The sequence below is a fragment of the Tachysurus vachellii genome, chromosome 5 (genome assembly GCF_030014155.1).
Source record: "Tachysurus vachellii isolate PV-2020 chromosome 5, HZAU_Pvac_v1, whole genome shotgun sequence".
In the NCBI taxonomy this organism is placed as follows: Eukaryota; Metazoa; Chordata; class Actinopteri; order Siluriformes; family Bagridae; genus Tachysurus; species Tachysurus vachellii.
In genome coordinates this window covers 30,988,527-31,059,437 of record NC_083464.1, presented here as the reverse complement: position 1 = coordinate 31,059,437, position 70,911 = coordinate 30,988,527, and the positions used below count along the sequence as shown (strand labels likewise).

At 39.0% G+C, this 70,911-nt stretch overlaps 7 protein-coding genes across 8 annotated transcripts in view; 3 read left to right on the top strand and 4 right to left on the bottom strand.

The window, feature by feature from the left end:
- LOC132846419 (corticotropin-releasing factor receptor 1) overlaps positions 1-9,560 on the bottom strand; it is a 16,478-nt gene extending 6,918 nt beyond the window's left edge. The window contains exons 1-6 of one of the 2 annotated variants that reach the window (XM_060871136.1): positions 9,085-9,560; positions 7,909-7,999; positions 6,708-6,752; positions 6,502-6,621; positions 2,523-2,608; positions 187-293 (exon numbers count right to left, since the gene is read on the bottom strand). In XM_060871136.1, coding sequence (XP_060727119.1) covers positions 187-293; positions 2,523-2,608; positions 6,502-6,621; positions 6,708-6,752; positions 7,909-7,999; positions 9,085-9,108 — 473 coding nt within the window. In that variant the 5' untranslated portion in view covers positions 9,109-9,560. The remainder of the gene's footprint in view (positions 1-186; positions 294-2,522; positions 2,609-6,501; positions 6,622-6,707; positions 6,753-7,908; positions 8,000-9,084) is intronic. The other variant, XM_060871137.1, reaches the window with a different exon arrangement.
- Positions 9,561-14,914: 5,354 nt separating this feature from the next.
- Positions 14,915-24,096, top strand: LOC132845413 (protein FAM171A2). Its single transcript, XM_060869373.1, has 8 exons — positions 14,915-15,026; positions 16,217-16,444; positions 17,655-17,747; positions 18,971-19,123; positions 19,238-19,417; positions 20,915-21,028; positions 21,289-21,415; positions 21,572-24,096. The coding sequence occupies exons 1-8, from the start codon at positions 14,936-14,938 to the stop codon at positions 23,142-23,144; spliced, it is 2,559 nt and encodes an 852-aa protein (XP_060725356.1). The 5' UTR covers positions 14,915-14,935; the 3' UTR covers positions 23,145-24,096.
- Positions 24,097-28,997: 4,901 nt separating this feature from the next.
- dcakd (dephospho-CoA kinase domain containing) lies at positions 28,998-31,867 on the top strand. The gene is made up of 5 exons (XM_060871135.1): positions 28,998-29,286; positions 29,768-29,880; positions 30,306-30,509; positions 30,644-30,731; positions 30,916-31,867. Exons 2-5 carry the CDS (start codon positions 29,769-29,771, stop codon positions 31,199-31,201), a joined length of 690 nt encoding a protein of 229 aa, XP_060727118.1. The 5' UTR covers positions 28,998-29,286; position 29,768; the 3' UTR covers positions 31,202-31,867.
- A 5,909-nt stretch (positions 31,868-37,776) lies between these two features.
- On the bottom strand, positions 37,777-41,173 carry LOC132846417 (C1q-related factor-like). The gene is made up of 2 exons (XM_060871134.1): positions 40,524-41,173; positions 37,777-38,009 (listed from the first exon to the last, which is right to left on the bottom strand). Exons 1-2 carry the CDS (start codon positions 41,130-41,132, stop codon positions 37,830-37,832), a joined length of 789 nt encoding a protein of 262 aa, XP_060727117.1. The 5' UTR covers positions 41,133-41,173; the 3' UTR covers positions 37,777-37,829.
- A 3,515-nt stretch (positions 41,174-44,688) lies between these two features.
- Positions 44,689-49,545, bottom strand: LOC132846416 (endonuclease domain-containing 1 protein-like). The gene is made up of 3 exons (XM_060871133.1): positions 49,139-49,545; positions 45,189-47,165; positions 44,689-44,869 (listed from the first exon to the last, which is right to left on the bottom strand). Exons 1-2 carry the CDS (start codon positions 49,418-49,420, stop codon positions 46,542-46,544), a joined length of 906 nt encoding a protein of 301 aa, XP_060727116.1. The 5' UTR covers positions 49,421-49,545; the 3' UTR covers positions 44,689-44,869; positions 45,189-46,541.
- A 4,228-nt stretch (positions 49,546-53,773) lies between these two features.
- LOC132845412 (receptor activity-modifying protein 3-like) lies at positions 53,774-59,924 on the bottom strand. Its single transcript, XM_060869372.1, has 6 exons — positions 59,582-59,924; positions 57,715-57,750; positions 57,461-57,535; positions 55,989-56,024; positions 54,679-54,832; positions 53,774-54,268 (listed from the first exon to the last, which is right to left on the bottom strand). Exons 1-6 carry the CDS (start codon positions 59,664-59,666, stop codon positions 54,019-54,021), a joined length of 636 nt encoding a protein of 211 aa, XP_060725355.1. The 5' UTR covers positions 59,667-59,924; the 3' UTR covers positions 53,774-54,018.
- An 8,659-nt stretch (positions 59,925-68,583) lies between these two features.
- LOC132846415 (C-C chemokine receptor type 7-like) overlaps positions 68,584-70,911 on the top strand; it is a 6,962-nt gene continuing 4,634 nt past the window's right edge. The window contains exon 1 of the mRNA XM_060871132.1: positions 68,584-68,733. The gene's annotated coding sequence lies outside the window, so the exon portion shown is untranslated. The remainder of the gene's footprint in view (positions 68,734-70,911) is intronic.

Below are 70,911 nucleotides of genomic sequence, written 5' to 3'. Positions count from 1 at the left end.
CAAATGCTGACACCGGAGAATCCTTTTACTATAGAAACAAGAACATTCTAGACCAAGCGTATTAATAAAAAGCAGTAATTTGATCGACGAGTGAACCGACAGTTCTTCTAGACAAGAGCTTCACATACAGTAGTTGTGAGATTAATGTCATTAAATGAAGTTTTTTTTTTGTGTATTTATATTCACCTGAGTCGTAAGAAGATGACAAAGGCGATAAGGAGAGTGAACAGTGACAAGCAGTGTCCCATGTAGTTAATGACGACAGCGATTCGGTAATGCAGCCGACTTTTTCTCTGCAACACACGAAGAAAGAATTGAGAAACTAATAATGTAAAAAACACACAAACAAATAAAAACTCCATATGTGTAATTAAGTGCATAATTACACAAAAAGAAACAATATCTTGCGTATCCATTTTACACATCTCGCATCTTAGCTTCAAAATTTAGTGACGTGACATACGGCTATGTACGGTGACCTGTACTCAGAATTTGTTCTCTGCATTTAACCCATCCAAAGTACACACACACACAGCAGTGAACACACACACACAGCAGTGAACACACACACACCGTGAACACACACCCGGAGCAGAGGGCAGACATTTATGCTGCGGCGCCCGGGGAGCAGTAGTGGGGTTTCGGTGCCTTGCTCAAGGGCACCTCAGTCCCCCTTCCCCCATTTCCCCCCGTTTATGAACGTTTGCACCAAGACATGAAGTAAAACTTGAACAATAAGTTTGCAAAAATAAAAAAGAGTCATTCTCAGAGGACAGAATGAGATAGGGTCATTCTTAGCTAGCTGATTTCTGATCTCATGTGTTTGTGTGAACATTTTGCAGATTTGTTGATAGGGTAGAAAACAAAAAAAGTCTATGAAAATTCAATGAATTATATTTTGTTACAAATATGTAAAAAAAAGTTTAAATTTTCACAATTTTGAACATTTTTCAAAATGAGTCATGCAACTTAGAGCTTTGTCTTCGAAAACTACTTGAAATTTGCAAGCACAGGATTCTTTTTTTGAACTCATTCCAGTGAAAAGACATACGTAATTCCTTTCTACGTTAGCTGTATTCATGTTAGATAGACATGATTTTAATGATGTCACACAATGTGACTAAAATCTGAGGTAATTTTAAAAAATAATGTTGCTTGATTTTGCCATTGCACCAGGAATAGAAAACTTGTATAAAGCCATGTATATATCTTTGTTATTGCCAAAGCGGGAGTGAAACGACAAATAAAATCTATTACAGTGTTACACACACCTCCAGGGTTGGGGGTTCGATTCCCGCCTCCGCCTTGTGTGTGTGGAGTTTTCATGTTCTCCCCATGCCTAGGGGGTTTCCTCCGGGTACTCCGGTTTCCTCCCCCGGTCCAAAGACATGCATGGTAGGTTGATTGGCATCTCTGGAAAATTGTCCGTAGTGTGTGATTGTGTGAGTGAATGAGAGTGTGTGTGTGCCCTGCGATGGTTTGGCACGCCGTCCAGGGTGTATCCTGACTTGATGCCCGATGACGCCTGAGATAGGCACAGGCTCCCCGTGACCCGAGGTAGTTCGGATAAGCGGTAGAAGATGAATGAGTGAGTGAGATTATTATAGTGACTCATGAGGAACTCGTGGATCAAAGGGGACCTTGATGAATGTACCATTTCAGAACGAATACAGCCATGACTCACCTCCTTGAACCTTTCCTTAACATCTTTATTATTAATATTTCGCTAATATAAATATTGTATAAGTCACACAGCCGGTTGGTCATTAGAGCAGAATCTGTCAGCACTAAATGTCTGGAAAAAGAAATGCATGTACGTTATGTTTGTACGTGTAGGTTTAAGAGCATTTTCATGTAAGTTGACTTTTTAAATCCAGAAATTTCATTTTGTACATTACAATACTATTAGCAATGCTAACATGAGAAGCCTAGATTTTGCATGATTAAACCACATTCTACTTTTTTACCCTTAAACGAAGTGCCGCACTTTTGCTTTGTTTTACCTCACGACTTCACAAATCACTGAGGTAAAGTTGGAGGGAAGCGAAAGTAACAGCTGCCAGAAGCTTCCCACGTCCTTTCCCTTTTAGTGAATTCCCGTCTTTGCTGCTACATCAACTTTAAGGTAAAGTTGTAACCAGTTCCACTGAGACCATTTTGGCTGAAAGTATACAGGAAACTAGTGTGTGCTTGCTAGTAGAAATTCAGAACACTTGTATTTGAATGAGCGCGAAAGACTTTAGAGGTTTCTAATATTGCATCTAATCTCTCCAGCTTCTCATATTCCATTTTATAGAGGTTAGGTCACTCGGGAGTGCAGTATCTAACCCCACATTTATTACTCTGTCTGGCTGATTTGCCGTGGCTTGTTTATCTAGACGTCTATCAGGATGTTATCTTAGTTATGTGTGGCTCTCTAGCCATTATATTTAACAGAAATTCATAATTTATGAAATCCCTGTTACTTGGCTGTACAAGGTCTTCCTTGTCCTTGCAAGCATTTTTGTGTAGGTGTGTGTTACCTGAATGTTGAGAATCGCTTGGCACTGAGAGTAGTTGCTTTTGGAGGCCCAGGTCCCATTGGCTAGACACTTCCGGAAGATTTTATCTACAGAAATGAAAATGAAGCCGGATACGTTAGATACGTAAACTGTTGTTTAGCATTTATCAAGATTTTTAGTTTTAATAATAAAAGCTGTATTATTTAAGAATTAGGAATCCAACCGATCAAACCCACACAAACTCGAGCTAGCTTGGGCGAGACGATTTCATGCTAACTAAGTAAACATACTCATGAGGGCAAACCATAGATAAATCTCTTTAGCTAAATAATACAGCTAAATCTGTACCAGCTTGTTAAGCAAAGCTGCAACTGGGTAAGATGCAAAATCTGGTCAACAAGGATCAATCCAAAATTTCGAAAACTTTCAACAATTCTGAATCCTCACTCACTCACTCATCTTCTACCGCTTATCCGAACTACCTCGGGTCACGGGGAGCCTGTGCCTATCTCAGGCGTCATCGGGCATCAAGGCAGGATACACCCTGGACGGAGTGCCAACCCATCACAGGGCACACACACACACACACACTCTCATTCACACACGCAATCACACACTACGGACAATTTTCCAGAGATGCCAATCAACCTACCATGCATGTCTTTGGACCGGGGAGGAAACCAGAGTACCCGGAGGAAACCCCCTAGGCATGGGGAGAACATGCAAACTCCACATGTGGAGGCGGGAATCGAACCCCCAACCCTGGAGGTGTGAGGCGAACGTGCTAACCACTAAGCCACCATGCCCCCCAATTCTGAATCCTTTTTCTTCTTATTGTTTAATACAAAAAAGACTCTTTCAATCTGATATTAACAAATGCACAAGCACCTCCCACTAATCCCACTGGACAACTTTGCAAATGGATAACGATGCAAATTCCCCAGTGAAGAAACTGTAATTGTGGAGTCTAACTACATCATTTGTCCCTGACTTTTTTTAACAAACAACCGTCAATCTTACCGACTATAGCTATAATAAATCCACACTATTTTTCATTTTGTGAGCAAACCTACAAAGATACTAGTTTAAAAATGTCCCTGCTGTAGTGCTTGCCGCTATTCTGAGAGGATTCCAGACTGACGTCACCCATCTGCCAGAGACGGCAAAAGGCTTGGCGAGGGTACAGAGAGCGAGACACGCTGTTCTCTATTCGACCCTTTGAACTGCACGCAAACGAAAATGCAGGTCAGCTATGTTCCCACTCGACTTTCCGTGTCCGGATGTCATTGTACATTATAGACTGGTGATTTAACTGGCGAGCTCGGTGAAGCAAATAAATAATAATATTTCCAATAGATAGACATTATTTGAGTCTTAAAACAAGACTTTGTAAGAGATCACTCTTTGTGAGAACCTACACTAAATCTACATTTTTTTAATTCACAGAGATTTACTACAATAAGTCAATAGCTACTATACTTTTAGCTTGTTTTGCTGTGGCTTATCATTAGATAGATTAAAAAAAACATGATATGATGTTCTTTAATTAATAAAGCTACCAAAACTGCTGTTGTATTAACTGCTGTTGTATTTTCACTATTGTGACATTATAAATTTTATTCAAATCCAAATACATTCTAACACGCTTTAATTCTAACACATACTCTAGCTGGGTCACTGCTTTAGCTGAGAAAAATCTGGAACCCTGTATTGATCCCTGCTCACTGACAGAGAGATTAAAGGGGAACGGACACTGGAGACTCCTTCCAAGAACCTAACCAATCAGAACTGAGAATTCAAGAGCACCGAGAAACAAAAGTTACCATGTTTGTATTGTGTTTATGAGAAAGTGTGGCATAGAGAGTCTGTTAAATCTGAGTGTGTGTGTGTGTGTGTGTGTGTGTGTGTTCTTTGAATGATTACCATGTGAGATTGATGGGCAGTAAAACTAAATAAAGAGGTGAAGAATACCTTGGTGCCTGATCATTCGCGGGCACACACACACACATACATACACACACACATACACGCTTACTCTAACGTGTACATAGGACACACAGTCTAGCTATGTACTGAATGTTGACTTCATTAAAGCTCTCAAGTAAAAATAACCAAGAATAAACTTTCCGCTTGCTATTTCTATTATCCTCTCTACAGCGACAGGAAACACAGACTCCAGACCACCCCTGAAAATATTAAACAGCTTCTATTATAAACTAAAAAGACCAATCAAAGCTAATATAATGTATAATATAATTAGTTTATATTTAAAACCATCGTTAATAAGACTCACTGGAAACTGCTTATAGGTCTAAACAGTGTTAATTATGACACCGCAAGCAATACCGTGGTACAAGGGTCAAAGGTCATAAGCCTAATGAGACAAGCAGACCTGAAAGATAAACACACAAACTTTTTAGGAATGTTAATTAATAATAATAATAATAATAATAATAATAATAATAATAATAATAATAATAATAAGATATATGCTGGGGGTCACGGTGGCTTAGTGGTTAGCACGTTCACCTCACACCTCCAGGTTTGGGGGTTCGATTCCCACCTCCGCCTTGTGTGTGTGGAGTTTGCATGTTCTCCCCGTGCCTCGGGGGTTTCCTCCGGGTACTCCGGTTTCCTCCAGCGGTCTAAAGACATGCATGGTAGGTTGATTGGCATCTCTGGAAAATTGTCCGTAGTGTGTGATTGCGTGAGTGAATGAGAGAGTGTGTGTGCCCTGTGATGGGTTGGCACTCCGTCCAGGGTGTATCCTGCCTTGATGCCCGATGACGCCTGAGATAGGCACAGGCTCCCTGTGACCCGAGGTAGTTCGGATAAGCGGTAGAAAATGAGTGAGTGAGAGTGAGATATATGCTATACTTGGGCTCACAGCTGTTCGGTTAAAAAAAATAAAATACAATTTTTAATATAAGATCTAATTATTTGGACAGTCACCCACGGCTTTTAGAAGTGCCTCCGAGCTCTTTTCCCATCCTCTGAGTGGCTTTTGGATGCCACGATCAAAGAAAAAAAATAAATAGAGACAAGAATCTTTGACTCTTTTAGTAATATATGTGAGCTCATGCTTCTGCTCCTATTAGAAATAATATAATATTTTTATATATTAGAGGATGAGATGATAAAGCATTGTTGTTGTTTTTTTCATTCATTTTCATCATCGTATCACTTTTGGGTCACAAGTATGAACTAAATACCATGACAATACCAATACCAACTGAAAATATTGTCCGTATTAGGAAAGCAAGGGGCAAATGGGACAAAATGGGTCAGAGTAGATGGGGCACAGAGATTGGCATTTGAATAGGGACACTGTGCGTGTATGTGTGTGTGTGTGTGAGAGAGAGAGAGATAGATAGATAGATAGAGAGAGAGAGAGAGAGAAAGAGAGAGAGAGAGAGAGAGAGAAAGAGAGAGAGAGAGAGAGAGAGAGAGATTTCATCTACACTAAAATTGTGTAGCTCTTCCTTATGTCACATAGTAATTGTAGCTGTCTAGTCAAGGTGTTGTTATCAAAACCGATCCCTTTGTTTATTTTCTCTCTCTCTCTCCATTTCTCTAATTGTAAAATAAAAGAAAATACATTAAAAAAGGTTTCTATGTCACAGAAATATGTAGGTTAGCTAGTGGATCTGTAAACACTTAAAAGTATATCAAATAAAGTAAAAAAAAAAAATACTACACACTAATGTTATATCTGTAGTTGAAGCTGGCTGAGAGTTCGGTTTGTCCACCATTTTATCCCAAGCTGTGAGGCTTCAAGCTTTTCATTTCAAGTAAGGAAACATAATAAGAATCGACCCTTGCTGGTTTATGTGGTACATTTTGGATTTATAGATACAGCCGTCCAAAATGGCCGACTAGTGGACTAGCGATCTGATTGAGACGCTGCTAATTTCCAGTACTCTTTACTTGTTTATGTTGATTTTTTTTTTTAAATTCATATATTATTATCAGATCGATACACCTCGAAATCTTTCCTTACTGGTGGTGTTGTATCGGACTCCATAGAGGAACTCTGGACACGGACGAGACACCACCTTTCCGGCCATGCTGCGCGGCCAGCAGGTGCCGATACCATCAATAACTGTTCTGCAAAATACACCTACACAAAGAGAGCGGAATTACTAATCTGTCATCAGCAAAAGAAAACGATGGCACGACAGATAACAGCTGTACCATGAGACATACCCGAGTTATTAGTGTCAGAGCGATTAGCAGGATCCAGATGGTACACTGATTAAAGAGAGACACAAAAAAACAAGTCACGCACACAAACGAAAGAAGCGAAACATTCAAAGTTCAACACAATACTGCTAACCAGTTTTAGCTAAAGAACCAACATGTACATAAATATAAATAAATCAGTAACGTACCCGCTGACACGATCGCTGTAGTTTGTTTTAAATAAATATCTTAACAAAAAAGCTCTTCGTTTCGGTGTTTAATCAAAATCAAGGTTTTCAGTTGAGGTATTTACGAAAACATGGCGTCCGTTCACTCAAGGGGTTTTTTACAAATAAAAGAGAAGACTCTCAGGATAAACTTTAAAAGCAGCTTAACATTATATAGCATTAGCTAACCAGCTAGTTAGCTGTTAGTCAGTCTGCTTTTTGGCTAACACGACCTGACAGATATTTTATATAACTTGCTAATTGTGTTGCTAGTTTGCTATGTTTTTCAACTCGCTTTTAGTTTAAAAAAGGCTAATATAACCTGACAGACTGATAGAACGTGTATGTAACCTGCTAACTAGCAGTTAATTGTTTACCTTTGTTTTTTTTTAATAGGAAAAAGTCTTTTTAATGTTCCCCATGTTATATTTGGCTAGTTTTCCTAACATCTTGTAATGAATAAGTATTTGTATGTTGCTATGTGTAATCCATCATCATTGCTAGAAGTAATTAATACTGTTAAATTTGGTTCACTTTTTTCACAATTTTTAGTTTACCTTTTTGAAGTGCACTACATTTGAAACTTGCTATTATTCTTCTCTAATGTTACATTTCTCTAGCTATCATTACACAACCTGACACACAACTTAGCTAACTTGCGAACTTGTATTAATTGTTTTGCTAGTCTGCTATGCTTTTTTAAACAAAACCTATTAAAAAAAAAACAGAGAGGTCATGGGTAAACAAATGCTAATTGTAGCGCCACTAGAAGCTAAAAAAAGTAATTGTGCTTTTTTTGGTAGCGTGGAATGTATGCTAATATAATAGTGTTGTAATAGCGAGTTTATGACAAGTCTATCATTGATGGGACTGTGAGGATGGCTACCTAAATTACCTAATATGAGAGTTAAGTTTCTCTCTCTCTCTCTCTCTCTCTCTCTCACACACACACACTCTCTCTCACACACACACACACACACACACACACTGAAACGCACATGTGTGGTTTCCAGAAGCCAGAAATAGCATGGCATCACAGGTAAGCTCAGCCTGCACCTTCACAACCACAAAAGACAAGACTGACAAGACCTGAGAAGAGAGAGAGAGAGAGAGAGAGAGAGAGAGAGAGAGAGAGAGAGAGATAAAAGAGTTAAGAGTTGCTCAACGTGAATATGTCATTTCTTTTGCATTCGGCTGATCCCACATCTTTTTTTTTGTCTGAGTTTTTGTCTAAGCTATTTTAAGAAACGAACAAATTGCACACAAGCCAAAGTCAACACTTCATATCAGCTGACGATTCAGCTTCTGTGTCTGCATGTAATAACAAGCCTAATATAAACACAGCGATCATCACATCGGCATGCGTGAGGATACTAAATACTTTAAAATCATGAACTTTGATCATCATTGAATGTACGGAATAAAATAGTGTCAGTATCAACATTTCAGTGTAACCGTTCAAAAAATGTATGTAGAACATAATGCATGACCTCAAAGGGTTTTATTCCTTTTAAAGCCTTTTATAGCTTAGCACAGCAATCACAATTACAGCTACTTGGATGTACAACATCGGCTCTGACTGACGTTTAGTCGCGATACGTTATCGTCACTATAGTAACAACATTCGTTTGGCTGCACGATCTATACGAACGTCTTATCCTACAAAGTTTTTGGAAGGAGTCTCCAGTGCCAGCGCTTCCGTTTTCCAACACAGTAAAGTTTTCTTTTGAGTTGTATAGCTATTAAAGCTACTAACAACAGGAATTAGCTTGAATGTTCAACGACGTTGACTATAAAGCGTCAACAACATAAAAGGTACTACGATATCCTTCCATAACGTTCTTTCATAACATGTTGAAAAATTGTCCTGGAAGCTTATAAGAGGAAAATTAAACCATTCTGAGGATGTGCTGCGATTGAAAAGTAATCAGTTTCAAGGTGATAACTTGAGCCCTTAGTGTCAAGTCCTGGCTCACGGACTCTTCGTTGATTATGTTCATCTAACATCGTGTCCTATCACGTTTCCTTCCTTCAGAGCAAAACGAAAATGTTGCAGGAAGAAAAATAAAAATGGGAAACAGACCAACATCATACTGTAGTTCATCCTTTTTTAAATCACTGTATATTGTGTAATTGTTATATTGCATATAGTTTCGAGAAATGAGAACTCTCACCTTTAACATCAGGCACATCTGCATTTTCTTCAGGCTTGTCAATCAGTTCAGCTCACAAAACCACGTCCTGTTTGACATGAGTGAGGTTTTCCTGGTTTTTTCCTGCGTCTTTAGTGTGAAACAGTCTCCATACTTCTGAGCTGTCATATTTACAGAGCTGTCACATTCCCATGCACAGAGAAAAGCAGAGATTATTTAATCCAGGTGTGCGCGTGAAGCTGTTGCATGACACAAACACTGCTGTATATTATCCAGTCCAGGATGCAAGTTTTTCCCCCATAAAAATAGATCAGAACACACGTGCAAAAGCAATCTGAAAAAGAATGATCCGATGCATGTTCATAATATTCTCTTTTTCTGTGTCGTTCTCTGTTCTTTATTTGTTTGTTTAGTCTAATCGAGCCCCTGTTAATCCACGGATCCACTTCACGCTCTCTTTAAGTTCATCGCGGTTTAATCACGCACCGTCCGCACGCGCGCTCAGACCCGCAACCTGACGTTCTGAGCTTTGATTGGCACGCGTGTGGGCGTGGCTGACCGTTAATAACCCGATGGAACGTGTCTCACTGTCATCCTTCTCCGTTGTCCGCAGGGTTTGAGCTCGTTACGCGTTTCTCAGACGCTTTTCTTGGGGGAAAGAAATTGTGTAGTAGCTTGTAGTAGTGTTTCTTAATATAACTGCTACTACAACCACTACAACCATTACTGCTAGTGGTGGTGGTGGTACTGCTGCTACTACTACTACTACTAGGAGGATGAAGAGGATGAAGGGGAGGAAGTGGGGCAAGAATAAGCATTAGTAATAATAATAATAATAATAATAATAATAATAATAATAGTAGTTATAATAATAATATTAATAATAATAATAATAATAACAACAATAATAAATATTCTTAATAATAATTGTTATTAATAATAATTAATAATTATTATTATTATGGTTGTTGTTATTATTATTCATTCATTCATTCATCTTCTACCGCTTATCCGAACTACCTCGGGTCACGGGGAGCCTGTGCCTATCTCAGGCGTCATCGGGCATCAAGGCAGGATACACCCTGGATGGAGTGCCAACCCATCACAGGGCACACACACACTCTCATTCACTCACGCAATCACACACTAGGGACAATTTTCCAGAGATGCCAATCAACCTACCATGCATGTCTTTGACCCGGGGGAGGAAACCGGAGTACCCGGAGGAAACCCCCGAGGCACGGGGAGAACATGCAAACTCCACACACACAAGGTGGAGGCGGGAATCGAACCCCGACCCTGGAGGTGTGAGGCGAACGTGCTAACCACTAATTATTACCTAATAATTAATTAAACTAATAAATAGTAACCTAATTATTACTATTATTACCACTAATAGCCCCCTTATTATTATTATTATTATTATTATTATTATTATTATTATTATTATTATTATTATTATTATTATTATAAACTATAAAGGTGAAGCTTTGCTCACTTATTTCCTGCTTGTGATATTTATCTTATATTTGCCTCTAAATTCTGGAATAATGGTTTAGAACATTTTCTACATTGTCATTGTTAATAATGCGGCTTTGAATAAACGCCTAATTTGATGTTAAACTAAACAACAGGAAATGTTCTATTCCAGATTTCAAACATTTGTTTAAAGTAAAGGTAGAGGATATGTGTTAACCATTCACCTGTGGCCAAACTCACACACACGCGCACACACACAAACACACACACACACAGTAGAAAAAGATGACTCTGGTGACTTTGACCTCTTTGTGTAGATAGTGGAAGCTTCCCTGAGACATGTGTGAGTGTATGTGTGTGTGTGTGTGTGTGTGTGTGTTTATGGTTGTGTGAAAGATAAAAAAGTGACACAGCAGGTTTGCCGACTTTCTATTTCTGAATGCTACATACCTCATTTCTTCCTATAAGGATGAAATGAAGTGTGAAACATAGCAAGCATAGCCTACATATCAATCTGTGTGCTTATGTGTGTGTGTGTGTTTGTGTGCGTGTTATGATGTAATGACCTTTGCAGCATAGCCAGAATAGACGCCAAGATATCTATTTGTGTGTGTTTATGTGTGTGTGTTTATATGTGTGTCATGAAGCGATGTATATACAAAGCACAATCACCTGGTAGATTTACTTAATTCTGGTTTAAAATAATAACGGAAAAATTGCATTTTCAGAGACGACATGCCGCGTTTAATTACAGTATAACGAAGGACATTTTTTTGCAGATATTTCTCACAGTGCCATACTTTACAATCCATCAAGAGGCAGATTAACTAAGATTAAAATTGCAGGGGGGAAAAATATAAATCCAGTTCAGTGATTAAATGCAGCTTTGAGTTTTAGCAAACACAGAAACGTCAATATAGCAGTTATATTTGCTCAAGGAATTGTAGTAATTTGCTGTTTTTGTATAAATACAGGAATGTTGGTGATGTTATGTTCTTCATGTTCCTCATGAGACCATTCAACAATGACCCTTAGAAATATGTTATATTTTATCTTATCAAAGGTGTTGATCAAGAATGAGAAATGTGTCATGTGTTCATGACACAAACTGGAGAAACTCAGCAAACCCATCAAGCTTTGCCCTTTGAGCTGGTGGAGATGACCTTCAACAGGGATTGGACTGGAATCTGGTGACTTTGGACCTTCCAGTCACAAGTAGACGCTAGTTTCAGCCTCAGACATCACAGCCACAAATTGAAAACAAGCACTTCAGGAGTTTAGAACCCATCAGCTGCTTGGTTTTGATTTTATCATTTCTTTAACGGTTCGCCTTGAAACAAAGCTGTTGTGATGCCACACTTCTGTCATGCAACAAAGAAGCTGTCATGTTTACAACTGTAAACTGGAGATGAGCATTTTCAGCCCCAAAACATGACACTAAACAAAACACCCTGGTTGTCAGTCAGACCCCATCTTTGGGTGGTCCAGACCTTCTGCTGTCAGCTAGAAGGTCTGTCTACATGACATCTCTAAGTCATCTCTGACAGAGTAACCACTGACATGGACCATGAGAAGGTTAAAGGTAGAATTTCTAATATATGGTTCAAAACCTCATCGTCATAATCAACATATCCCATTCACTCCATGACCCCTTTCAGTTTTCTTATATCATGTCCAACAAACCACTGGTCTTCCATCCATAGAATTATAAATGCTGAAAACCCAGCAGAGGTCATAGGTATACCTTCAGACTTCAGCAGAGAGCTCGGGGAACATGTGATGAAGAATATGTGATAAAGTAATGGCACATAGAAATGTTTTGCACTGAACCCTCAGGCAGCCTGAATATAAACCTGTGACTTGAGTTATACACGTAATCACTGTCAGAGTGTCTGTTATAGAAAAAGAATCCACACCTTCTGACCAATCAGATTTGAGAATTCATCCTTGGTTCTTGTTTGTGGAGCTTTTAATGAAATGTTTATTGACAATGTAAATCTCGTGAAAAGGCCATGGTATTGAATAGCCTTCCAACATGGACCTATTAAAGTGTTTAATGAGACACAATTACACAATTAATAATGACAAAACTGAATTTGCCCCAGAATTATTTGATTAAAGGGAAATAAAACAGACTCTTAACATGGATATATATATAAAATATCATACAGATATCATACAGATTATTTATATGCACTTTCACCTTCAGAAAACACTTTTGTTCAACTCTGCTGGGGGTTTAATTGTGCGTGTGTGTGTGTGTGTTTGTTGATGTTGTTGTTTGAAATTCACTCTTTATTTATTGTTAGAACAGACTGACCTAATTTTCCTGACTCTGAGAAACAGGCGTATGTATGTGTGTGTGTGTCAGTGTGTGATGAATCTTCTTCCAGATGTTCTCGCAGTGCCGTGTAAATCCAGGAAGGAGACAGATTAACCGAGATTAAAACATTTAATAAACTAGAACAAGTGAAAATGTAAAAATATTAAAGTGTAATTTGTATGTGAACGTTATTAAAATTTCATATGGGACGCGGTCTGTAATACTGTAACACTTGCAGAATGACATTACTACAGAAGATTTACTTGATGAATTGCCCCATTTACTGTTAATAGGATCAAAGTTATAATATTTTAATACCAAACGGAACGAACAAGCAATGACAAAGCAACAGCCATGAAACCACCTTGTATACCATAGCAACCAACTGGACTCTCATGGCAAACCCTTAGGAAGTGACCGTGTTTGTGTAGCAACATAACCGTAACCCTAAACTAGCAGCACACAAGCAACCACCTGAAATATCATTACAACCAAGTAGCAACGCAATAAAAACCAAATGGTACAGAATAGCAACCGTTTATCAACATCACACAGAGAGACTTTAGTAATCAATTGGAATACTGTAGCAACCTTGAAAGACCTTATCACTCAAATGTGTTGGCATGTCAACCACCGAGGAAGAACTTAGCCACCAAGTGGGATACCTTACCAAATACCACCAAGTACCACCAAGTGCCACCCAGCCACCAACTAGCAACACCCTTAGCAACTGAGAGGAATATCATAGCAACCACTTAGGCGAACATCAACTGTGGTTGTGTATCAACCACCTAGTAAAACCTTAGCAACCCAACCATGCAGGAAGAGTCTCTTTACTCCACTGTCGAGACGAAACGTAAATAATCTCAGGTGTCTGGAGTGTAATCAGTAGTTAACAACTGTTGACGTGTGTTCGCTTTCACACTCGAGCTAACGCAGTCACCTGAATGTGTAAATACTTTATTCCTGCTTAATTAAGAAATGACCTTTAATTTAAGAAAGAAGAGGATTAAGTAGAGCTTCCCTAAAGGGCAATAACTGTCTGTCCTACTTATTTACCTTCACAGGAATGGAAGGACAGAGAGAGAGAGAGAGAGAGAGAGAGAGAGAGAGAGAGAGAGAGAGAGAGAGAGAGAGAGAGAGGGAGAGAGAGAGAGAGAGTGAAAGAGAGAGAGAGAGAGAGAGAGAAAGAGACAGAGAGAGAGAGTGAAAGAGAGAGGGAGAGAGAGAGAGAGAGAGAGAGAGAGAGAGAGAGAGAGAGAGAGAGAAAGAGACAGAGAGAGAGAGTGAAAGAGAGAGAGAGAGAGAGAGAGAGAGAGAGAGAGAGAGAGAGAGAGAGAGAGAGAGAGAGAAAGAGACAGAGAGAGAGAGAGAGAGAGAGAGAGAGAGAGAGAGAGAGAGAGAGAGAGAGAGAGAGAGAGAGACTGGGATGTCGTTTTGTATTAATTTTTTTGTTGGACATAGATAGATAGATAGATAGATAGATAGATAGATAGATAGATAGAAAATTAAAATACAGAAAGTAAAATGAAATGCAAAAATGACAGACAGGAAATGGAAAGAAACTGGATTTAAATAAATGGTAAAAAAAGAAAGAATAATGGGGTACAGAACTAAAGAGAGAGCAATGTGGGTCACTAATTATTTCATCCTTTACTTATCAAAAATAAAATAAAGAAAGAATGAAATTACAAACGCATTGTTGTCTTTTTAAATAAAGTGAAGTAGCTCATTGGTCTGAAGTGATTATTGATCGTAAAGCAGGTAAATGGCGCCCTCTAGCGCTTTGTGGCCGTAAATGCAAGGCCCTCTTTATCGCGCAATGCTCTTTTCCCTCCAATAGATGTCACTGTTTGTCTTCTTCGCTTGAGACAATAAAGCTTCAGTACATGAGGGGGAGGAAGTGGAGCGGTGGATGAGGGATGCGTCGTTGTGAGGATGCGCGAAACGCCCCTAGCAACAACCATCTTTAAATAAAAAAAACAACAAAAAACAGGTAGAAAAAGGCACTCACGTAGACGGATGGAAAGAAATGGCTAAGGTGTTGGGAACAGCAATGTAGGATTGACGATGCCGCCCGAGCGCGTGTGCCGTTTTGTCGTCTTCCTCCTGCTTTTGTGTTGCGCCAAGCGGACCTGCGGGAAATCAGTGGCGGATCCCGGTGAGTGCAGGAGAAAAAGATGCGGGGATGAAGGGTGGGGAGCGTCGGAGTATGGGATCTAATCTCTAATCATTTACATCAACCAAAATAAAAAACCCCAAATCCAAATCCTTTGTTTTGTGTTCAAACGGAATTGTAGTGCATTCAGTTTCTTATAATAAAACTATGCTCCAAAGCAGCATCTTGTGTATATTGTGTATGATGTGTATTATGTTGTATATTGTATATATTGTGTATGTTGTGTATATTATGTATATTGTGTATATTGCTGCAAACCTGTCTTCATTTTTGTCCTCAGTGAGGTCCATTTTATTCAGTAGATGTTGATTTTATAGCCGCCTTGATAGCATGTATTTTTTTAAATGATCATTCTACAGCATGAGCCAATCAGATGACATCATTTTGCGTCTTAAGTGCTGTCATTTATGCAAATTAGGAACTCACGCCACACGCGCCTTACACTGCTTTTGTTCATAAGGCAGTAAAGCTCATACTGCACGTGCGAGACCAGGGATGTGTCGACGTGTAACTGTGCACCATCCCAGATTCAGAGCTAAGGAAAATAAATAAATAAACAAATGAATAAATAAACAAATAAATAAATATATACTGTTTAATATTCTCTTGCACTGATGTTTTAGTGCCCTGTGATGGGTTGGCACTCCGTCCAGGGTGTATCCTGCCTTGATGCCCAATGACGCCTGAGATAGGCACAGGCTCCCCGTGACCCGAGAATAGTTCGGATAAGCGGTAGAAAATGAATGAATGAATGAATGAATGATGTTTTAGTTGAAACTTTTTTTAAGCTGTATTTTCACTTTATTGTTTCACTGGATTACAGTGTCCTACATTTCCCACAATGTCATTTGACACATTAACTACTAAAGCTTCAGTTTTCAGGATTATATCACAGTCAATGTCTCAGTCTCGTAGTTTGCTAACTACCTAAACTCTTGTCATATGACGTTTGCATCTGGATTGATGCGATGTACTGTAAGGGCAGTATTGTGTTATGTCCTTTTGTGAAGCCAACTGCAAACTTCTAGCAGGAGGAATGAAATTTCAGCACCATCAATCAATTATCACTATAATCTCTTAAAGCGTAAATCTAAACATATTTAATGTGTTTCTGTTTGGAGATTTCCTTTTTACATATGCCTGCCTGACTGTGTACGATGTCCCTCTTTCAGAGGTGCAGGTGAGGGTGAAGGTCTTCGACAGCGGCAACCTTTCGCCCCTGTCCAATGCTGCCATCGTTGTCCATGGCAACCGGAGTGTGCTGGCATCCAGCCAGGGGGCCAGTGATGATGCGGTAGTGGTGTATTTCCAGTACCGTACGGGCACATGGGTAATCATCACAGCATCTCGAAAAGATTACGTCACCAGCTCAGTGCCCTGGCACGCCAACAAAGTACCCTGTGAGTAAACAGTGGGGTAAAAAAAAAAACCCCTAATCTATAAAGCCACCTCACTCTTTGAATTCTCAATTCTGACTGGTGAGATGGTGATGATTCATTTCATTCAAATCAGCCGATTCATGGGGACGATCCTCAACACAAAGTGTGTCTTAATGTTGATACAGTGACAATTTCTGTAAGGAGCTGTGCATTTACAGAAGCGGTTTTCAGCGCCAGGGTTTTGTAACAGTCAGAGATGATGATTTGCTTGTTAACAGAGACCACACAACCACATAAGATCATATGATCAACTATTATTCACAGAATCTTTTACGTGTCCCTTTTGGGGTGGCTCAGAAATAACAAGCAAAATGTTTTATTGTATAGGTGTGTACAGATATATAATAATCTTTAAGCTCTAATTTTAATTTACTTCCAGTAATCTAATAAATTCTTGACCTCTTATGATACATATGGTAGAGAAAACACTTTTCTAATAGGAAACTTTTCAGCGTTTAAAAAGAAATTCGGAATTTTGCTGGGTTCCTTCTCATGATGGACTGTAGTCAGAAATGCTGACATAAGTGAAAATTTAGACCATCACATTTAAATACTAACACTTATAATTGGGGTAAATGCGGACTGAATAAGCATATAGCAGTTTAACATAAATGCAAGCAACAAAGGGTAAAAAAAAACAAAAAAACAACTAATACAGTGATATATGAATGAATAAGATGAACGCAATCATTTCATAAACTATAATCTAATTATATATCTAAATATCCAGTTCCAAGGTCAGACTGAGAGATGCCTCGGGTTTCTGCTTCCTTAGTGTTGAAGAGTTTTATGTTTGTAGTGTTCAGAAGAGATGTTGGAAAGAGCGACGGGAATCAGGTTTCTTAAATAACTGATGATGTAGTGTGAAGTGGATTGCTCTAATCTGTCTGTATGCTGAATGATGCTAGATGAGATGCATCATCTCATCATTTCCTGCATTGGGAACAAATGTAGATGATGGAAATGCAGTGACTCAGAATTTTTTTAGGCTTCAACTACAGAAATGAACAGATGCTGGGACAAGACCTCATCTTGACTATTAAAATATAACCGTAAACGAGTAAACGTATGGTGACATCACCTTTATAAACACAAGTGTTTACTTCTTGAAATTAATGTGTATAAAACACTTGCAATCTTTTATAATTCTCTTTCTTCATCTGTATTGCAGTATTCTCCTCAGTCAGCCTGTACCTTCTGGCTCAAAGGCCAGGAACCCTCATCCTCTATGATGATGTCATCCATGTGTTTCATGGCTCTCCAGGTACGAAATGCATTAGATATTGAGTAGCAGTGCTGTGATGGTGATTAGTAGTGGCTTGTTCACAGATTCATATTCCATAATAATTCCATATAATATAATAATGACCCTGTTTTGAATAAACACAGATGTTCTATTGCGCCCATTGGTGCCAACAGAACCTCACTGGGGCAATGTTCATGTTGCCCAATGCTTGTGCTATGCACATTTTTAGGTGCCACTCTTGCCAGAAGAATTGGGATAGTTTGACAATACTCCTCAGTGAGAATTAAATCTAATATATTTATGCAAACAAAAGCAAATTGAGAGTGCAGACAGTGTCTATGGTGTACAGAATGATGTCTATTGTAAGATATTTTGAAAAAGACTAGGTAAGGGAAGAGAATGTCAAAACATAGAAATGCATGTACCACAGTGACCTTGTTTCTCCACGCAAATGCTGAAATAGAAGAAAAAAAAAATCAGGGGTCTTTTTGGGTCTAGTTTCAGTTCTTTTGGGATGTACTTGGCAAACTCATCTGCTGTATCGAATGCCACTGAACAAAGTTTGGTCTTTATCAAGCTGCCAGATAGCCTGCTGGATGACTACATGTTGTCGACTCTCAGCCGCCTATTATGGGGTTACTCTAAAAAATTCACTATATAGCCTACACCAAAAGTTAAAAACAAACTATGTAGCCTACAGCAAAAGTCAAGTGTGATAGCCTCTCACACATGCACACACACACAACCTTGATGTCTTCAGGTACTTTTCCATACTGTATATTTACTATTTCCTGCTACTGTTGTCATAGCAACAACCTCCTCAAAACTCTTGTGCATGGCTAGAATACTCCTGATAATAATAATAGTAATAATAGCATTGATGTGACAAGAACATAACATTTATTTCGCATTACTAGCATCCATGCTGACATTATGAGTACATCAAGGACATTCTAATGATTGATTTTAAAAATAATAATGAATATTTTGTCATTTGTGTAACTTTCAAATGTAACTTTTTCAGTCTACATCATGTAAATGTAAACAAAAGAAGGAGATATAATTTTTGTTCTTCCGACGATCTTCAGGAAATTAATGATGCAGTGTTGCTAGGTTATTCTCAGAAATATGCACATTGTTGTCACAAAGAGGGTTTTACTAATGTTCAAAATGTCTTTTACTTTGTGACTCTAATATCGGTTTTAATTAAATAAAACTACAACCCTGATATGATCACACAGGAGGGCGGAGTCAGCCGTGGCTGCACATCCCAAGGCGGAGCTTGCAGTTGAACTCCTCCTTCTCTGAAATGACTGCTGTTTTGACCACTGCCAGAGATATGAGTGAAATCAATTACTTCCCCTACCTCCTGGCCTTGGAACACAATGTCACAGGTCAGATACCAGATTGATATTGATATTATGGTAAAAATAATATCGATTTTGAGAATGATGCACATATTTGCTGATAATCTACTGCGTGTAAATAACATTTGTTTGTTCATGTAGGAGGAGAGGACATCTGGACAGATTTGGCAGTAGTAGCTGCAGTCAGTGCCCAGCTGTTTGACCGAGAAGGCAGTGAGGTTCAAGTCACAGAGCCGGTTCATTTCTCTGTTCCGTTGCCCTCGGACTCCCTTGTCCGGTCGCCCACCAGCATACCTGTGTGGGTGTATAATATGAACACAGGTATGCATACAGATAGAAACTTAGGAGACTTATCTTAATAATTCATTCATTCATTCATTCATTTTCTACCACTAATCCGAACTATTCTTGGGTCACGGGGAGCCTGTGCCTATCTCAGGCGTCATCGGGCATCAAGGAAGGATACACCCTGGACGGAGTGCCAACCCATTGCAGGGCACACACACACTCTCATTCACTCATGCAATCACAGACTACGGACAGTTTTCCAGAGATGCCAATCAACCAACCATGCATGTCTTTTGGACCGGGGGAGGAAACCGGAGTACCCGGAGGAAACCCCAGAGGCACGGGGAGAACATGCAAACTCCACACACACAAGGCGGAGGCGGGAATCGAACCCCCAACCCTGGAGGTGTGAGGCGAACATGCTAACCACTAAGCCACCGTGCCCCCCCCTAGCTTGTGTATTTATGTAATGTGCTTTATGAAGGGTGCTTTATGAAAATGGTGAAATGTAAAATATGTTGTGTCACAGTGTTCCATTTTGTGGCCTCTGCTGTTATTGTATGCTGATGACACTGTTGTTTCTTGTTCTGTCAGATTTTCAGCTGATGTAATTTAGAATTTAAATATACATCTTGCAGGACCGATCCTTTGATTTTACTGTCAATATTTGTCCTTTATTTTGTTCTATTGCTTTTATTTATTTATTTGCCATCTCTCCCTGCTAATTCCCACCCACCATCCAGCCTACAATACATATGACAGATACCAGCCGGGGAAGGTGAAGGCTAACATGCTTCTACTGATATGTGTGAAGTCAGCCAACTTCATTGTTTTAAAATTCTGATCATGCTGAGTCACAGAGCAGCCTAACAAACCCTAGGAGAGGTGCCTTTGATTCTCTTCCACACACATGAACTCACAGATGCCCACAATCGTTGCTGTATTTGACATAACCGATTTTACTCCCTTGCCTCCTGGACATGGATGGCTGTGGAATTATCTGAATTCAAGCTTGCAATCTACCTGCGAGAGCAAAAATATTTTTGTTGTGCCATTTATACGTCTTCCTTGTTCTATGTTTTAATGTCTTATTTGGTAACTGTTCGGGCACGGTGGCTTAGTGGTTAGCACGTTTGCCTCACACCTCCAGGGTTGGGGGTTCGATTCCCGCTTCCGCCTTGTGTGTGTGGAGCTTGCATGTTCTCCCCGTGCCTCGGGGGTTTCCTCCGGGTACTCCGGTTTCCTCCCCTGGTCCAAAGACATGCATGGTTGGTTGATTGGCATCTCTGGAAAATTGTCCGTAGTGTGTGATTGCGTGAGTGAATGAGAGTGTGTGTGTGTGTGTACCCTGCGATGGGTTGGCATTCCGTCCAGGGTGTATCCTGCCTTGATGCCCGATGACGCCTGAGATAGGCACAGGCTCCCCGTAACCCGAGAAGTTCGGATAAGCGGTAGAAAATGAATGAATGAATTGTAACTGTTCTACCCTCATTTCTAATTTGTATCGAACAATGATATTGCTTTTTCCAGGACTTTGGATGAGAAATGGGACTGGCTACATCAGAAGAGACGGCTCTCATTTTACATGGGACTTCATGGCTTCACGGTTAGGATATTGGATAGCGGCCTTTCCCTCTGCATCGGGTAAAATATACATGCAGGTTTATCCTGAATCAAACTCACCAGCTCAAAAAATAGACACATTTCAGCTCGATTAAGAGGTGGGGGCTTAAGGCTACTTCAATAAATTACGTAGCGAAAGTTCTCTGTATTAAGGGTAGGTTTTAGACGATTACGTGTAAAGGCAACCTGTTTCTTTATATGGAATGCTTAATAGTGTTTCTATATGTATAATAATAGTGCAATGACAATGATACATTAGGGAAACTCTGATTACATTTTAGGACCTGGTTTGTCTCATCCAAGCCTGAGGGACATCACAACATACCATACCCTTATCTTGCTCTCTATACTGGGCTCTCTGGCTCTGCTTGTACTGGTACTACTCTGTGTTCTTCTTTACTACTGCAGGTTGGTAGCTGTGGCATGTCAGTTTTTATTGTTTTTTATTATTTTAATATTGGATTATCCAAAGTCTTAACTGAAGCAGTCTTCACAGAAGCTTGACTATGAATCAACTGACATAGTACATGCACTCACGGTCTTGCTTTTGTCTCTTGTTGATAGACGGAGGTGTCTGAAGCCTCGGAGACAGCAAAAGCAGGGACAAGTCTCAACTGCCCTGTGCAACTCCAGAAGAGACCAGGGCACCTCCACCTCTCGCCTCAACCTTATCTGTGGTGGTCATGTTGAAGCCCCCTCCACCAATGGTGACACAGAGGCCAGCAAATCTGATGCCTCTACATCCCACGAATACAAGAGTGCACGTGAAGAGTTTACCAAGCATGTACCGGCACACAAACTCCGCCATTCATCCAAAAATAAACAGTCCAAAGGAGCACAGCGAGGTGCTGAAAGCTTCCCTATGAAGGTGCATCGTTCCACAGAAACAAGCACCCACGAGAGTACCCTTCCTCACGAAGACTATAGTCGCAAATACAGCCCAGATGTCAAGGATAACGAGTACCGCCGCAGACATGTCGCTAATGATAATCGTGGATACACGGCTGACCCACCTTCTCCACCTCTCTCGGACAAGCCACCAGAATACTCACAGGTTTCCCAAAGTCAGGACCATCTTGCTCGTCCAACAACCTTGAACACACAACCTGGTCAGATCATATTCTGCAGCTCTTTAGATCAAATGACAGAAAATATGTACCGCAGCATGGTTCCAACCTTGGTCATTCCAGCACACTATATGCGTCTGTCATCTGAGTTTGGTGGTTCTGAAGCTGGAAAGGATGGGCAGAGTCAGGCTGAGAGGGAAAGGGAAGGCCAAGGAGGGGCAGGTAATGGTGGTAGCAGTGGAGTTCTCGGGAGCCAAGGTCACCAGGTCCAATGCCAGGGATCAGGCCAGATGCAAGCCCAGCAAGGAGTTGGGTCTCCAGACGGTTCTGAGGAGAATGTGTGGGCATCTGGAGGTCCGTCAGCACCAGTGCACATTCCAGTGCTCTTTAACGATTCCACCATGGCACAGATGAATGGGGAACTCCAGGCACTAACCGAAAAGAAACTTCGAGAACTAGGAGTCAAGCAACACCCTCGTGCCTGGTTCATATCTCTTGATGGGCGTGCCAATGCTCATGTGCGACACTCCTACATTGATGTTGCCTCAGAATTTGCTCACAGTGGAGCTAATAGCAGTAACCATAGTGCTCAAAGCACATTGAGTGCCCCTGCTGGCACCAGTAAGGATTGCGGCCCGGACACAAGTCTCCAAGACACTCAACAGGAACGCAAGCAAGCATCTGGACGAAAGAGCAAAGAGGAAAGGCATGGAAATGGGCGGAAGGTGCATGGAGGGAGCAGCAGTGGGGGAAAGCACTATTCGAAATTGCCTTATAATGACCCTCTAGATCTTGCTAGTGGAGTTGGCCGTATGGGTGCAGGCTCGCCTCTCGAAAATCCACTGACTCCCCTACTGGATGACGGTCCAGAGGAACCACGAGGGTCACCAATGCCAAGAAGAGGACGAAGCCGGGGAAACAGCTCACGTAGCAGCAACAGTGAGACCCAACGGGATTCTGTCACCAGCCCAGAGGATGATAATGACCCAGATGACAAGGATGAGAACAAGAAAAGTCCATGGCAACGCATTGAGGAACGGCCGCTTATGGTGTTCCATCCCAAGAAGTAAAACAGTAACAGAAAGAGACCAAGTCAAACCTTTTTACATTTGAAGAATGTGTCCACCTGGGTCCTGGACCATGTTACACACTTCAGCACAATAAGCATCATCTTTAAAAAGGAGCTTGTTTCATGGAAAAAGGTGATGCCCTTGTTTAACGATGCGGATATAAGCAAAGATGTACACAATTTTTTTCAGGTTGGTGATTGAAAGAAAATTTTACATATATTGGGGCAATTTAATTCAATTCCTCCTAGCAGAATAAAACATTGTTAAAATCATTTTGTAATTTAAATACCATCCTTATATTAACAAAAACTATATCTATAATTCTGATGTGGATATGAGAGTAGATAAAAGGTGAGTTTCTGGGAACAGAAGAGCAGATGAGGTGACACTCTGTCATAACACATATTCACCTCGATGATGCCTGGCTGAAGTCCCTTAGCCTAACATGAAATGCCATTTTTACCGTAGGTTTAAATAAGAATATTTCTTAATGTACGTTATATACGTAAGTTTACAATCAAATATGGCACAAATGAAGTCGGAAAACTACATACAAGACTGTTTTAATTGCGTCTGATTCAGCTTGGTGGTTGTCGTGGACTTTTGGAATGGTGCCATAATCGAGTTAACTTGTTTTGAAAAAAAAAAAAAAGATGAGACATTGTGATGAAGAGTGAAAGTTAACTTTTACGCTACTGGATGTTTTCAAATGTTCATACTTGATGTATTTGATGTTTTTGTAACACGCCGTGTTCCTGTGTACATCCTGTTTCATATTCCCAGCGTACATTTTCATGTACATACCTGTACCAAATTCTCAGATCCGACAGGAAGCATTATGTGTTATTTAATTCATGTATTATTAATGAATCTTTCTTTTAAATGTTGATACCACTAAATACTGGTTTATAGACACAAACATTCCCAATGATTAATGTTTGTGTATTTCACAGTACTTAATATTCATTTATAGTTTATTACTTTATTAGATCATTTTATTAGATGCAGTTAAAGTAATTTTTTTAATTTGTTCATTCCTGTTTTTAATGTATTTATTTAGTCGTGTTTTTTTTTCGTTTTTTTCCCTAATGTCTGAAACAATGTTTGTACAGGTAATGATTTGTTTCTGTATACGTTTCTGTGCCAATATAAACTTTTTAGACCATAATAATTAATAACTTTTTATCGTGGTTTACAATATTTACTAAGTTTACCAGAATTTACCAGAGATCACATTTGGGACTGATTTCAATGTCAAAAAACCTTTTTTTTTTTTTTTTTTAATCAGTATACACAACCTTGCACTTTAGCCACGTTCACAATCAAAGGAACTGCTGCTATTTTTAAGTTAACAACCAACCGTGATATTTAGACCAATCTCAAACATGAGGGCCAGACAAAACAAATCTGACTTTGCTCCAAACACGAGACATTTCTTCCAAAACATTTTCTATCAATGTTATATTGAAATATTGGTTTAATCAGACAGCTGCTTCCTGAATGGGGAAAGGTTGTAATGAAGAAATCTTAAAGAGTGCATTAAGTAAAAAGTAAGTTTATAAAACGCAATGGCATACACAATACTGTTATAGCAAAGTAATCTGCAAATAATCAAGGATAGGGTTGAACTATAACCAAATTGTTTTGAATTATTTTCCATGGACAGCATGTTCCTAAGTGTTTTATTCCACTTATAACAGCAATATTGTGAGAGTTTTACTTTTTATTCGCTTACATGTATGTTTATTGTTGTAAAGTGTCATTTCTGTTTTAGCAGCTATAAACATGCATTCCCTTAAAATCTCTTTAAAGTTAATCAAACAAACTCACGCAACCTGTCAAGTTACAGAGAAACTAAGAAATCTTGAAAACTTTCCTGTGGCAGAAAAGTTGCATGTTGATTCAAATCACTCAAACTGAATGAATGTTAAATGAACGTTTCCTCACCAAAAAAACATAACCATCTAAGCAACTTTTTAAATAAGTTGCATCCACCAAGCAAGGACCTCTGAAACAGCTGTTACTATAGAAACAGTAAAGTATCAGAAGACGTTCTGACCAATCAGAATTGAGAAATCAACTGGGGGAATCCTGTGTATATAGTAGCTTTTATATGCATGGGATGTAGTATATGAAGACTTTTTATGACTGAGCAAAATAGTTCCTATGGTGTATGACAATAGGGGGAATTTAATGTGCTGTGTTTATCCTTTGGGAGAATGTTTTACAGCCAAAATGGCGCCGAGATGTCTTGTTGGAGGGCAAAAACAACAAACCTTGTGTGAAATATTTGGTGCTAATTGCTATCCATCAGTGCATTTTACTTTAACTGCATGGTAATTCTTACTGTCTTTTCTGTCCACTCTCTGTAATCACTCTTAACTGTGTATGTAATGCTGCTTTGTTGCTGAGAATTCTGAACTTTTCTGGTCTCCATTGTGCTTTCATGTAAAATTCATACAACCACATAATGACGCTCACTTTCTTAGTGTACTAGAACATCCTTAATTTTTAAACAAAATATTTTTTTTCTTTTTGAGACATTTTTGGTTCAGTTTTTAAGGGGAAAAAACCTCCAACAACTTGTGACTTGTATTAAATCAAAGCACAGTGGAAGCACAGGTATTTCTAAGCACTTCTGGTTTGGTTCTGGAAAAAAAAAAGAAGGTACAAATAAATAAAATAAAACGACTGATTAGCTGAAACAACAGTTTGGTTTGCACTAAAATGTGACAATGTGACCAAAAGCTAAAAAATTTTTTCGCTGCAAGTGAAATTTAAAAAGAAATATATTTTTTATAAATTTGTGATACATTTGACAACACGATGTCATTATTTTGGAACATAGCTCTAGTACAAAACTAAAGAAGCAAAAGTCAGGCACCAAAAACATCTTGACTTTTTTTTTGCTGAACCAAAATGACACCAGATGCCTAAGACGATCATACTGTAGATCCCAAAAAGCATCAGTTCACCCTGACTGGATCTCTTCTACCTGCTGTAACACTGACCTGTTGCTGTTGGTGCTTTAATAATATACCACTCGATATACGCACCATGTAAATACAAATGGATTTATCATAAAATAATCTGACTATTTAAACATTAGTGCTGTTATTTAAACATGTAGGATAATATTTTGCCTATTTGATGGAGCCATACAACATTTAAAACACAAAAAAAACAACAACTTGTGCCTGTTTTTGATTTAGCGAGTTTTGGGTGAAATCAGCTCAATTCAAGTGAGCAGTCAAACCAGATATAATTATACGAATTTATTAACAAATATATGTAAAGTATCATGGACACCTTATTTTTGTTTTCTGGGTTTCTGTAACTGTCTTTTTCTTATTGCTAGAAATGTTAAATATCTGAGTAGAAAGATTTATCTGGAAGACTAAGGATCTAAGGTTTTGGTTCCTTGGTAGCTGAGAACCAACAAACAACAGAACTTTTTTATTTTGCCAGAATTCAGAACACAAAACAAAGGAATTTTTTCAGTTGTCCCTTCAAGGTTCTGTTTATCACGACAAGGTTTCCTTCCTTCCATGAATGTTTTTATTTTATCCCTTCACTGGTCTATTTTTCAGAAGGATTTCTTTACCTTTACTTTCTTAACTTTAAAAGTTAAGAAGCTGTTTTACAAAGTGTTTTTTCCCCAGAGCCCTTGAGGATTTCTTAGATTTATCCCTTCAAGGTTCTGTTTAGATTCTTGGTAGACAGTAGAACTATTTTATACCACTCCAACCAACCCCTTGAAGAACCCTTGAAGAGCCCTCGAAGAACCCTTGTACAGAAATACAAGGTGTTGATGATCTGTGAGGGTTTCATTTTTAACCTTTTTTTTAGAACCCTAGTGATTTTCTTTGGTTTGTTACATAAAGATGGTTTGGTTTAAAGATGGTTTTTTCCCCCGCAAGAGTCCAGAAACTAAAATGTCGAAAAATCTGTTTTGCTATTTTTGTCTATTTGTTTTATTTCTGTTTTGTCTGAAAGATTCTATTTAGCACCTCAAAAACAGAGTTCTATGGGGAACCTAAAAGAACCCTTTTTTGCCTTTGTGTGCTGCAGAATCTGTGTTAATTGTATGAGGATTTCAATACTTTGTCCCTGAAATTTTTCTATATAAATGATGACTGGCCCCTTTTTTCTAGCCGTATGGTTTTAGATATGTTACATGATTTTCAACTCTTGTTTTCAGTAAACGAATGACTTTTGTACCCAAAAAATGTAGAGTTCTGCTTTACTGTGTAATTATTACGTATTGTATAGAGAGTATTGTATAGAGAGGATTGTTTACTCTCTGTGAGTATGGTTTGTGTGTGTGAATTTTCCTGTCTTAAAGGTGCTCCCTTTGAAACAGAAGCCATTCTCCGTCGTTACTGGCAACTGTCCGTAAGCATCCGTCGGTGTATATTGACAACGTGGCTAACGTGATTGCGAATGCTCTGAGAAGATGTGTAAATATTTATCTCGTTAATCTGGACCGAAGTACGGACGGACATCCTGACGCTACATAAAATCGGCTCAGACTTTTCATATTTTCAATCGTAGCTTTTCCGTGTCACATTTCAATTCTAAGCCTTCTAATTGTAAGAAAAAAGCATCGTTTTGATTGTACATTCTTCCAAGACATCATCATAATAAACTCGTTTACATATTGGTTTTACACGTTTCTCTGGTGATTTTTTTTTTCACCTTTAAATGAAAAAAATTCAAGTTCAAATGAGATTTTACAAAAAGAAACAACTTTGTGACAAATTAAGTGATTTTCAATAAAAAAGACTTTAAGCCCTTTACTAAACTACTAAATGACTGACTGATTGATTAAATTATCTTCAAATGAATATGTTAAGTAGCGGCTAATGAATACAACGGAAAGAATAAAACACTCATGGGAGGTTTGATGTAAAGAAAACCACCAAAATTTGTTTTCAAATAATAGTTTTATTCCGATAATGTGTGTTTTAATCCTCTTAAACCACATTAATGTCTCAACACTAATGAGACTAAACATTTTCTACACCATCATCCATTTATATTTACAAAAGAATTTTTGAGAACCAAGTTAGTTCCTGTTGTCTTAGCTTATATTATAGCAGCTATAAACGGTTTGTGTCAGTTTTAACACAGGTTATAACTATGAACCTTTATCTCCTCTACCTTTCTCTTTACCTCATCTAGCTTTTCCTTTACCTCATCTAGCTTTTCCTTTAACCCCATCTACCTTTCCCCTTACCTCATCTACCTTTCCCCTTTACCTCATCTAGCTTTTCCCTTAACCTCATCTACCTTTCCCCTTTGCCTCATCTACCTTTCTCTTTACCTCATCTACCTTTCCCCTTTACCTCATCTAGCTTTTCCCTTAACCTCATCTACCTTTCCTTTTACCTCATCTAGCTTTTCCTCTAACCTCATCTACCTTTCCCCTTTACCTCATATCTACCTTTCCACTTACCTCATCTACCTTTCCCCTTTCTTTACCTTTTACCTCATCGCTCCTGATTATGCTCACCTGCTTTCAGTTTGTTTTTCATCTGATGTTTCTTGCCATTTATTTGTCAGCTCTTTTTTGCGTATATTTTGTAGCTTTGTTTTACCTGTTTTTCACTTTGATATAAAAGTCACTAGCTTCTTCTTCACCGCCTACGTTATCTTCTTATCCTCCAGTCCAGCAGGTGGCAGCAGCAACACATTTCCCCTCATAGGAGAAGCATTTGGGTTTAATCCCAAATGGCTTACAGTCGACACGAAGTGCACTACATAACGCGTTCAGATACGGATTCACTCCCCCTTTTAAGGGCGCATATGTAGGGAACAAGGGCGTTATTTAGGACTTAACCATCGCAACATTTGGCCAAATGGGACACGGTATTTGTCTTCATCCGTCGGTCAAAACTCTGACGAGTGATTTGTGCTGATATTGTTTGTGTCATTATGTGTCAGAACAGACAAACTCCTGAAAAACTGTATAATGAATTATTGCATGGTATCGCTTATGAAATTAATTTAATTTTCAGTTCCTGTGGAAGGATTCAGACGTGTTCAGGACGTGTTTAGGACGTGTTCAGGACGTGTTCAGGACGTGTTTAGGACGTGTTTACATTGTTTATACCTTATTTAAGTCAACAACAACGTTTTAGTAAGTTGGAGAAACATTAACCTTAAAAATATTAACATTAACATATAAATCCTGCAGGATGTTTCCAGGTGTTAGTTAGCTATAAACTAGTAATAATAGTTATTCATGTTATTACGCAGTAACTACATAGTTATAGACGCTAGCTAGCTCTTCTCTAAAGGTATATAACGTTAAATTATAACCGGCTAGTAATAATTTAATAAAACGGCATTTTAGTTTGGAATAGTACTTTAAATAATACATACATATTTATTGAAGTAAATGAATAGTATTTCGTGTAAGTGTGTTTAATAGTGTGTCGTTCACAAGCACTAATTTGCACGGTGAAAACGAAAGTGCAGTTTATTAAACGGCCACCAGGTGGCGCTTTCAGCTTTATAAGACTGAGGAGGAGTCATGCACTTGTGCTCGAAAAATAATTACCTTTTTGTTAGAATTTTAGTTCATGAATGAAAATGATGTGTGTGCTGTTGTGTTGCAGCATGTTTCTGGTCGGACTAACGGGAGGAATCGCCTCAGGAAAGAGCACCGTGTCCTCTCAGCTCCGGGGTCTCGGCTGTCCTGTCATCGATGCAGATGTCGTGGCCAGGAGAGGTGAACAAACAGGGAAAAAGACACATAAACTTTCTTTCTTTCTTTCTTTCTTTCTTTCTTACTTCTAAATCTTCTTTCCCTTCATTCATTTCTTCCTTCCACACTTCTCGTGTGACTTCCTTATTCAGTTCCTCTCTTCGTTCCTCCTTGTTGCACTTCTGCTTGTCCTTCATTCCTCTGTATGACCCTTACTTCCATTTTGCGGAATTCTTTCCTTCCTTTTATCCACAATACTTTCCTTCCTTCCTTCCTTCCTTCCTTCCTTCCTTCCTTCCTTCTGTCCTTCTGTCCACAATACCTTTGTTCCTTCCATTCATCCTTCGTTCTATATACAATTCTATGTACAGTTCTTTCCATCTGTATTCAGTTCTGCACTGTTTTGTGTTTTTGCTGTGCATTGTGTTTAATATGTGCTGCTAAAACAGTGGTGGAGCCTCAGACCCGAGCGTACCGGCTCCTCGTGCAGTACTTCGGGCAGGACGTTCTGCTGGAGAACGGTGAGATAGACAGACAGAAGCTCGGACAGATCATCTTCACTGACCCTGAGAAACGCAGAATGCTAAACTCCATCACACACCCCGAGATCCACAGAGCCATGCTCAAAGAGATCCTGTACTATTTCATCCGAGGTTAGAGCCAAAACACACACACACTTCCTTCCTTCTTCGTTCTTAAATTTCCATACTGTTTTGTGTCTTAGATGTTTGGGTATGAGAAATATTTAAAATATTTTTTAATAAATCTTTCTGTTTGTCTCCATAAGGTTACCGGTATGTCATTCTGGACGTTCCTCTGCTGTTCGAGACGCGTCGTCTCACTAACTTGATGAAGCACACGGTCGTCGTGTACTGGTAAGACCTCTAGTCACAACCTTAATAGTATTTACGTTATTAATATTTGTCGCTTTTGAAATCCGGATTCTGATTGGTCAGAAGGTGTTGGGTCATTTTAATGATGAGTGGTTCTGTAGCTCTGGCTCTCTCTCTCTCTCTCTCTGTCTGTCTGTATGTCTGTCTGTTGTTCTCTCATCCTCAGTGACCCCGCCACTCAGCTGTCTCGGCTCATGCAGCGCGACTCCCTGAGCCGGGAGGAGGCAGAACAGCGCATTGCTGCCCAGATGCCCCTGAGTGAGAAGCGAGGACTGGCCAGACATGTAATCGAAAACTCCAGCTCGCGTGAGGACACACACCGTCAGGTCCTGCGCTTACACACCGCACTGGACGACTCCACGGAGTACCTTCCCATCAGAGCCGTCGCCGTGGCAGCCATCGCCGGGCTGGGAGGACTCTTTCTGTACATGGTTAAACTCCTAACATCTTAGCCATCAGACGCAGAACAAAAATACTTTATGCGAATGTACATTATATGCAGATATAACAGGCTTTGAACTCAACACATTCCTCACACACAACATCATCTTTATCACATACTGCCTGCTGTCCTGGAGACACACACACACGCACTTCAGCACAGACAAGTTACAAACACGAAGCTCATCTGATCAGATGCCGATTACACTGTGAAGATGGATCAGTCACTGAATGTGAAACATCACATAACCAATTCATTCAAAAATTGTTATTGAAAGGCTTTTTAATTATTAACCAAAGAAAGCAACTATAATATAACACTATAGTTATTAGGTAACACACTGTAAATAGGTTAAAGATTGTTATGTTTGCTTGTTTTTAATTATTATTTTAATTATTCATTTTTAATCATTAATAGACTTCAATAACTTATTCATTTTTTTCCCGCATTTTTTTTATTTTATTTTATTAGTGTGTAGTGCAGAATGGGCTCTCACACACACACACACACACACACACACACACACACACACACACACAGGTTGGTGTGTGTTGCTAATGATGTGATACAATACATGAATTCCAACTTAACCTGAACTTATTTATCTTTTTTAAGTAAAGATTCTAAGTTTAAAGTTTTTGTTTTGAATAAAACGCGGAATTGACTTAAAACTGAATGACTTAAGTGTGTGTGTGTGTGTATTATGTTAACGCAGAGTGACGAGGGCCAGCGGCTTCACAACTCAGACCTCTGATTCTGTGTGTGTGTGTAAGAGAGAGAGAGAAGGTCTGAGGAAGACTTTGTGCCGGTACTCGTTTATTCATTCGCATGTCTGAGTGAGTGAAGGAGAGCGAGAGCTGAAAGACAATTATTCCGGTTTGGGGTCTGAACGCAGTACATCTGCAAGAGGAACATGTACAAATGAGAACCTGCGAGCGCGAGTCTGGGCGAACACGAGAACCTCCATAAATCCACCGCTGCGTTCCATCTGTCTCTCGCTTCAGATCCGCCCCACAGCAGAGAAACCGTCCAGCCGCAAACGCTGCTGATAGATTACAGCGTTCTCGCTTTCCTCTTTATCTTAAAACATTATGTCTGTGGGATCTTCGTTTTACAAATTAATTAGCTTTAATGTTATAAAAATAAAAAAAAACACACACACACAATGAACATGGCTTATATCTGATTACCAAAGGTGTGTGTGTGTGTGTGTGTGAGAGAGAGAGGTGCTTTAAAAAGCTTAGATTTGATGCCAGTCATGTGTTTTTAAATCAATAAGAGAATAGGTCAGAGAGTGTGTGTGCCTATGTGTGTGTGTGTGTGTGTGTGTGTGTGTGGGTGTGTGTCCTGCAGGTTTTGCTGATGCTGTGTGACTGCCATATTGGCGCTGGTCCAGTCATCCAACGCAGTCATGCCAACTCTGCTGGAAAACACCCTCCAAATGGAAGCTGACGGCTGGTCGGTGCACACACACACACACACCCCCACATACACACACTACTAGTGTAAAACATTGTTTGCCGTATGTTCATATAAGCCTGAGATCCCAGTTCTTGTTTGTAGCTGGACTTCACCTAAGCTTTCAGCATGTTGAGATGCTTTTCTGCTCACCACAGCTGAGTAACTGTAGCTTCCCTGTCAGCTCAAACCAGCCCTGGTTGTTGTCCTCAGGACACACAAACAACACAATTATTCCTCATGCTGAAGCTCTTGACCTGTATCTGCGTATTAAAAAAACGATATTAAAATCATTTGCTAAAGCGTAAACTAGCAGCATGGAACCAAACACCACATTAAGGTTTTCCTTAATAGAGACTTTTTGGTCTCTGTGGGAAAGACGTTCCGCTTATTTAAAAAAAGGCGAACGCATTTGTTTTCCGATTTGAAGCCTAGCGTTCGTGCGGCTGCGCGAAGTGGTGTGACATTTCACTAATTCGATATGCCACATTTCACCCCTTCAGTCGTAACAGCTACCACTGGGAGAGGGATATTAAGTGTAAAATGTGGAAGTGTGTGTGTGTGTGTGTGTGTGTGTGTGTGTGTGTGGATGGATGGCTCAAACAAAACCGCGCACAACTGGAGCTGACTTACTGCAGTAAAATCTGGATGCTAAATAAACGATACAATGACAGATTTTTTGAGTTGACGTGACCTTTTAAGTTTCCTCAACACGCTGCTCTTACACTTAACCTTATGTTACAGTAACTATTAATAATAAACATTCATTAGACTCACGTCACCTGGTACTGTATAGCACTTTACCATGAAACCACAAAAACCTGCGTTAACTGTTTCTACATAGAAACGCCAACAGAAAACGGACAGAAATCCATCCGTCGGTCTGCGGAATGTTAGAGAGCGGATCGTTTCTTCTCCTGAGTCATATTCTTGGCCACTGAAACACTGAGAATGAAGGAAAACTCATTTGCATACAATCTAAGACATTTAGCTTTTATCTGATGGAGCTGACAGCGGTAGACTGAGACAGATAACGCGAGCAATTCTGCTAAGCGAAGCCCCTGATTAAGCAGTAATAATTGTCCCCTAGCAGGCGTCCAGCTCTAGTCCTGGATCTGCCTCTGCGAGATAAGACTGTCCTTATTAAAATAAGAACGCAAATGCCACCACTGATCTCCTTACACACTCACATTGTCCTCATATGTAACTACAAATCTGTTTAGGTAATAGACCTGGAATTTTTAACGAAGGAGTACGAGGCTTAAACGAAGAAACGGTTTGTTCATCTATTGGTACGTCTTGTATTGGCAAATCCAAGTGTCCATCATTTAATCCTCTTATTCATCCCATCACTCTAACCACATGATCCTCGACAACATGATCATTATAGATAGATCGTTGATGTAAAAAAGTTTTCTTTAAGAAGACTTAATGTTTAGAGAAGGAGTCTCCGCTGTCAGCGCTTCCATAGCAAGCTTCTTGTTAGCATGAAAAACCTTCGACGGAGCAGTAGAATTACGACAAATTACATCATACATTTTTAACACTGCTGCTTGCAGGGCAGATAATATTTCACCAGGGAATCGTGAATAACTTTGTTACGTTAGACTGGAAAATAATCAACGAATTTGGGCAGGATGTTTAAAATAATGCATAAATAGTATCATGTGTCTAATATTTAATTATCTTTAATAAATTATTAATATCTGCTGACGTTGTGAAACAGTTTATTACTACAGTACTACATTTGAAATGATTTTATTTATCTTACTTTATCTTATTTCAAGCATACTTTTCAAAAATTTCCTGCTGTTTTCAATTCTGATTCATTTCTGAATAGAGTATGAAAAGCGATCAGTGTCACCGAGCTGAACCGAGACTGTAGGTCCAAACCGTTAATAAGACACGAAAGCTGTCAATATGATCCTTATGGTATGGGCTTGGTGTCATTTCAAATCCATGCTGATGGGCGTGAAAAATTCACACCCAAATATTCCTGTGGGGCTTATTGTACGTCAGTCATTCAGTGTGTTTGAGAAGACGGATGGAGTTCATTCGTTCTGCTGTCAGTTATCAGATAGATATATAAATAGATAGATAGATAAATAGATAGATAGATAGATAGATATCGATAGATAGATAAATAGATAGATAAATAAATATCGATAGATAGATAGATACATAGATAGATATCGATATATATATATATAGATAGATAGATAGATAGATAGATAAATATCTATAGATAGATAGATAGATAGATAAAGATCTATAGATAGATAGATAGATAGATAGATAGATAAATATCTATAGATAGATAGATAGATAGATAGATAGATAGATAGATAGGTAGATAGATAGACTGGTTGTGTGTCTATGATAATTTGGAAGAAACCTTCCCAGCATCTATGAGGAGGTAAATCTTGTTGCTAGGATACTACACGTGTTTGTCTTTGCGTGTGAGTTGTCTAATTCAGAATGTCTCACCTACAGTATAGTAAATGAAGTTGAGTTGAATGAAAGTGATTTTCTCCCCGTTTGTGTTCTGACTCCAGTTTTTCTCGCCTAAGCCGAACCATCGAAACCATCCGAATTTTCTTCTTAAACCAGACTATTAGGCTTCAGAGTCCTGACCCTATTTTAAGAAGCGTGGTTTTATATTATATAGTAATTCTAGAAGTAAGCAAATCTGAGAAGGCCAGCACAAAGTCACGTTTGTCAGTTTGTCTGACGTACGACGGGACCTTTTTCCACCTAAGTCCACATTTCTGAAATCAATCATCTCCTCTTTATGTGTGTATATTTTGTCTTTACTCTGCCAGCTCAGAACTCTGTTTGATCTGTTTTGATTACATGCAATTTAGATGCATCTCATCCTTGTTGTCTATCTGTTTAATCAAGACCTCAAACCTTTTCTGTCTCTCTCTCTCTCTCTCTCTCTCTCTCTCTCTCTCTCTCTCTCTCTCCCTATGTTGTTGCATAGTGTCCTAGTCCTAATGCATCTTCTTTCAGAAAGCTCCAGCACACAATGACGGTAAGACAAGTCCCTTTTTTCAGTCATATCATACTACAAAAATCTCCATTTATTAACAAAATTAAAGTCACATCATCAGATGCGTACAGTACAACAGACATCCAAGTCCCTTAAAAACCCAATTCAGGGATGGCTGCATTAATACATTTTTTATTTCCAATTATCTGATGGAAAGCTTTCTCTCAAAAAGAGAACGGCTTACACCTTCTGAACGTAATTATCCAGCAGTAATTAATGCTGATGATACTTCGAGATACAGTATGTGAGGTTTCTATCTCAGAGCGAAGTCCTGATTGGAATTTTAATTCGTCTTTTCGATCTCAGGAGTTGTTTGCATCCATTCTGATTAAATCCATGTATTTTTCTTTCTTTTTTTTTTATTTTATTAGGAAAGCCAATACATACACGTCCGCTTTCCTGATATTAATTCACACTACGCTTTCGGATTAAACCCAGGGATCAGGTTCGTTTATTCCACGTTGTATTTAGGATCATAAAGTTTTGGTTAACACGAGTACTTACACATGATACATCACGGCAAAATCACAAAGAAGACAAGAGACTTGCACAAAGACGACATCTTGATCAAATGGCTAAATGCAGACTTGGTCGAGTCTCACATGAGTTTATGGTAGCCAAACAGAGCCCTGTAGTAAGAACATACCTCCTTATAAGCTTCTTAATTTTTAAATATTAGGATTAGAATTAAAGGCTTTACAGTGTTTTGCGTTAAATAGTCATTCTTGAACCCCTTGAACTTTTTCCACGTTTTGGGAACTGAAACTGACTTGACTAGTGCCCCTTTTCCACCAAAAAGAACCAGGTGCTGGTTCAGAGCTAGCGCTGGTGCTGGTTCAAAGTTGGTTCCACTGGTGAACCTTCTAAGAACCGGTTTGTCTTTCCACCGGTTAGAGAGCATCACAGAGCCGAGTCTGACGTCACTGTATACGTGTCACGTTACACAGCAACGTTAGCGTAGCAGCGACAAACACAAACACATCAACAATGGGGGATGTTGCTTTACTGTTAATGCTCATGGCTTTGTGAACCTACATTAACACCCAAACGCGGTGAATCCAACGTGTACGTGCAGCTCCATGTAATCTGTATAAACGGAGGTTGTAACCGAGAAAGTACATAACGTTATTTTATCATTAACACAGAAAAAAGTTAGCCTTAGCATGTAGCTACTTACTATCATGTGTGCTGATATCGCAGTAAAGTAAAAGTGTATTAAACATTAGTATACTTAAGGTATATTATCAAATGCGCTAACAGTAGCTCTGCCCACAAGCGGTTCTTAAGTCTAGACCAGTAACGTTTTGGTGCTACTTAAGAACCACTTTTCCTGGTTCAGAGCCGGTGCTTTGGCTGTCGAAAAAGAAAGAACTGGTTCTAAATTAGGCTCCGACCCAGCACTCAAACTGCCTTGGTGGAAAAGGGGCATATGTGTCCATTCAGTCATGAATCTAGACAAAACAGCCATTAATGCTGAAGTGGGAGTTAAACTCAGAATAGCTCCTATATTTGTCATACATTTTATTGAGGAAGGTAAGAGGAGAATTGGGTTGAGTTGCACACCAAACTCTTAGGTGGATGTGATACAACAATTCAAAAAGAAGAATGACCAGACTGGTTCAAGCTATCAGGAAGATTACGGTAACTCATATAACCATGAGTTACCACTCTCTCTTTACATCTGTGGTGAGCAGGAAAGCATCCCAGAATGCACATCAAAACTTGAAGCAGATGCACTATGACAACAGAAGTGCACAAGAGGTCCACTTTGTTTAGCAAAGAATGGGAATCTGAGCTACATTGAGCACACAAATCTGTCCAGGCGAACCAGGCCATGCACCAATCTTTCTCCAATCTTTAGCTGTCTACCTATGCAATAGTACAAAACATGGAAAAGTAAAGGGGGTGAATACTTATGCAAAACACTGTATTTAATTATCCACTGTTTGAGAAGGAAAATATTCAGCCGTCTATCTAATTATTAACTTTTTTGTTCAACACCTAAAATTAGCCCTAAAATTTGACCCATTTTTTTACTCAATAGTCTGACGATTAGTGAACTTGCCATGTCTCCTTCAAGACACTGAACCCCACCTTTAAGAAATCACAAACCTTAACATCATCTCTGCTAATCAGAGTAAAGGATGAAGCCTGCAAAGGTGCTGTATTTGTTGCTGTTTCCACCGTGAGCTTTGCCGCCATCCAGCTTGATGAAGATCTCGTCTCCTGGGTCCAGGTGCAGGATCACTGTGTTCGAGGCGTAATCATAGCTCTGATCCTGGTCCTGGGCTATAGCACTTGCCCTCACCTGGAGAGAGGAATCATGAGAAACAAACAGACAACAGGATGAAATTAAGCATAGTGTTCAGTGTTTAGGTCATCTCTGGATGATGGACATAAAGACAAGGAAATTGTCAAGCTAAGCATGAGTAATATTGTTGAGTCACACAGAAACACTGACTGTGTGTGGACTGAGTTGAATGAGAATGGACTCAAGGTCAAATGAAAACACAATCTTGCTTTTTTCAGTCCTAGCCACAAGGACATTGAATTATAGCATGCAGGGCCGTGGTTTGGTGCATTGTCACTATTATTGGGAAGGGTTTGGAGAGGTGATGGGTAAAGACTGACACAAATGAAGACTGACACAACCTTTAATTGTTCTTCCAGTAGGATAACTACTTTTTCATTCATTCATTCATCTTCTACCGCTTATCCGAACTACCTCAGGTCACGGGGAGCCTGTGCCTATCTCAGGTGTCATCGGGCATCAAGGCAGGATACACCCTGGACGGAGTGCCAACCCATCGCAGGGCACACACACTCTCATTCACTCACGCACTCACACACTACAGACAATTTTCCAGAGATGCCAATCAACCTACCATGCATGTCTTTGGACCAGGGGAGGAAACCGGAGTACCCGGAGGAAACCCCCGAGGCACGGGGAGAACATGCAAACTCCACACACACAAGGTGGAGGTGGGAATTCGAACCCCCAACCCTGGAGGTGTGAGGCGAACGTGCTAACCACTAAGCCACCGTGCCCCCCGTTAAAATTTTTGGATTTACAAATTTTAATTTGACAGTGTCTGAATTTGATGGTGTGACCAAAAACTATGAACAAGCTTCAGATATTGTCTAAGATATACGTATTCCCAAGTGCCTCATTTATTATACCTGATACACTAGGTGCTGGCTCCAGGACTAGAGTCTGACCACCAGGTATCTGCTGGTCCAAGGATAAGACATGAAGGCTGGAACTGTGTACTGTACAGTATGTCCAGTATACATCCTTTCTTGTTTCTTGCTCAAGACCTGCTTTACCAGGTCCTAGATATATAATGGTATATCCTGGACATGGCCACTTAGATGGGGTGTGTGGAAGGGTTTAGTGCTTTATCCAATCCCAGTTTGTCTCAACAGGTGGCTAAAATCGGAACAGTAAGGGTACCACCTTGGTTAGACTCTGCTTCTTGTGCTATGGTGGTTTCAGTCAATGGTGCTCAGGCTAAAGCTGGAGCTAGAAGTTCAGACAGTGTGTTGCCCATGGACTTTCAGTCTTGTCAACTTTTGGGACCCCACCCTGCTGCCGAGTGTATTGGACCCCTGCTCTGCTGGCCCTGATTCTTTCCCTGTCTAATCCCCAGATTCAGTCTCAGTCCTTGTCTCATGACCAGATCCATTCCCAGACCATGCCTCAGGTACAGATCTATCCTCATTCTGTGTCTTGTGACCACATTCAGATTCTCTGTTTCATAGCCAGATCAATTACCCATCCAGATCTAGTCCCTATTTGAAGCACATATCCAGTACCAGGTCCTTGTCTCAGACCATTTAGTGAGTTTTTGCCTAGTACCCAGAATCATTCTCATTGCCTTTAGGCCAGAAACAAATCATTGTCTCAGTTATTGATTAGGTGAAGTCTGTGAAGTCCCTAATATCTATTTCAAACAAAATCCCAGTTCAAAGTCTGAGTTCACGTCTCTAGTGCCGGACTCATGCTTCCAATGCTAATGACACTTGAATATTATGAATATGAATATTAATCAAAACTGCACAGATGTGTTATGTGATAGTTAAGACAGTGTTGAGGGTTGTTTAAGCTTTGTGATCTAAATTGATCAATTCGTACAATTTTAAATAGAATTTTACTTGAATTAAGATGTCGGATAAGTCAAACAAATGTTTTTGAATTCTTTGTTTTTACTTAGTGGTAGACTTTGTTGTGTGCATTTACTACATCTGTATTTATAGAGGTTTTTGTGTGTTAGGACACACTGTCAGAGCTTTGCAGCATCACTGGTTGCATCTATGTGTGTATTATGACTGGACACATGTGATTGAGAAAGCTACTGATTTAGGATGACACAGTAAAGGAGGCCAGAGAAGGGCACACACACACACACATACACACATACACACACACACACACAAGTAAAGAAACATATCTTTCATTTCCCATCATGCTTGGATGTATAGCTTGCAAAATATACACTGACATTGCTTTTATTATTTCTTAACAAATGAAATCTTCAGCATTTGTTGTAGCGCACATGATTCTTCTTGACCTTTTATAAAAGACACTATTTTAAAATTGCAAAGCCTGTTTTTAAAAGCATTAAGAAACACAACAGGTATAATGTGATTGGTGTTAAGGTATTCAAACTCACCTGTAGATCTGTTCAAAATGCAAGCAATTACACAAGTAATTACCTGACCTTTCTTCACCCATAGCATTCTTAGATGAAGATGTATCAGTCATCATATACTACTAGAATGTCTTAACAGTACACTAGTAAAAGTAACAACCACTTCTTACCTGTCCATTTTTCACAAGATCTGCCCACATGCTGGTCCCATCGCCGCCCCTCATCAGAACATTGTAGGTAAAAAAGTATGTACCGGGCACCTTGCACACAAACTTCCCTGTCGCACCGTCGTAATTGTTGCCGATGTTGGTGACCACATCATCAAACCTCAGGATTTCATAGCCCTCTTGTGGGTTCCTCAGACCAGCATAGAATGCCACACGTGAACCTGTATTAAAGCTGCCAATGCCAGCTACTGATGTGATTCTTTTTTCCCCTGGTGGACCCATCGGACCTGGAGGACCGGGCTCTCCGGGTGGTCCTGGTGGTCCAGGAGGTCCCGGTTTTCCAGGTTTTCCCGGCCTGCCGTGGATGTATGTTGGCAAAGGTGGGCTCACACTGTGGTCACTTAGCGGCTCCGCCTCTGCTTGGATGTGCGTTACGGCTGCGTCGCCGTCTGTCGGCAAGCTGATTCCCGTTTCAACAGTACCAGCCTTATCCGGGTAAGGATCGCAAACCATGCGGCAGGTGCCCAACATCTTGTAGTGGCTACTGTCCTCGTTGCCACCTACTGAGTTCACCAAGACAGGAATGAGTACGACCAAAATGATGAGAAGCATGATGGCTGTGGCGCCCAGCAGAATCTTCCGGGCAGCCAGTGCCAAGTTCTCCCCGTACGCTGGAATGATGAGCAGTGAAGGGAAAAGAAACGGGTAGGTGTGCGGTGTCAGAGGGACACCAAAGCCTCTCTCAAGAGAGAGAGAGACAGAGAGGGAAACGATGCACCAGTCCGTCAGGAGAGCAGAGAAGAGTCCCAGTGTGTATCGAGAAGTCGAGAGAATGAGATTGAGGGATGGACAGAAAAGATAACGATGTTTTTATACTCTTTCTCCTGACTCAGTGAGGGCAGGAGAGAGAAAGGGAGGGGAAACATAGGCGGGGGTTAGGACAATGAGGAAGCGATGGAGAAAAGGAGGAATAAAGAAAGAAGCAGAAGCAGCTATTCAAAAAAAAATAGATTAGTTTAAAATGTGTACTTTTATTTATTTACAATTCACCACTGGATTTTAAAGAGGGTTTATGTGTGAGACAATGTTTTTGAGTTCCAAGCGAAATGAAATCAAGCTGAGAGAGAACAAGAAGAACAAATAAATAAAAGGATAACAAAAGATTAGGAGAGAAGAAACTGAAACTCCTGTCATCACAGTCATTACTAGTGAATTAAGTAACAAATTGAATTATGTAGTCATGTAGCTTGGTTTCTGACACACAGACACACACTCACACACGCTCTCTCTCTCTCTACTTTACGGACCATTACATAATTCTGTCTAAATGCATCATCTTGTCTTGATCCCAGCTGGCAAAGATGACTGAATACGATTGGAGTTTGCTGTGAAACTAAATTGTAATCCCCACACACAGCTAGGAATCACCAGACACCAGGTCATTAGCAGAGAAAAATACACCAAGTGTGGCAGGGCGTGAAACACACTGTCACCTTGTAATTTAAGCTCATATCAAGACATAAATTCAAGACATCACTGATCTATGCTACTTTCAGACAAAGTGCTTATGAAGCTATATGTGAAATAATAAAGCTATATTGACCAAGCCATGAGAGGAAATAGAGACATCCTTTGGCCTAAAAGATGTGACCTTTTCAGTTCAGATCTAAAACATTCTAGACTGAGGCACAGCTCCACAGAATGACTCAAATTCTTTTACATCCGGCTTAATTAATTTATTATTTTATTTGTCGTAGCTTTAAGATGCCAGAAAATAAAATTCGTCACTCCTGACTCAAACCTCCTTGCCCTTGGTCTCGGATTATTCTTGCCGTCTTCTGCTTGCTTCTTAGGGTCTTGCGTGTCTGCTCGCTCTGTCCATGAGAGCAAAGCGACTTCCTTCAAACCAGTCAGAGAGCCCAGAGATCTTTATGATCTTTATCATCTTTCAACACTTTGGAAGAAAATCTGGGATGGTGAATCTCTATCTCATTATTAGATTTAATTTCAAAGCAGGAATAATGTTGGAGCAGAGGTTGGGGCAGGGCCAGGGGAAAGGGACAGAGCGGTATGGCAGTGTGTGAGTGTCGACAGTGTGTCTTTATCCTCCTTTCTTTTTCTTTTTCATGCACTTCAATTCACAGACCCCAATTGCACACAACTGCTGTACAGTTTCAACAGAAAACATGCTGCATCGTTAGAATAAGGCTACTAAATTGTTGGTGTCTGTGTGACAACATACAGTCGCTAAAGGATGCAACACGGCCCCCTATAAAGAAATTATACAAATCGGAGAGAACGCATATGTTCTGCAGGAGCTGAAAAGAAAAGCACTGAGGCAGACTGTAAGGAGCCGCAGGCACATGACAGACTTTGTTAAGTCTGAAAATATTTAATTCATTCTACAGTCAATTCCACAGGTTAATTCTGCAGGTACTTTTGAGACCTGATGCTCCTGAAGGAATTTCTCACCCAGGTATGTTTTGTAGTCCTTCAAAGCTCAGTGAAATCGTTAATTATGAAATGCCACTCAGCTAGAGAAGCACAGTGTTGCATGGCAGCTCAATGAGGCTAAACATACAACCCCTCCAACCCTGACCTCCCTGTCAGCCCCCTCGGGATGCTGCTGTAGATGTTGCATCATGCATCCATCATTGAGCTAGAAGGAGCTTCTGTGCTGCAAACTAAGAATTCAGCTGAGCTGCCAGCTCGTTGACACGAGTACATTTTGAGAATTGGTACAATTTTCTAAATAGTACAATATATTATAATTTATAACACAGTCCTGCATGTTAGATGCTTGGACCCCTAAAAGGAAAATATACAAGTAAAAGGAAAATCTATTAGTGTGGGTGACTTTATGGGTCATGACTGCTTGGTTATATGTTAGTGTATGTTAGGAGTGTGTGTGTGTGTGTGTGTGTGTGTGTGTGTGTGTGTGTGTGTGTGAGAACAGCGGAGCATAGCTGGTAACCTCAGATTAAGCATCTGTCTCCTCTTCTTAGCATCACAGCACAGTGCTGACACCCATAAAGTATCACACAGATAACAAACATGTTCCAAATCTCTCTCTCTCTCTCTCTCTCTCTCTCTCTCTCTCTCTCTCTCTATCACACACACAGACACACACACCACACTGTGCTCACTTGGCTGTGATAGAAACAACAGTCAAGGTGCAAGCGAAGTCACAGAAAAGTCAGTTAGGAATAGCTCAGTTAAAGTAGGTCTTTCTGTCCACATTTCTGAAGCAGAAAAGGATTTTTTAAATCTATGTTAGAGAAATATTTGTAGGGTTTAAGAACGTAATTTGGTTCAGAAATATGGCAAAAATCTTTCTTCTCGGTTTGCAACGCTCTTCTCAGCACGATATTGTTGTTTTGCTCTTGTCATTGGTCCGTTGCCCCACTGTGTGCACCTGTTCTGTGTTTAGTTTAGTTTATTTTTTTTACTTTATTAACTATTTGATGGAAGCTATTTAAATGTAAAATGAGCCTAAGCTTTTTTTTTTTTACAGTTGTGTGTGTCTGTGTTTCTGCTTTTCTGGGATCTCCGCAAAGCCACATACAGTACGATCTTTAGGTAGGCTTCACCTGGCCTATCATAAATGTCCCCAGTGATTTCCAGCACTGTGATCTGTGCTTGCTATTGTTATGTGCTTTTGTTGAAGTTTGACCTTTGTTTTGGAACCTTTATCAGACTCTAATAACTGCTATCTATTTGAAAGCCTATCTTAATTTTTGTCCACATTCAGATGAGTTCCTGATAAGCTTTCATGAAAACTCAGTTTGTCACGACCCCATTCTTCCCTTTTTTATGTCCTCCCACATTATTTCCTGTCTTTTTTTATATGTCTCTCACTCTAGCTTTCTGTCTCTCAGTGTCTGGAGCGTTGAAGTCTCACAGCCTGCAGACCACTGCACTGCGACTGGCATCATCCTGACTGAAGATGGCAACATGGCCGCAAGCCTCATGGCGGTCCTGACCTTCAATAAAGGTTTTTCAATGAGCTCATCCACTTCAAAAAAGGTGAAACCTCCTACCAGAAGCTATCTTTGATATTATTATTTATTTTATTATTATTATTTTTTTTTACAACTGTTACACCTGCTTGCTGGCTGCCAATGATATTGTGATTATACGGGACATACAATCAGACCCAAATGCAGGATCATATTCCTTGCTTTAATTTAACATAGAACACTTAACATGATATAACTTAAGCATAATACAAAATGAACACGGCAGTACCTTGAACAAGACATGTAACAATGACTAACAAAGACAGATACAAAAGGGAAGATACCCTGGTGGTCTGTCAGGGAATTGCACTAGTAAGTTCCTAACAGCACCTTCGAGAAATGCAAAAAAAAAAAAAGGCAAATATAATTGCATAATCGTTACACACAGTAATGTAAATTTTCCAGTGAAAAATATAAACAAGCCCATAAGAACAAACTGGTCTACCTTTGATCTAACGGACAAATTTCCCCATAACAACAAACTATTTGCAAGGCTTTTCTGAAAGCAATCTAAAAAAATACAGCTTTTGAACTTCACCAATTATTGGAGCTAAAATGAGACCCAAATTGAACTTAATGGTCATAAACCACACTATTATTGTTTGCCCAAAAGAAGGGTATTGTATATGATTAAAAAAACCAAACTCACTGTGCTGGTGGATCAGTGATTGCTTGAGGTTGTTTTGTGGGTGGAGGCTTTCAGGCTGTAGTGAAGATTAATGGCATTGTGAAGGACCACAAAAACATTGTTTGGTGATCTTATTATCCAGATAATTATTATTATCCAAAATCCTGCAGTCTGAACTTAATGGTTTTTTTTTTAAACTAAGAATAGTGAACAGTGGAGTAGACCAAGATCCTCTCCAAGCGTTTCCAACCTTCTTAGATGTTAAAGTAGGCTTCACCAAAGTGAGTAAACTGCAGTTAAAAGTTTCTTAACTACATTAGAATGAGAATGTGTTATTGGCCCAGGGTATTTCACCTCCATGCCACCAGAGGGCACCCTTCCCTCAATATTAAGACTATCCGTTTACTTTTACACTCATTTCCTATTTGTCCTCCTTATAAAGCACATGCTCACAAACACTAGACATGAAGGCTTGTTTATTATATCCATCAGTTGAAGTTCTTGAACCTTCACCTGGATTTTTAATTCAGATTCTTAGATTCCGATGATTTAAACAATTATTAATTACAATACCAACATTCATGCATGAAGGCACAAAAAAAGTTAAGATATTAGTCTAAGTTAATATTAAAGTTAATCCTGAGGTATACGGTACAGTTGGTGATGAAAGAAAACAACAACAACAACAACAACAACGTAGTGGTGAATGACATTTTACCAAAAGACATTACCTTAGTCCAATTAGTGCAATTTTTTCTCCATATCTGCACAGTATTGAGGTATATTGGTATATTCACTTCCAAAACACAAAATTAAACAACAACAACTTAATAGCTATAAGTGGACGTTAAAAACTATCGGTTTTTAACACTAACATACTGAAGGATCCTTTGGGAGTCATGAGCTTGCGCTCTATATATATTTTTAATAAATGCTGACATCTGTTGGTAGGATATAAAACTACGCTAGTATTTATCGGGGGTCCTACTTCTAGGCTGTAATTTTCATTTGAATACACAAATTAATCCAGTGCATAAAATTCTATTCAATTATAGATACAATTCAATTATATTATGTACATTATATGGGCAGAATACTAAAATATTTTACTGATGATTTTGACGAATGAAACTAAACGAATGAAATCATTTTTATAAAACAGTAACTTGTGTACACATGCTCAGTTGTTACACAATCATTATGTATAGTTATTTGGTTCATTCAAAGCTACTGTAGAGAAAACCGTCACAGTTTGAAGAATGAGATGCTCTAGCACTCATCTGCTACACTTACAGCTCACAATAAGTTAATTTATAATTTCATTTATAAAAATCTGGTGTTTGAGATAAACAGTTACTAAGATTGAAATGCTGGCTATGCCGATGAGCACTGCTGATCGAAAACACTGATAGACATCCTGTATCTCATCTTCAAGTACCCCTCCAGAACCGGTAGCTCCATTAACCGAACATCGTACCCTAGCTCTTCTTTCTTTTGATGTTGGTCCACTGGTACAATCTCCTGGGTACTGTTTGGATCATTCCTACCAATGGCACCAAACGTTGGGAACATGCCTGTCAGGCTATCAGGAAGGTTCTGGTTGTACTTCTGGCAGCAGTAGGCTGACCACATATACTCGGGGATGGCCACTCTGCCCTCATCCTTCAGCCAGCGGTCTTTTTCATATGGAATCACTCCAGTCACTATGTACGCCTCACCCAGGCAGTATTCCTTGAGGATCTTGGTGACGTTATTCTCTAGTTTGGCCCACGGACCTTCATTGGATTGTAACTTCTGTGGCACCACGTTGGTGAGGGTGAAGGTGGCACGACGCGCAATAGTGTCATTGTGGTGCTGGTTTGGGTTCAGGTGGCCACGTGTGTAGGATGAGTTGGTGTAATCCTTCTGGACGGCCTGGCTCTCCACCACATTCTGGTCCACTTTGGCAGGTGGAATTGGAAACGGAACCATGTTGCCGTCAGCCTTGGCTTTGGCTAGCTGGAAGAGAAGGAGACACACAAGATGTTAAACCAAAAGTTGAACAGGTATGTTTTTCCATCTGAAATTTGTTTCTTAATTTTCCCCAAGGCACGGTGGCTTAGTGGTTAGCACGTTCGCCTCACACCTCCAGGGTTGGGGGTTCGATTCCCGCCTCCGCCTTGTGTGTGTGGAGTTTGCATGTTCTCCCCGTGCCTCGGGGGTTTCCTCCCCCGGTCCAAAGACATGCATGGTAGGTTGATTGGCATCTCTGGAAAATTGTCCGTAGTGTGTGAGTGTGTTTCTACCGCTTATCCGAACTAGTTCGGATAAGCGGTAGAAAATGAATGAATTTTCCCCAAGTTAAATGTTTTCACACATTCTTCAGATTATTTGTGCTCACCCTTACTTATCAGTATTTATTTCTGAAGCATTTTGCAAAGGATTCTTGATATGCTATTTCTGTCGACTGGTGCGTGATATTGCCACGTAAACTGGAGATGACATCTGACCAACATTCATGTCGAAAGCAAGAAAAACTAAATGAAAGACGAAAAGAAAGGTCAGAAACAGTCATTCTGGTATAAGTATGAGGACCACAGGTACTTATTGTAAGCTTGCGTGCATGAAGTGAGTAATAAGTCAACAGTACACATCAAGAAAACTGTGTGCTGTGAAGTAAACACTAGTAACAGATCATGTTAAAGCTTATTTTTCTTTGTGGTAAACCACAGTCAACTTCCTCTTCACTCTTAGCTTCCCTTCTACTTGTGTATTTCAGTGTTCATTTTGAACACACTTGGTCTCATCGAAAGTACTTTTATCTGCAATACAAAAATGATCTGCACCACTGTGCCGAAATCTACGAGTCCAGACCAGAATTTTTGCCTTAAGTAATTTCTTAAACCTGAGTGTTTTGGACTTGTTTGTAACTGATGCACAGCAGCATCACTTGCGATTCTAAAAATTTATGCAGAATGTTATGTAGAAGTGAGATTGGGTTTGGTTATTGAGGTGAAGATTTCACTATCTAATGTACTTTTGTAACTTTTTTAACTGCCACTTGTTGCTTTTCTTTCAAACAAGAGCCTTGGAACAAAATTTTTAATTTTTGACCAGAGTATAAAGACTCGATGTCCTGCACTCGATATGCTCTCCAGATTACAGAACTGCTGCTGGTTCTTGGAATTTAGAGCAGGCTTGTCCAATATTTAATGCCTGACCAGGCTGCACTTGTGAGAGGCTGATGTTCCCAACAACCAATCACTTCACACTATTGTTCTCAATGACCAATCACATCTCACCATTGTTCTGAACAACCAATCACTTCTCATCATTATTCTCAAAGACCAATCACTGATCATTGTTCTAACTGACCAATCACTGATCACCACTGATGTCAAACCCAATCATGGATCACCACTGATCCCAAAACCAGTCATGGATCACCACTGATGTGAAAACCAATCATGGATCCCATTGATCTGGACGACCAATCACTTCACACCACTGTTCTCAACTATGGTTGATCACTGACCGAGAAAACAATCATATCGTCATTCATCCCCATGACCAATCACCGATCACCATCCATTCCAACGACCAATAACTGATCACCAGTTATTATTTTGAAGACATTGTTTTGTTAAATACCTAAATTGTTAGTTGATATGACCAAAGACAACTTTTTTTTTTTTAAATTTTTTATAAGAATTTGGTTATAACTAAATGGTGTTATTTAGTTAAGAAAAATGTATACATACTGTACATGTATCATCATTGATTAGGTAAGAAATCCATTTAACATTTAATGGAAAGAGTCTCCAGTGTCTGTATTTTTGTGTATTCAAATAACACCTTTTTTCCCCCCTCCAACTTCTGAGAAGGTTTCTTGTGTGTATAACATATGCAAATTAGTACGTGACGTGACTTCTGAGAACGAGTAGAAGCTCATTTCCCCTGAAAAACAAGAGTCAACACTGCGGTTTTCTTACCTGTGGCTCGTACTTCCATTCCCCTCTGGGGCGCTTTCCCTGCGGCAAGGAGAAGACGTACCCGGAGAACCAGGGCGTGCGGCGCTCCCGGCTGTACAGTGTGGCGAAGTGGTAGCGGTTCTTGTAGCGCTGACAGATCGGAGTCCCCGCGATGCCTGTGGGTGGCCGAGTCCGGTAGAAGAAGCTCGAACACTCCGAGAAATCCCCGACATCTCCTGCGCACAGACTGAGCAGAGCGCACAGGAGCGGCACAGCGCACAGGAGCGTCAGAGCAAAACGCATTTCTGTTAACAGACCTTAAATCTTCCTCACTGTCTCTGTCTAGATGTTCACTTCACTCGTGAGATTTATTAGTTAAGGGAAGTGTCTACGATCTCTGGGTTTATAAACACGTTTGAGTTGGTTGGTTTGGGAACCAACCAGCCGTGAGAGCAGACGAGCTTGTTGCCAGATACGGATGTTTCAAGCCTTTTCGAGATACGCTTTTTTTTATACGCTTGAATATCGTGAACATTATCATAGATTCATCTCTGAAAGTATTGAAACACCCTTTTCAGTGTTTTTACTATACAAATTAAAACATCTGGGTTCGAGATTTAAAATAATAATAATTATAATTTAAGACCAAATATTAGAATCAATTTGGTGATATTTACATTGAGATGTGATAAAGAACATAGAACTTTTTTTGGCACCTTTGATGACAGACCAGAACATTTTTTTTTTTAGCTGAGCAAATGTGTATTAGATCAAACCCAAATAACAGGGTTAGGGTTGATGTTTGGTTGCTTGCAATAACTGAAAAAAAAAAGCAGGTGATCTTTCTTGTGTTTTGGCTCATTGTCAAACAGAATGCTTGTAAAATTAATCTGCTTCTTCCGTCATGATTTCAGCCAATGCTTGTCCATTCAAGTCCAGTAACACTACCACCACCATGTTTCACAGACTGTATGCTTGGGATCATGAGCGGATCCTTACTTTCTCAACACTTTTTGTTATCACTTTGGCAGGGGATAATATTTGGTTTCAGAACTTTAGTGGATTTCTTGCATCCCGTGGTATGATGGACCAAATGAAAGAAAAAACAAATACAGTTTAAGGGAGAAAACAAACACAAAAATGAACAAACTTTTATCAACCTGGTTGTGTAACGAGGCACGTGTGTGTGCACAAAATGAACCAATCACATTCCGTTAAAACATACGTTCAAAAGTATTTATCATACACCTGTCATCAATGAAGAGATTCTCATTAACCTCAATTTGCTGTTTCTGTGGGATTTCTTTGGCATCTTTGTTGCATCTGACTGCTGAAACCAGATTAAAAAAAAAGCAGAAAATAAAAAAAATGCTTTTTTTTATTATTAAAATTTACCTTATAATTTTGATATCAATGTTTTCTAATAAAATGATACAAGATACAAGTGTTTTGGCTCATTGATGTTTTTTTTCAATTCCAAGTTTTAGAAAAGAGTACAAACAGACTGATTTATGATCCAATCTGGCAACCACAAAACAAGAATCGTTTGTATTTTCGCTTTCCCATTAGTGACTGATTAAGCACTGAGTCATGTGAAAACCTTAAAACAGCCAAATAAACATATCCATATATCCATATATCCACTGTTCAACAAATAGAGTATTTCTGTAGTAATTTTGCTGTATGTTCACAGGGAATTGATTTCATGAGCTTTTATAATTTCATGGAAGTAAACAGTTTACAGTTTAACAAAACATTCTCATCAAGTGCATTTTTATAGAATTTCATTGCATTTTTAATGCTTCTTGAACTAACATTGCAGTTTTCTATCATCTCAGGAACAAATCTGTTGCATTAACTGATATCTAGAGCTCTGATTATCCCATGAACAAAAATACAACTAAACTGTAGTACAGATAGAAACTCTTTACTATATACTGTAACTCTTACTATATACTATATACATTTTTTTGTGTTTTCTCTCTATAGATTTTTTTTTTCTATTAAAGCAACTTGGAAATGGAAAACTTTTCAAAACAGAAATGTTCAGAAATTTTTTTTTAGAAGTTGTTTCAGAAGTTTTTGCACTTTACATTTAAGGAAATTCAAGAGCGGACAAAGAAAGAGAGGCATGTGAGCAAATAACTGTTTGTGGCTGCTGTAATGTGATAAGAGGAACTGCTTGTTTTGCAGATCAGTGTCAGCGCTTTGTTTTGTAATCGTCAGAGGAAAAACTGTTCCTTAATGGTGTTTTCTTTTTTTTATATTATAATATTTTATAGGTGGGCACAGTGGCTTAGTGGTTAGCACGTTCGCCTCACACCTCCAGGGTTGGGGGTTCTATTCCCGCCTCCGCCTTGTGTGTGTGGAGTTTGCATGTTCTCCCCGTGCCTCGGGTGTTTCCTCCCCCGGTCCAAAGACATGCATGGTAGGTTGATTGCCATCTCTGGAAAATTGTCCCTAGTGTGTGATTGAGTGAGTGAATGAGTGTGTGTGTGTGTGCCCTGTGATGCGTTGGCACTCCGTCCAGGGTGTATCCTGCCTTGATGCCTGATGACGCCTGAGATAGGCACAGGCTCCCCGTGACCCGAGGTAGTTCGGATAAGCGGTAGAAGATGGATGAATGAATGAATAATATATTATACTGTGAGGTGGATATACAAAGTGCTTGGAAACCACAATTCAAAAGTTCTACCAGGAGAGGGCAATGTTTCAATGTTTGAAACACCTTTGTCCACACACACACACACACACACACACACACACACACACACACACACACACACACACACACACACCGGCAATCTACTTTGCAGTTGTACCACCATAAATCACCAGAATTGTTTCCTTTCATCATGGTATAATTATCTCTGGGAATTACCTCTTTTCTTTCACTAAGGGTGTGTATGTTTTCCACCAATTGTCGTGATAGGAGGAGGACTTTCCTTAAAAAAAACAAAACATTTACATTGGCAGTCTAGATTAGTAAACGGGGTGTGGATCCATCTGACTGCCGCACTTCCTATCATTTTCCAGGACTTTTGCCTGAAAACGTTATAAATAGTCGCTATTTCAAATCCAAGACGAATAAAACATGGACACGTACATGTTGGTCCATGCGATTTTGGGAGCCACAGAGCATGCAGCTTGTTAAACAAACCCATTTTATTTGTTGAGATAATGATAATCAGATCCAAGTCAGTAGAGCATAATGCACCAAAACAGTTCAAAATGATTAGGAATCATAAATGCAGCTGACTGCCTCTAAGTGTGTGTGTGTGTGTGTGTGTGTTTGTGTGTGTGCGTGCGTGTGTGTGTAATAGTTTCATCCTCATTACAACATGCATGAGGCATCTTGATGAAACGGGTTGCTTAACACCCGAAGTGAAAACAGCTGATTTGTCTATTTTCCAAAAGCTACACAACATCGAAAGCAGGCACAGTTCCCCAATATATAATGTTGAGTTTCAATATTATATCATCCATCATATCAACTTCTGCTTGCCAAATCCATATGAAGTAAGCATAGTTTGTCACATGGACGTCAAAGATGTCAAGTGTTCAGCAGAACCTAAACAAAATTAACTGCAAAGGTCATCTGATGTCATCAATGTTCTTTGGTTCAGTTAGGATTTTGTATATTTTATAATTTACTCAGTGTGCATCTGAGCTAATTTCCTAAATAAGTCATAAACATATGACCGATATGACTTTTCTGTGGGATATTGTTGCCTAATATACAAACTAAGAGTCTAATTATTTTACAGGTAAAAAACACTAGAGCTAATTCAGTAGACGTCACAAATCCACCATCCAATTCAGTCCGGATATTAGCTCACGCTCTCTCACTTGTCTCCTTATACTAAATTAGTTGTAGCTCATACAGTACCTTTATCCATTTTTATCATCTTGCTATGTTTTTCTGCTCACCACAGCTGTAAAGAGTGATGAGGTGAACCTTCCCACGGCACTCAAAAGTGCAACTCGTATAATTTTGTGTATATAAGCCTTAAATGTTCCGGTACTCAACTTAAGCAGGCATGTACTGATGATGCAAAAAAAAAAGAAAAAAAAAGAAAAAAAAAAGGCAATGACCCGGTTGGTTTTCTATATATTTAATGCTTTCAGTAAATTCAAACACACATGTGCAAGACATATATCACTGAATGACTGTACAATCATGACTAAAGTAGTGTAGTTTAATTACAGTTATGGTTTACAGCAATAACTTCAGAGCTAAACACAACTTAACCGGAAGGTTTCATTGTTGTACAAAAGAAATTTAGTGGCTTCACTGTTCAGTAGAAAGTGTGTGTTATGCTACATCTATCTAAGTGCTTCTCCACTCTTTACTCATCTCACTCAGGATGGAAATGACATCAGCTAGCTAGCAACCAAATCTGGCTTTTATATACTTTTGTTATGTAATCAACATAATTGTCCAAAATACAACTGCAGAACATCGTTGTGTTCAACTATAGACATGTTAAAAAAAAGTTAATTACGTTTTTACAGTAGTTATGCAAGACAATGTTATAATAATAATAATAATAATAATAATAATAATAATAATAATAATAACAACAATAATAATAATAATAATAATAATAATAATAATAATAACAATAATAATAATTATTGTTATTATTATTATTATTGTTATTATTATCCTTATTATTGTTATTATTATTATTATTATTATTATTATTATTACTACAACTTCTTGCTAGTGGACATTTTAATAGCAGTAAATTCAGACATCCCATATATACATCCATTTCATTACTTACATTACAGCATATTGCTTTTACAATTTTATTCATTTCATTTTATTTATTTTTTTTTGCTCTATTGCAAACGAACTGCGCAAAATAGCACGACGTTGTGTGTCTTTGCCTTTTTCAGTCAATAACGCTACTCTTCCAGATGACCATATAAACCAGTATGGGAATGACGCTGACAGGCAGCAGGGTGAGAACCAGGACAACCCTTGCAGGGGCATCTGGAAGAACTTCTTCCTTAGTTCCACACAAGCTGAAGTATTGCTTATGGACTTCCACAAACATCTCCTGCACAACAGCGTTTGGGTAATAACAATGCGCCACTACAGCACAAACCTGCTCCAAGCAGTAGGTCAGATCATGGTAGGAACTAAAATGGAAGAAGGACAGAGACAGATTTCTTATCTGGCAGCAGAAGGAAATGTCTGTCAGTAATTACAAGGCAAGAAAGCATGCAAGTGCTAATGTTGTGTTTATGTTAATACACTCCATTCTAAAGCAAACGTCAGCTTTTCCTTTGCATACTTGCACACTTCCTCTCTAAACGCAGCCTTTACAAGCTTGTTGTTTTAATTATTCACTAACGACTCTTACTTAGACTAGTAACATCATTTCTGTAGTTAGTTAGCAAAAACATTTTTTCTTACAACTGACATTTCTGTAGTTTCTCTAGCAACAGAACTGTCATCTATTGTCTTACCGTCCTTATTTACTACTAGTTAGATCCTAGAAGTGCATTGTACATGTAGACTATAATTAATTAATCATTTTTTTGCTTACTTGAGCATCATCTCCCAGTTGCACCAGTTCTCCTCCCCCAGGACTGACATGAACAAATCAAAATGGTCTGAGCAGATTTCTTTTCCAAAATGTCTTAAGAGTGTTTCATTACATTGACCATAGTGGTGTATTTTCTCCTGATCCTGGAAATCCTCTGGAAAAGAACAAAAGAAATAAAGAGCCACGTGAATAAAAGAATATTAAAAACAAATGCTTAAATGTGCATATTATGTTAAAGGCATGTCTCTCTCTCTCTCTCTCTCTCTCTCTCTCTCTCTCTCTCTCTCTCTCTCTCTCTCTCTCTCTCTCTTTCGCTTTCTCTCTGGATGAAATAAATGGTGACCCACATTGCTCTCTCTTTAGTACTGTACTCCGTTTCTTTTATTTCTTTTACCATTTATTTCAATCCAGTTTCTTTCCATTTCCTCTCTGTCATTTTTTTTGCATTTCATTTTACTTTCTGTCTTTTAATTTTCTATCTATCTATCTATCTATCTATCTATCTATCTATCTATCTATCTATCTATCTATCTATCTATGTCCAACAAAAAAAATGAATACAAAACGATATCCCAGTCTCTCTCTCTCTCTCTCTCTCTCTCTCTCCCTCTCTCTCTCTCTTTCTTTCTGTCTGTCTGTCTGTCTGTCTGTCTGTCTGTCTGTCTGTCTGCCTCTCTCTCGCGCTCTCTTTCTTTCTTTCTTTCTTTCTTTCTTTCTTTCTTTCTTTCTTTCTTTCTTTCTTTCTTTCTGTCTGTTTGTCTCTCTCTCTCTCTTTTTTTCTCTCTGTCTCTATTTCTCTTTCTCTGTCTAACTCTCTCTCTTTCTTTCTCTCTGTCTGTCTGTCTGTCTCTCTCTCTCTCTCTCTCTCTCTATCTCTATCTCTCTGTGTCTTTGTCTGTTTCTCTCTCTCTCTCTGTCTGTCTGTCTGTCTGTCTCTCTCTCTCTTTGTCTGTTTCTCTCTCTCTCTGTCTCACTCTCTACATTTACCTTTACCACAGTAATTTGATATTAAAGCTCTCTCGCTATTGCATGAGCGTTTCATGAAGGTTTACAGTCGCTGTCACAATACTTGTATGAGGAAATATGGATAATGTTTGCACATAATTTTTGCAACATGGAAAAGTCTTTAGGGAAAGTACAGGGGGGAAGAAGAGAGAGAGGAAACAACAGTTTATTGTTTTAAACGCGAGTGATAATAGGATCTTACTTGTTTCAGAGATGTTTCACTACTGTAGTGTAATTATGAATAAATAAAACATTTTGCCTCATGCACATACACATACAAATACAATCACATACAGTGCTCCTACCTTGATCTTCAAAAGTCACATTGTCTTTGATATTTTCTGGAAAAAATATAAGATAACATACAATTAAGAATTTGCAATGAATTTTAACTTAAACTTAAAAAAACCACGTTAAATTCTGTGACAAAAAAACGGAAAAAAACCCCCCAAAAAACGTTGATTTCACGTAACTCATGGATAATTTGCGACAAATGCGTTCGGATTAAAGCTTTTCATAAATTGCGTGATGTAACTACTGTCTATAGCTTTTGTACCATATGTGCTAAAACCTTTAAACTTTAAATTAAACATGGTATAAAACTCAATAAAAACACAATCAGCCGTTGACAACCGATTAGCAAGAGTGTAATACTGTATGCAAGGAACAGGGCTTTCGCTACTTTGTCTGCAAATCTTCAAGCCAATGCCTACAAAGCTCCTGAATTGCTCAGACGGTACAGGAAGTAGGAAACAGGAAACAGGCGGGAGGGAAGTGGAGAGGAGGAGAGCAGATTCTGATTTATATACATGAGTCACCGAATGAGAAACAAGACACACCGATAGAGAAGTAAAAGTAGAGAGAAGTAAAATCATTTTATTATCTTAGAAAAAAAAAATTGTCGCCTATTTATTTAGGTTAGCATCAGTTTGATGTTATCGTACATAGCATAATCGGTTGATCTTGTGGTCAATCCTCGGAGGCGTTGCGTAATTTTAACATTTATAGCGACCTTTGCAACAAAATTGTGGTTGTGTTCTTTTTTTTCCTTTTTTTCTTTTTTTTTTTTTCTTTTTTTAAATGTCACCTCATAAACCAAAAATGTATAAATGTATTCAGATTATATTCATTCATTCATTCATCTTCTACCGCTTATCTGAACTACCTCGGGTCACGGGGAGCCTGTGCCTATCTCAGGCGTCATTGGGCATCAAGGCAGGATACACCCTGGACGGAGTGCCAACCCATCGCAGGACACACACACACACACACACACTCTCATTCACTCACACAATCACACAATTTTCCAGAGATGCCAATCAACCTACCATGCATGTCTTTGGACCGGGGGAGGAAACCCCCGAGGCACGGGGAGAACATGCAAACTCCACACACACAAGGTGGAGGCGGGAATCCCCTTCAGACTATATAGAAACAATTATATATATAACTGGGGAAAAGGTGTGATCTTTAAGACTGTGGCATTGCTGTTAGTATCACATGGGCTGGTTTGAGTATTTCAGAAACTCTAGATCTCTTGAGATTTTCACAAACAGTTTAAAAAGCATCTCAGCACGCACAAAACACGAGCGGACAGATGAACAACATACGATTTTTGTTTTTGCATATTAAATGTGCTGAATTTCTATTCTCGATGCCCTCAAGTTACAAATGTATCACTGAATGAAACACCTGCAAAGTCCAAAAAAATTTCATTTAATTAATTAAACACAGAAAAATCACTTTTCAAAAAACAAATCAAAACAGATTAGTTTACCTTCAAAGAACTTTCCATTCACACCTGGAATGTGTGACGCATTCTGAAGCATGTTCACGCCGTTCTTAACCACATCTGCAAAAGAAATATTTACTTAATTTAAAATATTTTTTATCAATATATACACATATAAATATTAAAGGGCATGTTATCGGACTAAAGAATTAGCCAACAGTAAGTGAAAATATTACAATTATAAAATGTATTATTAAATATTTTTTTCCAATTTAAAAAGACACAGAATTTCTTTGTACCTTCAGATATAATCAGAGAGATATCTGCTGTCTGACCTGGAAAAAAAAAAGCATAAACATTTTTAGAAAATGCACACACATGTAGAGTAGGTTTTAAGACTCATGTTCAAAATTATGCTAAAATCATTCGTGACTATCGATATCATCCTCGTCAGCGTGATTGAAAAGTAGAAGCGTAGGAGTATTTGCAAAAGAGTTTCAGAATTAGTTTTGGCTTCGTCCTGCTGATTGTGCACTTTGAGATAGCTTGGACTCAACAAAACGAAAGTTTCTGTGAAACCTCACAATGTTTTGGTCACATTTGATGAAATTCACCGTAGCGTGACATGTTTCAGTGAAAAAGGGGAAAAATCTTAACATCACATTTTACAATTTGGCTAAATCTTAATAGGGACTAAAAAAAATAATGCTGAAATATAAGATGTACTAAATATTTTTCATTTGTATATGAAAATCTGTACTCATATTTAAAAAAAAATAGATTTAAATTTGGACTTTAGGACCACAGCCTATCTAAACAAAAAACAAAAACAAAAAAGCAAAGAAAACAAAAATCACTGAACTGTAGTACACTTACAGATGAAGTGAAACTGAAGTGTCAGAGGATGTTTACAGCTTTGTTAAATTTGATGTAGAAAATGATTTCGGACGGTAAAACACAATATAAGGATTTTTTTAGGGACCTTCATCCAGATACTGTATTTATTCGTTTTTTGTTCTGCCATTGCCGTTTTCAGTATCTTTGATTTATTTTTACAAATTTTAAACAATATACAGTACTGTGCAAATGTTTTAGGCAGGTGTGAAAAAATGCTGTAAACAAAGAATTCTTTCAGAAATATAATTAATGAGTGTTTATTTCTGTCAATGTACAAAATGCAAAGTGAGCAAACAAAAGAAAAATTTAAATCAAATCAATATTTGGTGTTACTACATTTTGCCTTCAAACCAGCATGAAGTGATGGCACGACCTCCACAGAGCCCCGATCTCAACATCATCGAGTGTGTCTGGGATTAAATGAAGAGACAGAAGGATGTGAGAAAGCCTACATCCACAGAAGATCTGTGGTTAGATCTCCAAGATGTTTGGAACAACCTACCAGCCGAGTTCTTTCAAAAACTGTTTGCAAATGTAACTAGAAGAATTGCTGCTGTTTTGAAGGCAAAGGGTGTTCACACCAATATCGATTTGATTTAGATTTCTCTTTTGTTCATTCACTGCCTTTTTTGTTCATTTATAAAAATAAATGTTTAACACCATTATATTTAATAATATAATATTTATATATATAATTTTAAATATAATATTTAAAACCATTTTTGAAAGCATTCTTTGTTTACAGCATTTGTTCACACCTGCCTAAAACTTTCGCACAGTACTGTACATTTTTCATGCATGAAAAATTTTACAAACACCTTTCTGTTTGTTTTTTGCTTGTTTGTTTCCAATTTTTTCAAAATCTATAAATTCAGCTATACATCATACAATTATACAACTGCGGAAATTCGATCCTTTACAGAATACTGCTACGTTTTGCATTTCCAGATCTGTTTTTTAAGCGTTTAAATTGTTTTCTGGTATTTTGTGATTTAAATCTGCATTGATTTCAAAACAAAACAAAACAAAAAAAAACATCTAAAGAACAAAATAATTTTTTTAACTCGTCGTGTCTTTTAAAAACAAAAATCCATTGTTTGTTCTTTTTTAAAAATTGAAATCTTCCTAATTCGAAATTATATTGTGTTTAGAATTTAAACAATAATCCAAAGATACAGTTTATGCATGAAAAGTTTAAAAGTACATCCAACATATTTGGACTGGATGCTGTTTTTTTTTACGTTTGTTATAAGTTTATAGATCTCATACCCGAAATTAAGGCTAGGTCCAGCAGGAGCGACAGTAATCCTGAGAGAATGTGTAGCATGCTGCTAGCATGAATGTGTCCAGACATATGTATGAGTCTGTGTGGGAAAGATCAGGATTTGACAACTGAGAGCAAGGAGCATTAGCCTTAAGTAGGGGACACAGAGGAGTGTGTGTGTGTGTGTGTGTGTGTGTGTGTGTGTGTGTGTGGGCTGGTTTGAAGAAAACGCCCATGTCTTTTCCTTTCTTTGTTGATATATCAGTTGGGATGGCGGAATTCTGCTTGAGCTTCTGATGTCTGAGGAGATTGCATGCAGCGTGTTCATTTTACTCAGCTCAGCTTCACAAAACTTTCTGTGCAAACCTTTTTGCACAGAAGTGGACATGCTAAACATGCAACATAAACATAAACAAAAAAACAAAAAACATGCTAACAGTTTAACACGCTTTCTGTGCCTAAGTGCATTGTGTGGCAAAGTAACGCATGATTTTTAATGCCTCATTGGTCGAAACCTCTTATCCGTTTGACACAAATAGCTCTGCTTCGCATGTGTTTCCTTTTCGAGTCGGCTCGACTTCCCCTCTTTTATCTTCAATAGAGACAGGAAAGTGGCAAAGCTATAAAAAAAAAAATAAAAAAAAGCTGTACATTGTTTTTGTCCAGTTTTTTATTTTTATTTCATTCGATCTGCTAGAACCTGAAAGCATAAACACCTGTGGCGATGAAACTGGAGACTCCTTCTATAAATAGAGGAAAATCTCCGGCACAGATGTGAAGAATTTAAATAGACTTTTATTTTAAATTTTTAAATTTTCTTTTTATTAAAAAAAACAAAAACAAACGCTTCCACCACCACAAAACGTTAAGAAAAATTTATATTTCAGTTAGTATAATATTTAATATAATTTAAATTCTTTTATACACGTGTTTGTTTACGTTAAATTAATTGTCTGCAGGGGTTCACGGTGGCTTAGTGGTTAGCACATTCGCCTCACACCTCCAGGGTTGGGGGATCGATTCCCGCCTCCACCTTGTGTGTGTGGAGTTTGCATGTACTCCCCGTGCCTCGGGGGTTTCCTCTGGGTACTCCGGTTTCCTCCCCCGGTCCAAAGACATGCATGGTAGGTTGATTGGCATCTCTGGAAAATTGTCCGTAGTGTGTGATTGTGTGAGTGAATGAGAGTGTGTGTGCTCTGCGATGGGTTGGCACTCCGTCCAGGGTGTATCCTGCCTTGTAACTCTCTATACTGTGGTGTTGCCAAAAAACAAATTAACCGTTTACAATTGGTTCAAAATGCTGCTGCCAGATTTCTCCTAAAAAAGCGCAAAAGCGAACACATTACCCCCCCTCTTCTGAGGACTCTTCACTGGTTGGCTGTTGATTACAGAATTCGTTTTAAAATACTTTTATTTGTTTTTAAGGCCCTGCATAATCAAGCTCCTATTTATCTATCTGAGCTATTATATCCGTACTCCCCTTCCAGAAGGCTAAGATCAGGCAACCAGAACCTCCTCTCTGTTCCCGTTTCTAGACTCAAGCGTAGAGGGGATCGAGCTTTCTCAGTAATTGGGCCACAGCTTTGGAATGATTTGCCAATAGAATTAAGATTAGCACCCTCTCTGTCCCTCTTTAAGTCCCTTTTAAAAACGTATCTTTTCCTCGGCATTTCTATAGTTTTCCTTTTCATTCTCTTCTTCTTCTTCTTCTTCTCCTTTCGGCTTTTCCCTTCAGGGGTCGCCACAGCGAATCATCTCTCTCCACCTATCCCTATCTTCTGCATCCTCAACACTTGCACCCACTAGCTTCAAATCCTCATTAATTACATCCATATACCTCCTCTTTGGCCTTCCTCTTTGCCTCCTGCCTGGCAGCTCCATGTCCAACATTCTCCTACCAATATACTCACTCTCCCTCCTCTGAACATGTCCAAACCATCTTAATCTTGCCTCCCTAACTTTGTCTCCCAAACGTCCAACATGGGCTGTCCCTCTGATGTACTCGTTCCTAATCCTGTCCAATCTTGTCACACCCAAAGAGAACCTCAACATCTTCAGTTCGGCTACCTCTAGCTCCGACTCCTGTCTCTTCTTCAGTGACACTGTCTCTAAACCATACAGCACGGCCGGTCTCACCACTGTCCTGTACACCTTCCCCTTGATTCTTGCTGACACTTTCCTATCACACAGAACTCCTGACACCTTTCTCCACCCACTCCAACCTGCCTGCACTCGCTTCTTTACTTCTTTCCCACTCTCTCCATTACTCTGGACTGTTGACCCCAAGTACTTAAACTCCTGTACCTTCTTCACCTCTTCACCCTGTAACCTTACTGTTCCACTTCCCTCCCGTTCATTCACACACATGTACTCAGTCTTACTACGACTGACTTTCATTCCTCTTCTCTCCAGTGCAAACCTCCACCTCTCCAGGTTTTCCTCCACCTGCTCCCTGCTCTCACTACAGATCACAATGTCATCTGCAAACATCATCGTCCAAGGAGACTCCTGTCTGACCTCCTCTGACAACTGGTTCATCACTATAGCAAACAGGAAGGGGCTCAGAGCCGATCCCTGATGCAGTCCCACCTCCACTGTAAACTCCTCTGTCTGACCTACAGCACACCTCACCACTGTCCTGCTCCTCTCATACATGTCCTGCACCACTCTGACATACTTCTCTGCTACTCCTGACTTCCTCATACAGTACCACAGCTCTTCTCTTGGCACCCTGTCATACGCTTTCTCTAAGTCTACAAACACACAGTGCAACTCCCTCTGACCATCCCTATACTTCTCCATCAACATTCTCAGAGCAAAAATTGCATCTGTTGTGCTCTTTCTGGGCATGAAGCCATACTGCTGCTCACAAATTTTCACCACCTTCCTTAACCTAGCTTCCACTACTCTTTCCCACAACTTCATTGTATGGCTCATCAACTTTATCCCCCTATAGTTGCTGCAACTCTGCACGTCACCCTTATTCTTAAAGATCGGCACTAACACACTCCTTCTCCATTCCTCAGGCATCCTCTCACTTTCTAATACCCTGTTGAACAAACTAGTTAAAAATTCCACTGCTGCCTCTCCTAGACACTTCCAGACCTCTACCGGGATGTCGTCAGGACCAACTGCCTTTCCACTTTTCATCCTCTTCAAAGCCTTCCTGACTTCATCCTTTCTAATCTTATCTACTTCCTGTTCCACAGAGTTCACCCCTTCTACTCTTTTTTCCCTCTGATTTTCCTCATTCATCAGCTCCTCAAAGTATTCCTTCCATCTCCTCTGTACACTCTCCTCACTTGTGAGCACCCTTCCATCTCTATCCTTAATAATTCTAACTTGCTGCACATCCTTCCCATCTCGATCCCTCTGTCTAGCTAACCTGTACAAGTCCTTCTCTCCTTCTCTAGTGTCTAACCTAGTGTACAACTCATCATATGCCTTCTGCTTGGCCTTAGACACTTCCCTCTTCACTCTGCGCTGTAACTCCTTGTATTCCTGTCTATTCTCTTCAGTCCTGTCCATATCCCACTTCTTCTTGGCTAATCTCTTCCTCTGGATACTATCCTGAACTTCCTCATTCCACCACCAAGTCTCTTTATCTTCTTTCCTCCTTACAGATGACACACCCAGCACCTTTCTCCCTGTCTCCCTGATCACTTCTGCTGTAGTTTCCCAGTCATCCGGCAGCACTACCTGACCACCCAGAGCCTGCCTCAACTTCTGTCTAAATTCCTCACAACATTCCTCCTTTCTCAGCTTCCACCACTTAGTTTTCTTCTCTATCTTTGACCTCTTCCTCTTACAGACCATCAGAGTCTTTTCATTCTCTTCTTACTGTTTCTAATTGTTCTATTATTGCTTGTTTTAGTGCTTCAGTGTGTATTTTTGCATTGTTCAATTCTATTTCGCTTTTTATTATTTCTCCTGTCTTAATATCATTTTTTTTCTTATTTTTCTATGTATTTATTTTTTTTTTAATTATTATTTATTAACACCTGTTATTGTACAGCACTTTGGTCAGTCCTGTGGCTGTTTTAAATGTGCTTTATAAATAAAGTGAACTGAACTGAACTGAACTTGACGCCCGATGACGCCTGAGGCACAGGCTCCCCGTGACCCGAGGTAGTTTGGATAAGCTGAGTAGAAAATGAGTGAGTGAGTGAGAGTAATTGTCTGCACTTGCCACATGACAGCACGAGAAATTCCCCCTGGTGCAGCCCAAAGCTTTACTGTTACACAGATTTATATTTAACTATTTAAACCGCAGCTTTTAATAATACATTTTTCACAAGTCATTTCATTACCAGATATTCATGTCACAAGCGCACGCTGACAGAAACAAACTAACCAGAGTTAAAGCTCAACATTACTGCGTCCGCATGTCTGATGCATCGCTACAGCCTAGTGGTTGTAAATACAAAGAATCTTATCTGGGGTTTTATGCAAAATTTTGGCCAGATCTCCAGTTCCTTAAAAGATAAGCCAAGCGAAATGTCATAAACTCCATGAAGTCATCCTTTATCTTGGTTTTGTGTATATTCAGCTTATCGTAGGAGGACAAATAGGACATTTCAGTCAAACCGCTCGAGTCGTCAACAATAGTAATCTGTCTAAAATGTGATCTTTTACCTTGACATGGAAGTTTGTTGGTTTGTTTATAGATTAGTCAATTTTTCAGACACAACAATCTCCACACAACAGTTACTGCATATTTTTTCTTTTATACTTCACTAGTATAAAGAAGCTCTGTGCCTTGATGAGAGAGGTCAGAGGTCATTGAACGACAAGGCAGGTTCAATATACAGAGAAGACGGGAAGTCTAGTACCAAGATCTCTTTGAATGAGACCAAGAGACAAGTCCAAATACAAACAGCAATAATTCACTGACTAAGTCAGTACAGAAAACAGGCCACCAGAAGCACAGGGGTTGTGCAAGGCAAACATGTTAACCACAAAGCCAGCACGCCAACGAAGTGTAAATTACACAAGAGAACAGGAGAAGAACTGTTTTTGAAGAAGAATGTTGGTATTTAGAGGAAACTGGAAACATTCATAAATGTAGCTGTGTGTATAAAATATATACATTTATAAAGTGTGTGTGTGTGTGTGTGTGTGTGTGTGTACTGTATGTGTGTGTGTGTGGCCTCCTTACCACAATCTGTTCAAAACAATATGTGGGGCGTGGGAGAGCAGCATGGCAAGGGGTAAAGATGTGCACAATGAGTCATGAACTTTACCCATCATCCCATGTGCAAAAAAAAAAATAAATAAATAACAGCAGGCAGAATCAACCTCATTTACCACGATTACTTGCAATCATTTCTCACACGCTTCACATCGTATAGGAAACAAAGATTTTTAACCACATAACACAGACTCTATGAAGCATCTGATGTGAATTCTGTTCTATATATTGATGGAACAGAGCAGATTAAGAGCCTCATGCAAACTGCACGGTAGCTGATCAGCAGTTTTGTAGTGGGGAAAAGCAACCATGTGAAAAAAAGCAAGCCTCGTGTCATTCACATTGGATCGGCAGAGATACTTTTAGTCCTAACCTCAACATGACCACTTTCAGCACACGCCCTTCCAACACTGGGCAGTGCCTCAAAACCACAGGTCTGAAAGTCACCACGGTTAACCTGCACACACAGACACACACACACACACCTACAGCATAGGGAAACCAGTACAACCCCCTCCTGACCTCAGATCCAGGATAACTGCTAAGCTATCAAAATCTGCACGTAGCATTCTGAGAAAAAAACAGAGTGGGGATTAGTCAAGCGTTATGCTTCGATTTGATGCTTCCTTTAAGTCAACTGATTAAAAGTCAAGTTCAAACAAACGCGTTACTGTATCTTACTCTATCTTGTATCTTTCCCAGATTTCATTCTAGGGAAGAAGATCTAATTCCATCTCACAAGAGCAAAACAAATCACTTAACACACTTAACGCCTTGCTGTAGTAGAGTCTTTTTCAAGCAAAAGCAAAACGCTTACGTTTTAGATTTTATGTTGCAGGACATCAACAAGACAAGTTACAGTACACGAGTTACCGTCCACTGATTTGATTGGACGAGCTACATTCCAACAGTTTATACTGTATGTGTAAATGTGTGTGTAAAATTAGTTCTAGTGATTAGTTTCTAGTGATTACTGTACAGTTAGCGAACATCCTGAGAGGACATGGCAATTTGTTTTTTAATAAAATAAAGCTGTTTTTTAATAAAATATTTGAAAACACAAGTGATATACTGTATAAAGTCAGATACTTCTTATTCATGGTTAAATGCTTGGTTATAGAACTAAATAGAGTATTTTCCACCTCCAAGATTGTTGTTTCTTGCATGCGACTAGCATCTAGTGTATTTACGTGCCAGTGTACAGTATGTGTGCGTGCGTGTGTGTGTGTGTGTGTGTGTGTGTGTGTAGCTGTGGTTTTTCCTATTTTTCTTACCACTGTCTCACGCTTGGTTTAAGACGTTTCGCAGCTCTTGCATTACTGCTGCTTTTACTGCACAGCGTTTTGTATATTACGCGTGTTGTGTTTTGTGTCCAAGTCGTTTGGGATAAAAATGTCTGAAATCTGAAATTTCTACCAATAATAACACAGTGAATGACACTCGCTTTACAAGCTTTTTTTTAATTCCGACCTTGCAAAACGTGAGAGAAATTGTTCAAGGATCTGATTTTACTCACAGTTTTGGAAACGTTTGGTGGCTGAAATGGTGAGAAAATTGAGACAAGATCTCTGTGGTATCTGGTATCAGCAGTCCTGTAAGGTGTGAGTGGATCGGATTTGTTTGACCAGCACGTTCTATTTTTCCTGCTTCTACAATATTATTCTTAACCTCTCAGTGGTTTTAATGTTAAAGGGGCAATTAAAGTTCACAAGAATCACAGATAAATAAATAAAATAAATAAGAATTGATGTCAGTGGCTTGGCATTGTTGTTATTGTTTATACCTAAAGGGGTGGTTTGAACGCCGCGATAATTTCGTGCAAGCCGATTCTCATGCCTTTTGACACAGAATGGTGCAAAGACACGAAATAACAACCGCACTTCTGCAGGTGGAAACCCCCGCGTTGTTGTTGACACAAATCACAGGACAGCGGCCGGAATGGCTCGAACTGACATACAGTAACAGATACAAGGCTCTTAAAGGTTTAGCTCCCAAGTATCATTCCCAGAATATCTAAGTCTAATAAAGGTGGTAGAGCGTTTTCTTATTTAGCTCCCAAACTCTGGAATAGTCTTCCTGATAGTGTTCAGGGCTCAGACACACTTTCCCAGTTTAAATGTAGATTAAAAACTCTCTTTAGTCAGGCGTACACATAATACATCCCATAATATTGTGCACTATTACATCAGACTTGCACATTTTTATGAACAGCAGATATGTTAATCCCTCTACACTGCTTCTCTCTTTCTACCCATCCCGAGGCATCCAGACCTTGTACCAGCTCCGATCGTCTTCCGTGCGATGAAGATCTCGGACCTCCACTGAGATGAGGCCGACTCTGTGAGAATCCTGAGACATCTACAGATCTACCAGCTCCAGTTGGACTCTGTGATACTAAGAGGAGATCTGAACTCCATGTGATCCTTACACCAATACAGGATTTGTTTGACTGTATATTCATAGCCCCCTATTTGAGTCTGGTTCCTCTCAAGGTTTCTTCCTTACCAATTTAAGTTTTTCATTGCCACTGCTGCCTGAGTCACCTCAGACTTGCTCATTGGGGATAAACACATATACATACATACATACATACATACATACATACTGTGAACTATTTTATTTATTTATATATTTTATTATATTAATTCTTTATACTTCTCTTTATGTTTACCTTCTGCTCTATGTTCATGTTCTGTAAAGCTGCTTTGAGAAAATGTCCATTGTAAAAAGCGTTATACAAATAAACTTGAATTGAATTGAATTGAAAATTGAATAGATACTCAAACAAATAACCACTCTTTACAACCACGATGAACAGAAATCAACAACTCACTAAGCACACCACATCGAAAAGACGGGCTACTCCACATCACATCGAAAAGACGGGCTACTCCACATCACATCGAAAAGACGGGCTACTCCACACCACATCGAAAAGACGGGCTACTCCACATCACATCGAAAAGACAGGCTACTCCACACCACATAGAAAAGAAGGGCTACTCCAGCAGAGGGCCTGAAAAAAGACCCTCACATTAAATCCGACTTGCGAACACACAGCAACCTGATGTATGTTTGAAATCATTTTGTTTGCTCTTCCAGATATATACCTGGTTATTTGTAATGTTTTTGACTCGTCAGCAGTTTAAGGTCATGGCCGCGTTCACGTTTTATGTTAGTGTGTTTCAAATTTCCATCCAGTGCCACAAGAACGATCAGAAATCTCCACATGCCACACATGACGACTGCCGTAAAAACACTAATACTTTTATGCTTTCTTTTTTTTTTTGACCCTGGATATTCATTTCATCATGTTAATATATAAAAAAAAAATCCACCATATTAACAAATCTTAATAAATCAATAATTTCTAGAACCTTCTTATCAGTCAGATTTGAGTGCATCTAGTTTAGCATATACTTTCTCATTTTTTCGGCAGTTATTTGCAACCTGTTAATGCCTTTTGAGATTGTAAATGCAGTAAACACACACACAGACACACGCACACATGCACACACACGCTATCAGTATTATCATTCCTTTAGTGAGATTTTTCGTCTGTATTATTTGCATTACATTAATATCATCATTTATATTGTATTTACTAAGATCCTGACCTTGCGACCTAACTAACCACTCCTGGGTGCCACCTCAGAACAGAAAAACAACTTGAGAAAGCTGTTTGACGCTCTGTGTTTCCATGCCCCCAGGGTGTGTTTGATGCCACAAAGTTCTCTCTCTCTCTCTCTCTCTCTCTCTCTCTCTCTCTCTCTCTCTCTCTCTCACTCTCTCACTAACATACACAAACCCAAGTCCAGAGAGTTAATGTGAAAGTCAGCTGTGGGGTTCAAGTGAGAATACTAAAATCAACTCACACCCACCACATGCACACACACACACACACACACAAAAACACACACACACACACAATACTACAGCACTGCTGATTGATTCCTATACATACAGGTAAGTCTATCCAGCCTGCATAACCAAAACAGTGTAGAATTTAAGTTTTTTGTCTATGTCTCTGTACCTGATTTTAGCCAAAGTGACATGTTTTAAAATTTGTATTCAGCTTTTTTTTATGCATGCATTTGTCCGAGTCTGAGTCTGTAGTCCGGCAAGAGATTGTTCTTGTATCTGTATATCTCTATGATCTGTACAGTATATTAATCTTGAGCATTTAGTTAGCATTGATTTTTGCCTTCCGTTTAATGCAGCTTATTTTTTTGCTTTTTTCTTAATTTTCTATTGCAATTTCAATGCATTTCCATTAATATTAATGTAATTTCTGTGTTTTTTCTTGTTTGTTTGTTTGTTTGTTTTTTTTTAAATCCATGTGGCATTTAAATTTAAATTAATTAAATTGAAAATTTCCCCTTCATATCACTATTATAAACCAATCTTGTCTCATTCGGAAGTGTTTTATTCCTCCTACTGATAAATCAAATTATGTATTCTTTTGTACTGGTTTAAAAATATTTGTTATAATTTTTTATTAATGTATCTAGGTTGGCCTATTGAGCAAAAATATAACAGCTTATTTTTCAATTTTAAAAACATTATAATACTTATTTTATTATATATTTTTATCAGATGTTAAAAAAAAGTCCTCATGATATTTATTTCTTTACTATTTTTGGTTATAAAACCAGATAAATTAAGTAAGTATGTATTTAGTAAGTAAGTAAATTAATAGGAAGTAAGTAAGAATATAAAAAGTATTTAAATAAGTAAGTAACTAAGAAAGTAAGGTGGGGTTTAAGTAAGTGAGCTAGCGAGGGTTAAGTTAAGCACCTAGGGAGTGATTAAGTAAGTGAGTTAGTATATAAGTCATTAACCAGGGAGTAAGTATGGTGTAAGTAATTAAGTAATTTGGGGACTACAAAAGTAAACTGTAAATATGCACTGATTAAACTAAATTAAAGACAATACAGCTTGCATTTTTGTGCAGTTCATTTAAGTATGTACAGTAAGTAGTCATGCAAAATCATGTAACACACCACTATCATTTTAAAATGATGGAGTTTGACATTTCCAGATAATTTCATCCCACCGCTGATGGACATCCACAAAATAATCGATTTCATTTTATCTTTTTATTTGTATGAACGCACAGTTTCTAAGCATGTAATAGGTTCATTTGAAAGGTGAAGACGGATCGATAATTCATTTTAGCTTATAGCTAAATGTTAAGACTTACGTTAAAACACACACACACACACACACACACACACACACACACACACACACACTTACTATAAATAGGCCCAGATTAGATTACTAAAATTGTCATACTAAAAAATACTGTTATCTGAAAAATTCACCACTGAAAAATATTTGCATTATCTTTTAAAATCGTATTAAAGTGTTTTAATCGTTGCAGCCATTTACTTGTGAATGGTATTTTTATTGGTGAGCTCTTGGTTATTGGATTATACATTAGAATATAATAAATAGATTTATTAAAACTTACCAAAGTGAGGAAGGTCATAGACAGAGTATTTCCGTAAATTTATAGACTATTTTAAACTCATTTATCACTCCAGATCTCTTAATGCACGAGAATTTACCCTAGGACTTCCAGCCGGTCGCACGGCGCGCCGTCACATAGCTACTCTAATTCTTATAATGAATCTTGTTTCAGTGAATATTATTTCAGAGCAATGCTGCAGTTTATATTTTCTGATCAAATGAAGCAGTTTCTGATTTGACAAGCCTCTCTTAAACAGGCTTTGGCACGCAATATGACTAAAAATGTGAAAGACAATCATCCTGAGAGGTTTCTCACAACAGCGGTTGCACGCAATGAGGTGCTCGAGTCCAATCTCAGAGCCCACGCTTATAACAGTTAGGATTTCGTGCAAATGCTAACCACGAGAAACACCTGAAAAGTTTTATGACAGTTTGTTTTGACTGTTACCATGGTGGTTGTTAGGTTTTTCCCTTTTACTATTAAAAAGGCCAAACTAAAATAAAAAGTAGACAAATCAATGACAATCGGGGACACAGCTGCATTGATTAAAAAAACAAGTCAAGTCAAGTCGCTTTTACTGTCACATCACAACAGCACATGTGCCTTGGTGAGTGAAATATTTAGGAGCAAACTCCAGAATTTGCAGAACAATTATACAGATAATGATA

What these genes read in the sequence shown, in the direction of transcription:
- LOC132845413 (XM_060869373.1), top strand. Translation starts at nt 14,936, where the DNA reads ATGCCGCCCGAGCGCGTGTGCCGTTTTGTCGTCTTCCTCCTGCTTTTG. An exon ending in CTTGGAACACAATGTCACAG is followed by an intron (nt 19,124 to 19,237) that starts GTCAGATACCAG and finishes TTGTTCATGTAG; the next exon opens with GAGGAGAGGACATCTGGACA. An exon ending in GTTCTTCTTTACTACTGCAG is followed by an intron (nt 21,416 to 21,571) that starts GTTGGTAGCTGT and finishes TCTTGTTGATAG; the next exon opens with ACGGAGGTGTCTGAAGCCTC.
- dcakd (XM_060871135.1), top strand. Translation starts at nt 29,769, where the DNA reads ATGTTTCTGGTCGGACTAACGGGAGGAATCGCCTCAGGAAAGAGCACC. An exon ending in CCTGTACTATTTCATCCGAG is followed by an intron (nt 30,510 to 30,643) that starts GTTAGAGCCAAA and finishes TGTCTCCATAAG; the next exon opens with GTTACCGGTATGTCATTCTG. An exon ending in CACACGGTCGTCGTGTACTG is followed by an intron (nt 30,732 to 30,915) that starts GTAAGACCTCTA and finishes TCTCATCCTCAG; the next exon opens with TGACCCCGCCACTCAGCTGT.
- LOC132846417 (XM_060871134.1), bottom strand. Translation starts at nt 41,132, where the DNA reads ATGCTTCTCATCATTTTGGTCGTACTCATTCCTGTCTTGGTGAACTCA. An exon ending in ATCTTGTGAAAAATGGACAG is followed by an intron (nt 38,010 to 40,523) that starts GTAAGAAGTGGT and finishes TCCTCTCTCCAG; the next exon opens with GTGAGGGCAAGTGCTATAGC.
- LOC132846416 (XM_060871133.1), bottom strand. Translation starts at nt 49,420, where the DNA reads ATGCGTTTTGCTCTGACGCTCCTGTGCGCTGTGCCGCTCCTGTGCGCT. An exon ending in AATGGAAGTACGAGCCACAG is followed by an intron (nt 47,166 to 49,138) that starts GTAAGAAAACCG and finishes CTTCTCTTCCAG; the next exon opens with CTAGCCAAAGCCAAGGCTGA.
- LOC132845412 (XM_060869372.1), bottom strand. Translation starts at nt 59,666, where the DNA reads ATGTCTGGACACATTCATGCTAGCAGCATGCTACACATTCTCTCAGGA. An exon ending in GAATGGAAAGTTCTTTGAAG is followed by an intron (nt 56,025 to 57,460) that starts GTAAACTAATCT and finishes TATTTTTTCCAG; the next exon opens with AAAATATCAAAGACAATGTG. An exon ending in AACTGGGAGATGATGCTCAA is followed by an intron (nt 54,269 to 54,678) that starts GTAAGCAAAAAA and finishes CTTCCATTTTAG; the next exon opens with TTCCTACCATGATCTGACCT.